At 40.9% G+C, this 66,031-nt stretch overlaps 1 protein-coding gene, 1 pseudogene and 1 gene segment (V, D, J or C); all 3 read left to right on the top strand.

The window, feature by feature from the left end:
* The first annotated feature begins 15,210 nt into the window (after positions 1 to 15,210).
* LOC138602599 (immunoglobulin gamma-1 heavy chain-like) lies at positions 15,211 to 46,509 on the top strand (annotated as a pseudogene).
* LOC138602498 (immunoglobulin gamma-1 heavy chain-like) lies at positions 25,735 to 34,534 on the top strand. The gene is made up of 9 exons (XM_069673963.1): positions 25,735 to 25,783; positions 25,869 to 26,177; positions 30,159 to 30,209; positions 31,253 to 31,534; positions 31,702 to 31,986; positions 32,097 to 32,408; positions 32,516 to 32,815; positions 33,281 to 33,414; positions 34,214 to 34,534. Exons 1-9 carry the CDS (start codon positions 25,735 to 25,737, stop codon positions 34,226 to 34,228), a joined length of 1,737 nt encoding a protein of 578 aa, XP_069530064.1. The 3' UTR covers positions 34,229 to 34,534.
* Positions 46,510 to 49,564: 3,055 nt separating the features above from the next.
* Positions 49,565 to 52,546, top strand: LOC138602598 (immunoglobulin heavy variable 3-7-like). The segment is given in 2 exon segments: positions 49,565 to 49,576; positions 52,247 to 52,546. Coding segments are annotated over 2 exon segments (312 nt in total).
* Positions 52,547 to 66,031: the final 13,485 nt, after the last annotated feature.

Below are 66,031 nucleotides of genomic sequence, written 5' to 3'. Positions count from 1 at the left end.
CTTGGTGCTGTAAAAAATATCATATAATACTTTACTTTACTTTAATACATTAAATGAATAAAGAGAAATAACAACACGATGTGAAACTACCAGCTGGGGTTGTGGTCTGAGACTTCATCATTTTCACCAACATGTGCTCTTCTCTGTTAAATATATTCTCTAATCTCTAATTGTTTAACCATGTTTGAGAGCGACACATTAAGCACATAGTGAATTAATTAACAGGTGTTTGTCTTGAAGCTGTCAGTGAATGCAAACATTTAATAGCAAAAGACAAATGAGCTTAGCACAGAAAATGTAGGTCTAATCAGTGTTTTTATGACCATTTCATTTATTATCCTTTTCATTAAAAAACAGCTCCTAAAGTGCTTAAAAAGCAGATTCAACATCATTGTTAAAAGTCAATAAAAGTCCAATTTTAACCATTACCTGCCGCGTCTCTAACTTTGTCGAGGGTTTGAAACATCGTGTCACAGAAGATAAAGCAGCAGAAGATCAATATTCAATAGAATCTTTATACATCTTAAGCCATAACGAATCACCTTATTTGGACGCGTAGAGCAGCTTTATGCATATTTCAGGGTTAAATACTTATTGAACTGCATGACATAAAGCAATGTTCTGTTAATGATAATCCTCCAGGTACAAGCTTTAACGAGCAGATACTGTGATGATCACTTGGGTTTCTCTCAGCACTGCTGGCGACAAATTAAAAGAGAAAGTTTGGCCCTAAATAAATTACTTCTACTATTATTGATTCTAAATGAAAAGTGGTCGTTATATATTGAAGTCATCTGCTTTTCTGAACATTAATATTGACCCTTTAGATAATTGTGCTATCATATTTCATGTGTCTTTGCTCATAGGCAGCTTTTGGTTTTGGTTCATGTAACATGAAAGTCCCTTTGTGGGTCTAAAGTAAGATTAATTCTGGGTAAAAAAAATAAAATAATAATAATTACGTCACTCGCTCGAGGGTTGGGAGAGAGTGTTTTAAAAGTATTCATATTGGATATTATAAAGCCTACTTACGTTTGTATTCAATTTGTTATACATGTTTTTTACATTAGACATATTTGTGTGATATAAGATCGAAAACAGAGCAACTATCTTGTTGCCAAAATTCTGATACATCAAATTTCAACTTATTAAGATTCTTAATAATATCTGTAAATTAAGTAGGAATCTAAACTGATTCATTTCATAAGAGTAAAAAATGATCATGTAATTTATTTCATATATCTTACGTAAACACTGGAGGGCAGTATGTGTCCAGTTTCTCCTCTCTGTTCTCACTGACTGAAACTGAAACTCAACACTTCAATTACATTTTTGGGTTTTGTCAAACAGGTTTCAGTTCCTGAGCAGCCGTTTAGTTTCTCTGGCTGTCTGTTTGCTCAAACATCTGCCAACACTGAAACCATCAGAAGGTCTTCATGCAAACCTGCAGCTACGTTTTCATGCTATTTACAGGATCCTGAAACACACTCAGAAAGTTATTCTTTACAGTAAGTACACGAAAGATGAATAACTGAATACTTCAGTTACACAAACTTAATCATGATTATATTGTTTTGTAATGTAGTTTTAAGTAACATGTTTTCCATTAACTTAATATTCACATTCACAATAGGGGCTATAATCCATAATAAGCTTTGTAATTAATAGTATGTTTTATTTGTACGGTTGTGTGTCCGGCCGGCTGTTTTGACCGTGATGGTCACACATATTCAAATATGCAGTCACAGCAAAACGTTTTCTGAACTAAATAAAAAAGTACTGCAACTAATCTATTTATTAGTGCAGAAAAACTGTGTCCACATGTTTTCAAGTCAAATGTTTTCATATGCGTATTTGTGAAGCAGTAATTGGCAATGAAACTCTAAATTCTACATCAAATTAGTTTTATTGTGATGTCTCAAATTCACAGTGTCCTCTGGCAATCATGAGAAAAATACAGAAAAACATAATTCTACATAGAGAACATCACAAACAAACAGCTAAGTGACGGCACGGAAGTGACTCCTGAACAGTGATAAGTTTCTGCAAATATTAAGAACTAAATCCTAAAAACATATCTCAGTCAGTCAGTGAGTTCAACACATCTGAAATACTGAAGATGTTGATTTTACAGCAAAGGAGAAAATGTTAATCATCTGTTTACATTGTTAAAATATGAATTGAGAGTTCTTTATAGGAGGAGTCGATGCAAAACTTTGATGTCTGACAGAGAACAGTGGACACACAGTTTAACATGATGGACTACAGGACAGGACTGCTGCTGTTAACTGTCTGCTGGGCAGGTGAAGATCATCACTATATTCATGTTACATAGCGTATATATCTGTCAGCAGCTGATTTCACTTGATGTTTTTATCCTCTCTCCAGGTGTTGATGCTCAGACTCTGACACAATCTGAACCAGTGGTTAAACGTCCTGGAGAATCCCACAGTCTGACCTGTTACGCCTATGGATTCACACTCAGTGACTACTGGATGCACTGGGTCAGACAGGCTCCTGGAAAAGGACTGGAGTGGATCGCTTACATCAGCAGCGGTGGTGGTAGCAGCATCTACTACTCTCAGTCAGTTCAAGGCCGGTTCACCATCTCCAGAGACGACAGCAGACAGCAGCTGTATCTGCAGATGAACAGTCTGCAGACTGAAGATTCGGCTGTTTATTATTGTGCTCAATGAATCTGTCTGCAACTCTGGACCTGAAAGTTCCTGCTGTCTGCGCCTCTCCAATCTGTCCTCCTGTTTAGCTCTTGGCTCTGCTACAACCTCTTCCCCAAGGAATGGCATTAGCTGCAATGTGTCTATCTAATTGTCTAGTGTGCTTGGTAGTGAGGCTGTTGCTGACACTTCCTCAGGTGCAATGTGAGGGTCTGCCTGCTGTGCTCCTGAACACACTGCTGGCAGTCGTACAGAGACTGGAGCAACTGCAACCTGCTTTGCCTTGAAACGAGTTACTGCACCACAGAATATTTCCCATACTGTAGTGAATGAGATCATACAAGACTGGCAAATCTGAACCTAGCAGGATGGGACAGGTGAAGACCATCACTATATTCATGTTACATAGCGTATATATCTGTCAGCAGCTGATTTCACTTGATGTTTTTATCCTCTCTCCAGGTGTTGATGGTCAGACTCTGACACAATCTGAACCAGTGGTTAAACGTCCTGGAGAATCCCACAGACTGACCTGTTACGCCTATGGATTCACACTCAGTGGCTACCATGGGTTGGATCAGACAGGCTCCTGGAAAAGGACTGGAGTGGATCGCCTGGATTAGCACTGGTAGTAGCGGCAAATCCTACTCTCAGTCAGTTGAAGGCCGGTTCACCATCTCCAGAGACAACAGCATACAGCAGCTGTATCTGCAGATGAACCGTCTGAAGACTGAAGACACTGCTGTGTATTACTGTGCCAGAGAGCCACAGTGAGAGACAATAACAGGAGAGTCGTGCAAAAACTACTTCCTCTATTTACCACCTCTGAACATATTCAGTCGTCTCAGCACTGATACTGACTGTGATTAACTATAAATGATAAAAATTCTGAGTTGTGATTTAATGTCTTTTTTATCTAATTTGACTGAAATTGGTTATTTTTAAAAGAGACATAAATGTAATTGAAGATTAAGAAAATAAATGTGTGTGATGTAAAAAGATTATTTCTTTTTTTATACAATGCTGCTGAATAAATTATTTGTATGAGTGTAACTGTGTCTACATGTCATCAGTACATAGCGTATATATCTGTCAGCAGCTGATTTCACTTGATGTTTTTATCCTCTCTCCAGGTGTTGATGGTCAGACTCTGACACAATCTGAACCAGTGGTTAAACGTCCTGGAGAATCCCACAGACTGACCTGTACAGGCTCTGGATTCTCATTCAGAGACTACAGCATGCATTGGATCAGACAGGCTCCTGGAAAAGGACTGGAGTGGATCGCTTTCGTACACACTGGTGGTAGCCTCAAACACTACTCTCAGTCAGTTGAAGGCCGGTTCACCATCTCCAGAGACAACAGCAGACAGCAGCTGTATCTGCAGATGAACAGTCTGAAGACTGAAGACACTGCTGTGTATTACTGTGCCAGAGAGCCACAGTGAGAGACAATAACAGGAGAGTCATAGACATTTGAACACAGAGAAGATTAAAAACAACAGACAAGTGATACAAGCGACTCCTGTTCAAATAAAATGTCATTAAATATTTGATTGTAGATTAAATATTGAGATTGTTCAACACGTTGTGAAAATTGAAGTGTTTTATATTCAGGAATAAAAGAAGGAGATTTATTTTATGTTCCAGAGAATGAGGAAACTAAATGATCATTTTCTACATGAAGTTTTCTTGCTTTGCCCGACCACACTGCAGTTAGAACAGAGGAAACATGATGATCAAATATGACTAAATATGTCGAGACCACACAAAGAAAATCTCCCACCTGCCCCCAAAACACTCCTTTTCTCCCTGTGAGGAGGAGTCAATGCAAACTGTGATGTCTTCCTCCTCTACTTATGTGACTGCAGAGAGGAGGACAGAGAACAGTGGACACACAGTTTAACATGATGGACTACAGGACAGGACTGCTGCTGTTAACTGTCTGCTGGGCAGGTGAAGATCATCACTATATTCAGGTTACATAGCGTATATATCTGTCAGCAGCTGATTTCACTTGATGTTTTTATCCTCTCTCCAGGTGTTGATGGTCAGAATCTGACACAATCTGAACCAGTGGTTAAACGTCCTGGAGAATCCCACAGACTGACCTGTACAGGCTCTGGATTCACACTCAGTGACTACTGGATGCACTGGGTCAGACAGGCTCCTGGAAAAGGACTGGAGTGGATCGCTTACATCAGCAGCGGTGGTGGTAGCAGCATCTACTACTCTCAGTCAGTTCAAGGCCGGTTCACCATCTCCAGAGACGACAGCACACAGCAGCTGTATCTGCAGATGAACAGTCTGAAGACTGAAGATTCGGCTGTTTATTATTGTGCTCAATGACTGGAGAGGGCTGAGCAGCTGTACAGGTCCTACAGAACTGTGTGGTGTTTGGGTCTGTGGGACCCGTTTTCAATGTTGACCAAAAGAAAAATGGTAATATATATTTGATATGTTAAATATTTCATTCTAAATTGATTGACTAATGTTTTAATATCTATATTTAACATTAAACACATTTTCATAAAGAAAACTCACTTTTAAAAGGGCCAAAGAAATCACAACCATCTGAAGCAGACATTTAATACAAATGCTCAACAACCTGGCAAATTAAGACACAAAGTCTGTCTCAAAAGGTGATATTAAAGATCTTACAAGATGAACTTGAGAGCACAATATAAATATGATGAACTTTAGGGACTTCACGGGTATCTTACATGTGGACACGGCCAACGGGAAGTCACATGTTTGACTTTTGGAGACACAAGAGATCATGTTTGCAAGAGATGCTGGGCAAATGCTAAGTTCTCAAAGCTATATCCCTTGCCAAGGCTAGTTTATTAGCTGGCTTAGAAGCTAGCATTAAATAATGTTTCCCAAAGGATACATTTTTCATAAATGCTGAGTAATATTTGAAATGTTACAACTGAGTGTGTTATGACAATATCACATGTAAAGCAAAGGTAATTTCAAGGCATGTTTTCAGTCTGCAGATATAAAAGCAGTGAACACAATCTTCTAAACCAACAAGACCCCGAGATACTTCAACACCTTCTAATATCTCACTTCCCGCCCGAAGGAAGCACTCTGTTTTCCGACAGACAACCCTGGCCTCAGACTTGAAGGTGCTGACTCTCATCCCAAAAGTTTCACAGGCTGCAAACCGCCCCAGTTACTGCTATAAGTCACAGCTTGATGAAGTAAACAGAACCACATCATCTGCAAGAAGCAGAGATGCAATTGTGAGGTCCCCAAAGTGGACACTCTCCTTCCCCCGGCTCCTTGAAATCTTTTCCATGAAAATCACAAAAAGAAGCTGTGACAAGGGGCAATCCAGTCAAACTTGAACTTGTTGTGTTCCTCAAACCATTCCTGAACCATTTCTGCAGTGTGGCAGGGCGCATTTTACTGCTGAGAGAGGCCAAAATAACCTCCGTACACCTGCACATTTTTTCTGCTTCCAACACATCAAATTTGAGGACAAAATGTTCACTTAATTCCTAACCCACCCGCTGACAGGAACCATTGTAATGCGATTATCAGTGTTATTCACATCACCTGTCAGTGGTCATAATGTTATGGCTGATTGGTGAATATTAAATGACCCTTGGCTGCTTGATCTCGAGGAACTTTAGTAACAGATCAAGTCTGTTCCAGCTGTACGTTCTGGTGAGGAGGAGTCAATGCAAAACTCAGATGTATCATATGTAAAGCAGAGGTGATTTACAGTCATGCTTTCATATAGTCAGAGCAACACTGATGCTTCATATGTTTGACTCTATGCAAACTCAGTGAGCTTCCTTGTTACTCGGCTATAAAAGCTTCACATCAGGCTGTCAGTGGAGTTCACAGCACGTCACTTTAACATAAAGCATGTTTTCTGTAGCTCTGCTGCTGCTGTTGGCAGCTGGATGTGAGTCTCTCTGGATTTGTCAAAGTCAACAGTTCTTCTTTTGCACTTTAACTTGATCATTTCTTACAAAACATGTTCTTTATTTTAACAGGTGTGAAGTGTGAACAGTTGACACAGCCAGCCGCTGTGACTGTGCAGCCAGGTCAACGTCTGACCATCACCTGTCAGGTCTCTTATTCTGTTAGCGACTACTACACAGGCTGGATCAGACAGCCTGCAGGGAAAGCACTGGAGTGGATTGGAATGAGAGCTGGATCCACAACAAGCTACAAAGATTCACTGAAGAACAAGTTCAGTATCGACTTAGACTCTTCCAGCAACACAGCGACTTTAAACGGACAGAATGTGCAGCCTGAAGACACTGCTGTGTATTACTGTGCAGGAGACCCACAATAACACAAACCATCAGCAGAGCTGAACAAAAACCCCTCAGTGCCTGAACACTTGTAACATGAAGTCACCTGAGGAGGAGCCCTAAGACCACTAATGATTTAAAAAACAGATTACTGTTAAGGACAGTGTAGGGATGAGCTAGTTATTAAGGCTCAAAAATGTATCAAAAATCCAAAAAGTGCAGTCCAAGTGAATTTATTTGAAGTGAAAAATCCAATCATGTGCAGCAATATTTACAGTGCAGGCCTGGTCCAAATACAAAAACTTGAGAAATTATAATTATACTTAAATAACAAAAGAATCAGTGAAACAAAGAAACTCTATACAAGGCTTAAAGTCTGGTCTCTTGCAGCTTTAAACACTGTGACTCACTTCACCTCAGACAACCCAACTCCTGCCACAACTCAGCTGCGTCAAGGACCTCCAGCCTTCTCTTTTATAAGAGCTGGGTGATAACTACTGACAATTCAAAACCAATGAACTAAAAGGAGCTATATACGCAGTCTTCTACATAACAAAACATGCAATAACAATGTACAGCGTACCAAACACATTTGAAGTAAGTTAATATTCAAAATGCTTTTAAAAGGCTACCTGCTTAGCTGTCACTTCTCTCAGAGGGAAAACCTCAGGGTATGGTGGCATGGTCACTATTGAGCAGGGTAAACTTCTTTCCTGCTTGGCTCCTCTTAACTGGACCCACTACGTCTACTCCTATGCACTCAAAATGGGTACTTATGACAGGAAGTTGAACAAGAGGGACCAGGGCAAGGTCAATGGGCAATGAACCTGTCTGCAACTCTGGACCTGAAAGTTCCTGCTGTCTGCGCCTCTCCAATCTGTCCTCCTGTTTAGCTCTTGGCTCTGCTACAACCTCTTCCCCAAGGAATGGCATTAGCTGCAATGTGTCTATCTAATTGTCTAGTGTGCTTGGTAGTGAGGCTGTTGCTGACACTTCCTCAGGTGCAATGTGAGGGTCTGCCTGCTGTGCTCCTGAACACACTGCTGGCAGTCGTACAGAGACTGGAGCAACTGCAACCTGCTTTGCCTTGAAACGAGTTACTGCACCACAGAATATTTCCCATACTGTAGTGAATGAGATCATACAAGACTGGCAAATCTGAACCTAGCAGGATGGGACAGGTGAAGACCATCACTATATTCATGTTACATAGCGTATATATGTGTCAGCAGCTGATTTCACTTGATGTTTTTATCCTCTCTCCAGGTGTTGATGCTCAGACTCTGACACAATCTGGACCAGTGGACGTTTAAGTCCTGGAGAATCCCACAGACTGACCTGTTACGCCTATGGATTCACACTCAGTGGCTACCATGGGTTGGATCAGACAGGCTCCTGGAAAAGGACTGGAGTGGATCGCCTGGATTAGCACTGGTAGTAGCAGCAAATCCTACTCTCAGTCAGTTGAAGGCCGGTTCACCATCTCCAGAGACGACAGCAGACAGCAGCTGTATCTGCAGATGAACAGTCTGAAGACTGAAGACACTGCTGTGTATTACTGTGCCAGAGAGCCACAGTGAGAGACAATAACAGGAGAGTCGTACAAAAACTACTTCCTCTATTTACCACCTCTGAACATATTCAGTCGTCTCAGCACTGATACTGACTGTGATTAACTATAAATGATACAAATTCTGAGTTGTGATTTAATGTCTTTTTTATCTAATTTGACTGAAATTGGTTATTTTTAAAAGAGACATAAATGTAATTGAAGATTAAGAAAATAAATGTGTGTGATGTAAAAAGATTATTTCTTGTTTTATACAATGCTGCTGAATAAATTATTTGTATGAGTGTAACTGTGTCTACATGTCATCAGTACATAGCGTATATATATCTGTCAGCAGCTGATTTCACTTGATGTTTTTATCCTCTCTCCAGGTGTTGATGGTCAGACTCTGACAGAATCTGAACCAGTGGTTAAACGTCCTGGAGAATCCCACAGACTGACATGTACAGCCTCTGGATTCACATTCAGAGACTACAGCATGCATTGGATCAGACAGGCTCCTGGAAAAGGACTGGAGTGGATCGCTTTTGTACACACTGGTGGTAGCCTCAAATACTACTCTCAGTCAGTTGAAGGCCGGTTCACCATCTCCAGAGATGACAGCAGACAGCAGCTGTATCTGCAGATGAACAGTCTGAAGACTGAAGACACTGCTGTGTATTACTGTGCCAGAGAGCCACAGTGAGAGACAATAACAGGAGAGTCATAGACATTTGAACACAGAGAAGATTAAAAACAACAGACAAGTGATACAAGTGACTCCTGTTCAAATAAAATGTCAGTAAATATTTGATTGTAGATTAAATATTGAGATTGTTCAACACGTAGTGAAAATTGAAGTGTTTTATATTCAGGAATAAAAGAAGGAAGATTTGTTTTATGTTCCAGAGAAAGAGGAAACTAAATGATCATTTTCTACATGAAGTTTTCTTGCTTTGCCCGACCACACTGCAGTTAGAACAGAGGAAACATGATGATCACATATGACTAAATATGTCGAGACCACACAAAGAAAATCTCCCACCTGCCCCCAAAACACTCCTTTTCTCCCTGTGAGGAGGAGTCAATGCAAACTGTGATGTCTTCCTCCTCTACTTATGTGACTGCAGAGAGGAGGACAGAGAACAGTGGACACACAGTTTAACATGATGGACTACAGGACAGGACTGCTGCTGTTAACTGTCTGCTGGGCAGGTGAAGATCATCACTATATTCATGTTACATAGCGTATATATCTGTCAGCAGCTGATTTCACTTGATGTTTTTATCCTCTCTCCAGGTGTTGATGCTCAGACTCTGACACAATCTGAACCAGTGGTTAAACGTCCTGGAGAATCCCACAGACTGACCTGTACAGGCTCTGGATTCTCATTCGGCAGCTACTATATGGCCTGGTTCAGACAGGCTCCTGGAAAAGGACTGGAGTGGATCGCTGCTATAAGCACTGATAGTAGCGGCAGCAAATCCTACTCTCAGTCAGTTCAAGGCCGGTTCACCATCTCTAGAGACAACAGCAGACAGCAACTGTATCTGCAGATGAACAGTCTGAAGACTGAAGACACTGCTGTGTATTACTGTGCCAGAGAGCCACAATAACACAAACCATCAGCAGAGATGAACAAAAACCCCTCAGTGCCTGAACACTTGTAACATGAAGCCACCAGAGGAGGAGCCCTCAGACCACTAATGATTATAACAACAGTCTCAGTGGGACAAACAGGCTTTAAACAACCCTGATCGCTGTACGAGAAGCACTGAAGCATGTCGGGCTTTAAAAACATTTCCCCTTCAACAATGAAGAATTAACACTGACGCACATTTGATCAATGAAAGTGTGTTTGTCAGCATGTTGGGACAGTTCATCATGACTCACAGCAACAGCTGCATTTATGTAAATACATCATCAATACGACTGAACAGAGAACTGTACTTTAAAAAGCTCTATCACATTATATTCTGTTTTTCTACATAAACCTACAAATACATCTCCACATAAACTTTTACAAGTTTAAACACATTTTCACTGTATGACTCAAATCAGAGCGGCCCTACAAGTTTGATATATTAACCATCTAGATGGTGACATTTCATAAAAACAGAACAAATAAAAAATGACATTTGTTTATGTTCATTTGAGTATTTTATGTACAATGTGACAATTTCTGTTTGTCCTATTAATTGTCTTTTTCGGTGAGCTGAAGACATTATTCATTGCTAAATATTTATTGTTGCATTAATGTTTATATTTTTTGGCGTTTAAAATCAGTCTCAGTACGAGAGTGAAAATAATAATTCAGTTCTCTTTATAGAAACACTAGATGGCAGTCAGTGTCCAGTCTCTCTCTGCTCTGTTACTGTAATGAGATCTGCTCATCTCATTGTTCTTAAATAACCGACACACAAACCCTGGACTGAAACAGACTTTCATCCTCCTCTGTGAACCCGCTCCACCACAACACAAACACAACATTGAAGTTGCTGGCTCAACAGTTAATGCAGGTTCACGTGTGGACATCGTTGTTGATCACCATCTCAACTTTTCTCGCTCTCTCAAAAATGCAAACGTGAAAAATAAAACAGTTAAAAAAGTAAAAACAGTGGATGACATGTGTCGTCTGTAACTCTCTCTCTCTCTCTGAGGTCATTTCTCCTGTTTGATGAATGTTTTCAGTATTTATCAACAAGTATTTCCAAAATCTGCAAGAAATGCAAATTGATAAATTGATGCACAAGCTCCGCCCATTCTGCCGACACAATATAAATCCCTCATAGTGGAGGAGAAGAGCTCACATCAGTCCAGCTTCATCATCAGCCATGTTCTCTGTAGCTCTGCTGCTGCTGCTGACAGCTGGATCCTGTGAGCAGCTTTAAACTAATAAACACATTAGAAACAGGGAATAATCAGATGAATGATGGAGATCATGTTGGTTTGTGTTTCCACAGGTGTGAACAGTATCGACCTCATCCAGCCAGACTCAATGGTTGTGCAGCCTGGACAGTCTTTGACCATCACCTGTCAGGTCTCTGGTTATACTTTGACTGATGACAGTTATGCAACAGGTTGGATCAGACAGCGTGAAGGGAAAGGACTGGAGTGGATTTGTTATCGATGGGGAGGAGGAGACTTTCGCCAGAATAATGCTCTGAAGAACAAGTTCAGCTACCGCACACACACTTCAACGAGCTCGGTTACACTAACTGGACAGAATGTGCAGCCTGAAGACACAGCTGTGTATTACTGTGTGCGAGTCAGCTCCACTGTGATACAAACCACCAACACACCTGCACAAAAACTCAGGGCCTCAGCTACCTCACTAAATGTTTATCAGAATCAGAATCAGGTTTATTGCCAAGTAGGTTCACACATACAAGGAATTTCTTTTGGTGGTTTTGGTGCAGAACCATTAACACAGAACTAGAATAAAATAAGTAAAAGACTTAAATATAATAAGATAAAAAACAGGCAATAATAATACAAATATAAAAAGCAATACGTATAATACAAAATATGTACAACAGGTGTTTATTAAAAATTAAAAACTGTACATATGTGCAGGATATGGGGCCTTGTTGACGAGGCTGGCAGCAGAGGAGAAGAAAGTGTTCCTGTGTCGGGAGGTTTTGGTCCTGATGGAGCGCAGCCTCTTGCCAGAGGGGAGGGTCTCAAAGAGACTGTGTCTGAGGTGAGAGGGGTCGGCCACAATCTTACCTGCACACCTCAGGGTCCTGGAGGTGTACAGGTCCTCGAGAGATGGCAGATTGCAGCCAATCACCCTCTCTGCAGAACGGATGATACGCTGCAGCCTGCCCTTGTCCCTGGCAGTAGCAGCAGCGTACCAGACGGTGATGGAGCAGGTGAGGATGGACTCAACGATGGTGCACTTCTACACCACCTACACATCGTCTTTGGCAGGTTGAACTTCTTCAGCTGCCGCAGGAAGTACATCCTCTGCTGTCCCTTTTTGGATGAGGGAGCCGATGTTCAGCTCCCACTTGAGGTCCTGGCTGATGATGGTCCACAGTGGAACAGTAGAGTCACTGATGCTGATGGGGGGCGGGTGTGGCTGCTTTCTTTCTAAAGTCCACAACCATCTCCACTGTCTTCAGAGCATTACACTCCAGGTTGTTATCACCACACCAGGTCACCAGATGGTCAATCTCCCACCTGTAGGCAGACTCATCACCAACCGGAGATGAGTCCAATGAGGGTGGTGTCGTCCGCTTACTTCAGGAGCTTGATGGACTGATGACTGGAGGTGCAGCTGTTGGAGGACAGGGAGAACAGCAGAGGGGAAAGAACGCAGCCTTGAGGGGAGCCGGTGCTGATGGTCCTGGAGTCAGAGACGTGTTTCCCCAGCTTCACATGCTGCCTCCTGTCAGACAGGAAGTGATCCACCTGCAGGTGGAGTCGGGCACGTTCAACTGGGAGAGCTTGTCCTGAAGCAGAGCCGGGATGATCGTGTTGAAGGCAGATCTGAAATCCACAAACAGGATCCTGGCATAGGTTCCTGCCGAGTCCAGATGCTGGAGGATGAAGTGGAGGGCCATGTTGACTGCATTGTCTACAGACCTGTTGACTCTGTAGGCGAACTGCAGGGTCTGTGATGTCCTTGAGGTATGAGAGCACCAGGCGCTCAAAAGACTTCATTACCACAGAGGTCAGGGCGACGAGTCTGTAGTCATTAAGTCCTGTGGTCCTTGAAGTGGGGGGGTTTCGGCTTGTAGCAGGTGAGCTGTCTGAGACCCTTCCAGACTGAGCCAGCATCTCCAGCATCGCCAGCATCTACATAAACATTATAGCTCCCCGTCTCACACTTTTGTAAATCGTCAAGATAAAAACAGGCTCTAAACTGCTGAACCATGAGTTAAAGATCGTCAGTGAGGAGAGAAAGGTGTATTCTCCTTCTCAGCTGGTTCAGTTACTGTATGAATATATAAGTATTTAAGTCGCGGCTCTGTGCTGCAGCGGTTTTTATTCCCTGAGATCAGAAATCGACTAGTTTTTGAAAGAGAAGGACCGACCTCTTCATGAACCGAGTGACCCTCTCTGGTTGGCAGACCTGGCGTTTTTAGTTCATCTGACTGGTCATCTTGACACACTGAACAAGAGCCCACAAGGCAAAGAGCAGTTTGTTCCGCAGCTTTACACACAAATCATCACTGCTCCCACTGAGTGCAACGCTCTTCACATCTTCCCTGCTGTTTTGAAAATGAGCTGCCAGAAAAGAACGAAGGACACAAGCTACAATTTTAGGCCATTTTATTAAAGTCATGGACCACCGAACCCGCCCTCTTTTCTGTCACCTTCCTGAGACATTCATATTCCAACCCTTTGTGCTCAGGAACAAATGAAAACCATTCATGGAAAGCTGTGATGGAGGCTGTTTGTTTCTTTAAGCATATTCAATTACCAAGCATATCTTACCTTCATTGGATTGGTTTCACTAACTTTAATACACGAGAGTTGAGGTATGTTAAAGTCTGCAACTTTGGACCTGAAAGTTCCTGCTGTCTGCGCCTCTCCAATCTGTCCTCCTGTTTAGCTCTTGGCTCTGCTACAACCTCTTCCCCAAGGAATGGCATTAGCTGCAATGTGTCTATCTAATTGTCTAGTGTGCTTGGTAGTGAGGCTGTTGCTGACACTTCCTCAGGTGCAATGTGAGGGTCTGCCTGCTGTGCTCCTGAACACACTGCTGGCAGTCGTACAGAGACTGGAGCAACTGCAACCTGCTTTGCCTTGAAACGAGTTACTGCACCACAGAATATTTCCCATACTGTAGTGAATGAGATCATACAAGACTGGCAAATCTGAACCTAGCAGGATGGGACAGGTGAAGACCATCACTATATTCATGTTACATAGCGTATATATCTGTCAGCAGCTGATTTCACTTGATGTTTTTATCCTCTCTCCAGGTGTTGATGGTCAGACTCTGACAGAATCTGAACCAGTGGTTAAACGTCCTGGAGAATCCCACAGACTGACCTGTTACGCCTATGGATTCACATTCAGCAGCTACAGCATGCATTGGATCAGACAGGCTCCTGGAAAAGGACTGGAGTGGATCGCTTTCATACACACTGGTGGTAGCCTCAAATACTACTCTCAGTCAGTTCAAGGCCGGTTCACCATCTCCAGAGACGACAGCAGACAGCAGCTGTATCTGCAGATGAACAGTCTGAAGACTGAAGACACTGCTGTGTATTACTGTGCCAGAGAGCCACAGTGAGAGACAATAACAGGAGAGTCATAGACATTTGAACACAGAGAAGATTAAAAACAACAGACAAGTGATACAAGTGACTCCTGTTCAAATAAAATGTCAGTAAATATTTGATTGTAGATTAAACATTGAGATTGTTCAACACGTAGTGAAAATTGAATTGTTTTATATTCAGGAATAAAAGAAGGAGATTTATTTTAAGTTCCAGAGAATGAGGAAACTAAATGATCATTTTCTACATTAAGTTTTCTTGCTTTGCCCGACCACACTGCAGTTAGAACAGAGGAAACATGATGATCAAATATGACTAAATATGTCGAGACCACACAAAGAAAATCTCCCACCTGCCCCCAAAACACTCCTTTTCTCTCTGTGAGGAGGAGTCAATGCAAACTGTGATGTCTTCCTCCTCTACTTATGTGACTGCAGAGAGGAGGACAGAGAACAGTGGACACACAGTTTAACATGATGGACTACAGGACAGGACTGCTGCTGTTAACTGTCTGCTGGGCAGGTGAAGATCATCACTATATTCATGTTACATAGCGTATATATCTGTCAGCAGCTGATTTCACTTGATGTTTTTATCCTCTCTCCAGGTGTTGATGGTCAGACTCTGACACAATCTGGACCAGTGGTTAAACGTCCTGGAGAATCCCACAGTCTGACCTGTACAGCCTCTGGATTCACATACAGTGGCTTGTATTTGAACTGGGTCAGACAGGCTCCTGGAAAAGGACTGGAGTGGATCGCTTTCATCAGTGATGGCGGCAGCACCAAATACTACTCTCAGTCAGTTCAAGGCCGGTTCACCATCTCCAGAGACAACAGCAGACAGCAGGTGTATCTGCAGATGAACAGTCTGAAGACTGAAGACACTGCTGTGTATTACTGTGCCAGAGACCCACAGTGAGAGACAATAACAGGAGAGTCGTACAAAAACTACTTCCTCTATTTACAACCATCAACTTTCAGTTGTCTCAGCATCACTTTATAAAAAGGCCTCTACAACTTATATTAGACTAAATGTAAAATATAACAAATAAAAATGTAATAATGATCGCAGAGTTGAAGTTCATTGATAAAAAAAACAGCTGATCGGTCTGCGGCTAAGCAGCCCCATACACAACAATGTGATGCTCTGTGTGTTCTGACACCTGTCTATCAGAACCAGCATCAACTCTTTCAGCTCTTTCAGCTACAGTAGCTCTTCTGTTGGATCGGACCACATGGTCCAGCCTTCACTCCACACGAGCATCAATGAACCTCGGCTGCCCATGACCCTGTCAGCAGTTCACCTGTTTTCCTTCCTTGGACCACTTTTGGTCGGTACTGACCGCTGAAGACCGGGAACACCCCACAAGAGCTGCAGTTCTGGAGATGCTCTGACCCAGTCATCCAGCCATCACAACTTGGCTCATATCAAAGTCGCTCACATTCTTACACTTGCCATTGTAACGAGATCATCAATGTTATTCACTTCACCTGTCAGTGGTCATAATGTTTTGGCTGATTGGTGAATATTAAATGACCCGTGGCTGCTTGATCTCGAGGAACTTTAGTTACAGATCAAGTCTGTTCCAGCTGTACGTTCTGGTGAGGAGGAGTCAATGCAAAACTCAGATGTATCATATGTAAAGCAGAGGTGATTTACAGTCATGCTTTCATATAGTCAGAGCAACACTGATGCTTCATATGTTTGATTCTATGCAAACTCAGTGAGCTTCCTTGTTACTCGGCTATAAAAGCTTCACATCAGGCTGTCGGTGGAGTTCACAGCACGTCACTTTAACATAAAGCATGTTTTCTGTAGCTCTGCTGCTGCTGTTGGCAGCTGGATGTGAGTCTCTCTGGATTTGTCAAAGTCAACAGTTCTTCTTTTGCACTTTAACTTGATCATTTCTTACAAAACATGTTCTTTATTTTAACAGGTGTGAAGTGTGAACAGTTGACACAGCCAGCCTCTGTGACTGTGCAGCCAGGTCAACGTCTGACCATCACCTGTCAGGTCTCTTATTCTGTTAGCGGCTACTACACAGGCTGGATCAGACAGCCTGCAGGGAAAGGACTGGAGTGGATTGGAATGAAATACACTGGAGACACTCACTACAAAGATTCACTGAAGAACAAGTTCAGTATCGACTTAGACTTCCAGCAACACAGTGACTCTAAACGGACAGAATGTGCAGCCTGAAGACATTGCTGTGTATTACTGTGCTTGTAAGTAACTTTTAAAAAGGGTTTTAATAACAGATTATCGCTGCCTGTATGCTTTTATTTGTTGTTTCCGCTTTTACTATTACATGCTTTTATTTTGGTGCTCCCGGGCCGGAAGTAGAAGTTGTGCATCTAATAACGACTTGACTTCGCACGGAGCAGACAATAACACGGGACGGTCAGAGATCAACATAGCTCCGCAATTTAAGGATTTCCCTGTATGTGTTAAGCACCTAGCTAGAATTGGGAACAAGGTATGTTGTAAAAATATGTTTTGCTTGGAGTTATGTGTGTTTAGCGGACTTACTGTGAGAGAGTGTTCATTTTCACCATGCTGATATTTATGTCGCTGGTTAAGCTAACTTTAGCCTGTATATGTGTATATGTGTGTATGCTGTGATGTTAAGCTAAAGGAAGCCTTTGAGTCATTTCATGGTTAAGATGGTTTATTTGTTTGTAAGAGCTCATTTTGTTTTATTTGTCTGTCCTTAGCTCTTACGGTGTTCCTGAAAGGAAAGGATTTATGTGCAAAATAAGAACAAACGGCTGTACATTAATAAACTCATCTGGAAACATCAGTACGCTTCACCATTGTCTGGCTGGGTTCGCTACAGTAAGAGCTTGACCCTCATCGTTTCTGATGATTTGCCGCTGCTGAGACGGGCCACGGCAGAGGGTTTCCACGGCGTGTTGCTGCTACTGCTGTCGCACCACTCGCTGTCCACAGAGGGTTTCTCCAGACAACGCACATTCCCATACGTCAACGCCTGCTCTACGGTGATTCGTGTGGCAGTCACAACGATTCGGTGCAATGGTCAAGTACAGTTATACTCAATGACATTGAAGCAGAACTATTAAACATGTAAAGTAAACATATAAATACTTACCTGCTCAACTACAGTAAAAGGGAAACTGTTGATACATTATATGCTATAAATGGACTCTTTCTAATTGATGGACATTTTTCACCTTTTGTTTTGCATTTATGCACCTTGAGAATTGCATTTATTGTGGTGTTTACATTCACATTTACAGCCAGAGTGTCTCTATATTAATGTATATGCGCTGCTGATTATTATGCACTGACGAACTATATGATGTGCTTACGCTGTTCACTTTAAGTTTCCTGAGCATATCTGCCTAAGGGTTTTCTTCTAACTTAAAGGGTTAAAAAATTCAGATGATGATGGCAGAGTCAGCTAACAAGAAAGGGGGGGAGAAGCAGACGGCTGGTTCCCAGCATAAAGCTCATGACCCACAGAGTGAACTCCACACAGCGGCAGATGCTTCTGAGAGAGTAGGTTTGGAGGAGATGGTTGAAGCTAAACAACAAAGCCCCACTGATCAGCAAGATAAATCAGAAAAAACAGGTGATGACCTACCTGAGGACCTCCGTCGATCTGAGCGTGCACGTCATCCTACAGAGAAGATGCGTGCACTCCAAGAGGAAAAGGCCAAGAAAAAGGAGAAAGGGCTGCTATCCATGTACGAGAAATGGAAGTCCCAAATACGCAGAGCGAGAGAGCAACTGAAGACATACAGGAAAGACAGTGACCTCTGGCTTCTCATTGACGAACTTAAGACAAGTAAAGAAGATATAATGACCAGGTACTTTGAAATTCGAGATCTCACCACACCTTCCACTGACATAAGACGACGAGTTGACACGTGTGAATCGATGTCCAAAGAAATCATCAACATCGCCTACAGCAGAGCGATAGACGAGGAAGGAGAGTTTGACGAGAAACAGGAAAGACGCCGTCTTCATGAACTGCTTCGCCATGACTGTGCAAAATCCATCTATGGATCCGCTGTGTCCATGATAAGTCACATCAAGTCTGATCACTGCTCCATGACATCATCACTAGCAGCCAAGCGTGCTGATGCAGCAGCTGAACTAGCAGTGAAGGAAGCAAATTACGAGATGCTGTTAGAGGAAGAAAAACAGAGAGAATCTATACGAGAGTTAGAGGAACAACAACGGAAGGCTCTAGAGGCACAAAAGCGTGAGTTGGAACGATTGCAGGCAGAGAAGGAAGTGCGGGCAGCTCAGGCTAAGCTTAAGGCCTATGATAAGGAGACGGAACGTGATGTTGCTTACTACACAGACAATGAAAGGAACAAGGAAGCAAATAACGTGCCTATAACTGCAGTCCCTTCACCTTATGCTACAGCACCCTCTCACACAGACATTTCCTCACTCACTCAGGTCCTTCAAGACAGCATAGCCTTAAACAGGCTTCCTGTTCCGGAACCATTCGTCTTCAGTGGTGATCCAATACGATTCATTGAATGGAAAGCAGCGTTTACCTCACTTGTTGGTCAAAGGGCAATCACTCCAGCTGAAAAACTCTACTATCTCAAGAAATATGTTGGCGGCCCAGCACGCCAGGCCCTCGACGGCACCTTCTACCGAAATGACAATGAAGCCTACCAAGATGCCTGGAACAAGTTGAATCATCGCTATGGCCAGCCATTCGCCATTCAGAGAGCGTTCAGAGAAAGACTCTCCAAATGGCCAAGGATTCAACCTAAAGATGCTGAGGGACTAAGAAACTTCTCAGACTTTCTGAACGCCTGTCAAGATGCCATTCCTCATGTCAAGGGTCTTGACATATTAAACGACTGCGAGGAGAACCAGAAACTCGTTCACAAACTCCCAGACTGGGCGGCTTCACGCTGGAACCGTCAAGTCACACGAAGCCTGAATGAGAAGCAAGAATTCCCCACTTTCAAGGACTTTGCTAGCTTCTTGTCAACTGAAGCTGAGATTGCGTGCAATCCCATTATATCTCTTCATTCTCTTCGTTCATCAGACTTAAGCACTGACAAAAGAGATTCCCGAGACATGAAGAGAAATAAGGCCAGCGTTCTCACCATTCAAACAGTTGCTGATAATGAAAACCAAAGGTCAGATAACGAGAACCAAAAGTCAAGAAAGGCTAAGACTCCATGTATTCTTTGTCAAGATGCTAAACACCAACTTCATGCATGCTCCAAGTTCGCAGAGATGTCATTAGTCGAGCGACGAAACTACGTAAAGGAGAAGAAACTCTGCTACGGATGCCTGAAAACAGGCCACAGCGCGAAAGACTGTCGCCATCGTCACTTTTGTGACACCTGCAAGGGGAAGCATCCGACAGCCCTTCACGACAACAACTATGCGAAGGAAAGGTCTTCATCCGAGGCAAGGACAAGTCAAGGTCCTGCTGCAACGTCACTCAGCGTAGCATCAGAAGGCTCATCCAACACATCGATGGTAATACCGGTGTGGGTTTCATCCAAAAATAACCCGACTCTTGAGAAACTTGTCTACGCTCTTCTCGACACCCAAAGTGACACTACATTCATCGACCAAGAAGTGAGCGACAGTCTTGATGCTGACAAGTGCCCTGTGAAGTTAAAGTTGACCACCATGAGTGGAAAGGACACAGTCATCAGAAGTGAGAGTGTTTCTGGCCTTCGTGTAAGGGGGTACAGTTCTGCTATTCAAGTTAATCTTCCAGTAGCCTACACAAAGGACTGTATACCAATAAACCGTGCCCACATTCCTACTTGTGAGACAGCTAAACAATGGAGTCATCTTGCAGAAATAGTTGATGAAATCCAACCACTGAAGGACTGTGAAGTAGGGCTTCTCATCGGCTACAACTGCTACAGAGCCATGGCTCCAAGGCAAGTCATTGTAGGAGGAAATGAAGAACCCTATGCTATACGAACGGACTTAGGATGGAGCATCGTGGGACGCTCATCACAAGGCCATGATTCCCTGAGCACAAGTCATCTGTGTCACAGAATCACCGTTAAGGAGCTGCCTCCAGCAACCCCTGCCGATGTGATCCGCATCCTGGAATCGGACTTCAAGGATGGCAGTGAAGATGGTAAAACAGTGTCACAAGATGACATCACATTCCTCAACAAGGTAGAAGAGGGCATATGGAAAAACATACATGGCCACTACGAAATGCCTCTGCCCTTCAAAACCAGACCCTCCTTACCTGACAACAAGGACTCAGCAGTGATACGCCTTAACCACCTCAAAAGGAAACTGCAACGGGATGAAAAATATAAGGAGCAGTACATCAGGTTCATGGAAGAAGTCATTGAAAGGGGGGATGCAGAGCTGGTTGAAGACGATGGGAGCAAGGGGGAGAGGTGGTGCGTTCCCCATCATGGTGTTCACCACGCGAAGAAGCCAGATAAACTTTGTGTAGTGTTCGATTGCTCGGCCAGGTACAGAGAGACCAGCTTAAACGACCATCTTCTCTGTGGACCTGACATGTTAAACAACTTGAGTGGAGTTCTCATCCGCTTTCGACAGCACCCCATTGCGCTGATGTGCGACATCGAGAAGATGTTCCACCAATTCCATGTTGCAGATGCTGATCGCAACTATCTGCGCTTTCTTTGCTGGAAGCAAGGAGACTTGAAATCGCGGCCTAGCGAGTTCCGTATGAAAGTGCATCTGTTCGGCGCGGCGTCCTCTCCCGGATGTGCAAATTTCGGGCTGAAGCATCTAGCTAAGGTTAATGCCGACGTCTACCCTCAAGGCTCACGATTTATCATGAGGGACTTTTACGTCGATGACGGCCTCACGAGTGTGGAAAGCACTGAAGATGCTATTCAGCTGGCCAGAGAAGCGCGTGAACTTTGTGCCACGGGTGGTCTCAGACTACACAAGTTTGTGTCGAACAACAGAGACGTCCTAGAAAGTATACCACCCTCTGAACGGGCAACCAATGTGAAAGATATGGACCTCGCCTTCGGTGGCCTGCCGCTTGAGAGAGCACTTGGGATTCAATGGGACGTGGAGTCTGACCACTTCAGGCTTAATGTCAGCCTCAAAGAGCAGCCTGCAACACGCCGCGGCATTCTGTCCACAGTGGCCTCTCTGTATGACCCTCTCGGGCTTGTAGCACCCGTCCTGCTGAAATCGAAGATCATCCTTCAAGAGATGTGTTGACGTGGCACAGGCTGGGATGATCCACCCACTGACGAACTTCGTCAACAATGGGAACAGTGGAGAAGTGATCTGGCTCATCTGGATAATGTCACCATACCCCGCACTTACTTACCTGCTGGATTTGGAAGGGTCTTAAAAACAGAGCTGCATCATTTCTCCGACGCCAGCACAAAGGGTTACGGTCAGTGCTATACAAAATGAAGATGGAGCTGTTCACTGCGCCTTAGTTTTTGGAAAATCACGCGTCTCACCGACAAAACTCACTACTATTCCAAGACTGGAATTGACGGCAGCAGTTGTTTCCGTGAAACAAGCAACCTACTCAAGGAGGAATTAGGATCTGCTGACACTGAGGAGTTCTTCTGGACCGACTCAAAGGTGGTCTTGGGGTACATAAAAAATGAGGCACGGCGATTCCACACCTTTGTGGCCAATCGCGTTCAGAAGATTCAGCTGAGCTCAACAATGGAGATATGTACCGACCAATGAGAATCCTGCTGACCACGCTTCTCGGGGCCTGACCACCAGTGAGCTTCTGTCGTCCACCTGGCTCACTGGACCCCGGTTCTTATCGAACAAGGAAATTAAGCTGCCAGCAGATGATACTCCAGAGTTGACAATTGGAGATCCAGAGGTCAGAAGCGCTTTAGCACTCACCACAAGAACCACGGAGCAAGTAAGCTTGATTGATCGCTTGTCTAAGCTTTCATCTTGGTCACTGGCAACTCGAGGTGTTGCACGCATTCTAAGGCACATCCGCAAGAACAGGTCAAACAGTCTCACCTCTGTAAAAGAACGAGAAGATGCAGAACGGTGCATAATCAAAGATCTGCAGAAAAATGTGTATCAAGAAGAGTTGAAGCTGTTAAGCAAAGGGATTCCCCTACCCTCTCACAATCCACTTTACTCTCTCGATGCATTCCTGCACGAAGATGGCGTCCTCAGAGTGGGAGGAAGACTGGGCAACTCCTCTCTTCCCAATTCCATCAAGCACCCTGCAATCATTCCCAAGAATCATCACATCACAAAGATGTTGATTGGTCACTATCACGAAAGGATGAAACATCAAGGCAAAGGTCTCACCATTAATGAGATCAGGTCCAATGGCTACTGGATCCCAGGGATTAATCGCGCTGTAGCGTCTTACATTCATCAATGCGTCACCTGTAGACGGCACCGGAAACCGACTGAAGAGCAAAGGATGGCCGATCTTCCCACTGAACGTGTAGAACCATCACCACCCTTTACCTTCTGCGGAATGGACTGCTTCGGCCCATTCCTCACCAAGCAAGGAAGAAAGGAGAGCAAGAGGTACGGCCTTCTCTTTACTTGCCTCAGTTCCCGCGCCATCCATATTGAGATGCTCGACAGCATGTCAACGGACGCTTTCATCAATGGCCTGAGATGTTTCATTGCCATACGTGGCGCTGTTTGTCAGATTAAGTCTGACCAAGGAACCAACTTTGTTGGAGCCAACAACGGATTCAAAGAGGCTCTCAAGGAAGTTAATGCAGACCGGCTGGCTGCATTTCTTGCAGACAAACAATGTGACTTTGTCATGAACGCACCCTATTCAAGTCACGTTGGAGGGGTGTGGGAGAGACAAATCAGGACCGTGAGAAGCGTCCTCAGGACCACGCTTGACCTTTCCTCTGGTAGGCTAAACGATGCTTCTCTCCGGGCTTTTCTCTATGAAGCTATGGCAATCGTCAATGGTCGCCCACTGACCGTTACCAACCTCAACGATCCTCATGGCCTTGAGCCACTCACCCCAAATCATCTCCTGACTATGAAATCTGCCAAGGCCTTACCTCCCCCAGGAGAATTCGTCAGGGAAGACATGTATGGGAAGAAAAGGTGGCGGCATGTTCAATACTTAGCAGAACAGTTTTGGAGTCGATGGCGTAAGGAGTACCTTGCCAATATCGCTCTCAGACAGAGGTGGCACACCCCCAGAAGGAATCTGCAAGTTGGAGACATTGTGATGATGAAAGGAGATGACGTGAACAGGAATGAGTGGAGATTGGGAAGAGTCACAGGAACCACTATTGGCAAAGACGGACTCGTAAGGAGGGTTAAGATCTGCCTCGGTGACAGGAATCTTGGCAAAAAGGGGGAGTGTCTCAACAAGATGTCTGAAGTAGAGCGCCCAGTCCAGAAACTAGTTGTGTTGCTAAAGGCTGACTAAAACCAGGTTTCTCCTTTAAAATCTTATATCTCCTCCACACACCTTATAATCTCAACACAGTTTGTAAAGAGGTTCTACCTGTGTTCTAAGCTACTCTATGTGTATTCTTACATAAGAAGGGTCATTTCAGTTAAAATCACTTGTGATTAATGTAAATTGTATACTGTTCCATTATTCACTCATGATTGGTGGGAGTGTAAGTAACTTTTAAAAAGGGTTTTAATAACAGATTATCGCTGCCTGTATGCTTTTATTTGTTGTTTCCGCTTTTACTATTACATGCTTTTATTTTGGTGCTCCCGGGCCGGAAGTAGAAGTTGTGCATCTAATAACGACTTGACTTCGCACGGAGCAGACAATAACACGGGACGGTCAGAGATCAACATAGCTCCGCAATTTAAGGATTTCCCTGTATGTGTTAAGCACCTAGCTAGAATTGGGAACAAGGTATGTTGTAAAAATATGTTTTGCTTGGAGTTATGTGTGTTTAGCGGACTTACTGTGAGAGAGTGTTTATTTTCCCCATGCTGATATTTATGTCGCTGGTTAAGCTAACTTTAGCCTGTATATGTGTATATGTGTGTATGCTGTGATGTTAAGCTAAAGGAAGCCTTTGAGTCATTTCATGGTTAAGATGGTTTATTTGTTTGTAAGAGCTCATTTTGTTTTATTTGTCTGTCCTTAGCTCTTACGGTGTTCCTGAAAGGAAAGGATTTATGTGCAAAATGAGAACAAACGGCTGTACATTAATAAACTCATCTGGAAACATCAGTACGCTTCACCATTGTCTGGCTGGGTTCGCTACAGTGCCAGAGAGCCACAGTGAGAGACAATAACAGGAGAGTCGTACAAAAACTACTTCCTCTGTTTACAACCATCACTGGGAACATTCAGTTCTCTCAGCATCACTTCATAAAAACTGAGTGTTATTATCTGTCAGTGATTAAAATGATGGTTATTGAATGTTTTTTCTTTTCTTTTATTTGTTGGAAGGTTTAATTCAGGTCCAACTTCACAAAAACAGTGAAATAATTTCAGTTTTTACTTGTAAGAAATGTTAACAGACACTTATGAAAGATTGTGTCCTGTTTCAATGCTGATTAAATTCATTCTAATTAATGTGGTTGAACTGTGTCCATGTGTATTCAACATGTTAAAGCCCTTTATTATTATTACTGCAATATCTACAGTGGAGTGGGCATTTGTGATGGAAATTCTGAGGCTTCCGTTAAAATAAGCAAAATGAAACATAATTCTACACAAAGAAAGTCAAAAACAAACAGTAACCACCTCTTTACAGCGGTTTGAAGAGACATCCAAACATCTAAACACATTTTAAAGAGTGGGAAACTGAGTTTAATTTGATGTTCAGAGAAGAAGAAAGCTGTTAATCTTCAGTTTTCACATGAACTCTTTTAACATCAGTGTTTTTTGTGTTGATTTACTCATGGCTTTGCCCGACCATACTGCTGTTAAAACAGAGGAAAATATGATCAAATATGACTGGTCAATACAAAGAGATGTTCTCTCTGTGAGGAGGAGTCAATGCAAACTGTGATGTCTTCCTCCTCTACTTATGTGACTGCAGAGAGGAGGACAGAGAACAGTGGACACACAGTTTAACATGATGGACTACAGGACAGGACTGCTGCTGTTAACTGTCTGCTGGGCAGGTGAAGATCATCACTATATTCATGTTACATAGCGTATATATCTGTCAGCAGCTGATTTCACTTGATGTTTTTATCCTCTCTCCAGGTGTTGATGCTCGGACTCTGACAGAATCTGAACCAGTGGTTAAACGTCCTGGAGAATCCCACAGTCTGACCTGTACAGGCTCTGGATTCACATTAAGTAGCTACCACATGCATTGGGTCAGACAGGCTCCTGGAAAAGGACTGGAGTGGATCGCCTGGATTAGCACTGATAGTAGCGGCAAATTCTACTCTCAGTCAGTTGAAGGCCGGTTCACCGTCTCCAGAGACAACAGCAGACGGCAGCTGTATCTGCAGATGAACAGTCTGAAGACTGAAGACACTGCTGTGTATTACTGTGCCAGAGAGCCACAGTGACTGGAGGAGGCTGAGCAGCTGTACAAAATCCTACCGGACTCATCTTTACTGCACTGATAGACACTAGGAAACAGTTTAACACTAATATAACATATTTCATTAAACATCACCAACAATAACCTTTAATCTCATAACTTAAAAGCTGCTTTTGAAAAGAAACTCTGCCGTTCATTATTGTGCCACTCGTGGACTGAGTTATAGTACTGCCATTAAATATATATTGAGATCAATGTAAAAAGTAATAATAATAATATTAACTTTATTTATATAGCACCTTTAAAAACAAGAGTTTACAAAGTGCTTTGACAGCCAATCAAACAAAGTAAAGCAGAGAACAAGCAGATCATAAAACCAGCAACTCACTCAGGACCAGCAAATCACACAACAAGCAAAGCACAAAACCCAATACCCAATAGGCAGCAGGAGAACCCACACAACCAAGACCAAGGGGACAAAGCAGGAAGAAGTAGAAAGAGTTAATACAATAAAATAAAATACCTAAAAGAGATAAAGAAAGGAAATAATGCAAAAAGAAATAACAGCTGTAAAAGCAATAGGAGAGATAGAAACCAGTAAAAGGCAAAAAACAACAAAAGAGATTAAAGAAATAAAAGCAATAAAGGAGATAAAGGATCAATAAAAACAAGGAAAGAAGGAAAAGTGAGAATAAGGTGAAATAACATTTTAAAAACATAAATAAGAGCCAATAAGAAGACGTGTACATCCAATCTATTTCAAAGGATTCAGAGCTTAACTTCAGTCAAAAAAGTGTTTTTAATGTAGAGAACAGAACTTCAAAGTGCACACTCGTGACACTCAGATATCTAAATCATCATCATTAATATCATCATCACATCAACAGTAATCATCTGTCCATCCATCCTTTTTTTCTACAGCTTCTTCTCCCTGTTCACTGTCAGGTCAGTGTTGGAGTGTGTTTAAGCACGCTCTAGCTGAGAGGCAGTGAAATCTCCTGACAGGTGAACAGATGAACAGCAAAGAGATTCAAACACAACCATCTTGTTTCTGTTTCTTCTACAGAACGATGAAACTGAAAACAGTTACAGTCCCTCCTTTAAAACTGCTGAGGGCAGACAAGGACTGACTGTATTCAGTGCTGATCACAGTAATGGCCTCCATGGAACGAGCTGTATGTACAAGTAATGGCCCTGAGGAAAACACTGACAGTTTAACACAGTTAACACCCTCAAACATCCTCTGAGTGTCTGTGATGCTTTCCTCATCCTGTCAACACACATGTATTTCGGTAAAATGGCTTTTGGAATCCTTTCAGGTGACAATATGTGTGAATGTGTTTGTCTCGTGTTTCAACTTGCTTGTTGAGAATGCAACGAGAAAAGTCCAGTCACCATGAAAAAGACAAAGTGGTTTGGAAGCTACAAACAAAGTTGTGTCTCACGTCAGGCTATGAAACTCAATAGTGTTCTGATCAGTCTCTTTTTTCCACAGTTGTTTGCAGTCAGACTCTGACTGAGTCTGAACCAGTGGTAAAGCGGCGAGGAGAATCCCACAAACTCACCTGTACATACTCAGGAATATCAGATGGAGATGCTGCTATCAGCTGGATCAGACAAGCTGAAGGAAAAGGACTGGAGTGGGTTGCCCACATTTCTGCTCCGAGTGGCAGCGCTAAAGCTTATTCCACATCAGTCCAGAACCGTTTCACTGTTTCTAGAGACAACGATGTGGACCAGGTGTATCTCCAGATGAACAGCCTGACGACTGAAGACTCTGCTGTTTATTATTGTGCCAGAGCCCCACAGTGATACAGGAAGCCAGAGAGCTGCACACAAACCGCTGCAGGTGTCACTGTCACAGTCTCATAGAAAGTTCTGTGAAACATCACGTTCAGGTTTTGTTTAGATACCACTCAGAATATGAAGCCTCTCCCGACACCATGCATCTGTCACTATTTGGCCTAAACTGAAGAGTTGATCACACAGCACACTGTGATCATCTGCAGTCATTAGGCTCAGCTGCACTTTAAGACTTTATCTTACTGTTGATCTCAAATCTACTGACGGCTGAAAGGACAACTTTAAATTAAGCTCTCATCAATTTCAAACGATCGACCATTTTTATTTATCAATGTTAAACATATTCACCTTCATTTTTCACCTGTTTGATTCAGTGTGATCTGTCCTGTTTAATGATCTTTAAATGCCTTAAACCACCAAGACTTTGAAAGCTTCTAGTTTTTCTTTAATATCTTAAAAGTACTTACAAAATGTTGCTATTGTTAGAAAATAAAAAGGTGTTGTACAAAAATGTAGATGTTTGAAATAATGTAGAAGATTGTGATGCAACAGTTTATTGAATATCATAGCTGACTGAAGAATGGTAATGATGGGACTGATGTTCCACCATCTCTTTCTGTGAGATTCTGAGAAAAACAAAACATTTCATCGACACTTTGAATGATTGAATAAAGTTAGTCAGCTGATTAACTGTCCTTGTAAATCATCAAGATGAAAAATAAGCTCTTTTTTTACTTTCTTGGAGATGTACAACATATAGTTAATGTATTATTTCCTCCTCTGTCATTTGCTGAGGTTTGCTGTTGAAGAGATACTCTGCTGAACTAAATGTATCTGGTTCATAGTTAAATTTCCCTTTTAAACCTGCAGAGGGAGGTCCATGCAAACTCTTCCTCTCTTATAAACACACCATCAGTAACCTGTGGCAGAACACCTGGACACTTTAGTTTATTCTGTAACACTGAGATCAGAGAGAACTAAACTACAGGATGGAAAAAACGATTATCTGGAGTTTACTTTTTGTAGTTTCTATTCATGGTGAGAAAATCAATTCTGCTTCACTTTTTAATGTCCAACCTGTTCTTTACACGTTTGTTTGATAGTGATCACTATTCATTTTTCTACAGGAGTTTGGAGTGAGATCAAACTGGAGCAGTCTCCCTCTGAGGTGAAAAGACCTGCAGAGACAGTGAAGATGTCATGTATCATATCAGGTTATAGCATGAGAAGCCACAATATGCACTGGATACGACAGAGGCCAGGGAGAGCTCTGGAGTGGATTGGGTGAATGAGTACAGGCTCAAACTCTGCTAGCTATGCCAGCTCCTTTCAAAGTCGTTTCATCATGACTGAAGATGAGCCCAGCAGCACTCAGTACCTCCAGGTCAACAGCCTGACAGCAGAAGATTCTGCTGTTTACTTCTGTGCTCGAGAAGAAACAGTGAGTGAAGACAGTGGAGCAGCTGCACAAAAACCTCCACAGGGAAACAGCCATGTGATCTCAATGACATCTGGGTTTACATACCATAATCCTTTTTTACCAAGTCATCCGGTGAGTTTATGTAGAAACAGTTCATGTAATATCATAGATGATAAAGAATGGTAATGGACATCTAGTAGGTTGGCGTTCAATATATCAATACAAGAGTATAAAGTAATGTGATTTAAATCAAATGCTTTATACAAACTATAATGCTAAAAAGTAAATGACCTATTTAAAACCTTAAATAGTTCTGCACTGTTTCTTCAGTGCAGGAAACTGTGTTGGGTTTTTGTATGAGGGTTTATCACAGTGCTTTTCGGCGTGGCGCACTGAGATACAGAGCCATACAAAAACCTTACAGCAATAATCTCAAACTCAACCATTCATGTGATGGACCAAAGAGCACAGGACGAAATATATCCCTCTAAAAACGAGGTCACTACTGTGTCGATGACTTTGATACGCAGATTTGTGGTTAGAAGTCCGATTTTTAGTCGTTTACAGCCACAGTTAGTCCACAGATGTAAATGTTACCTCTCAGTAAACCTCTACTTTAAAATAATATTTTGCATCACTCCGAGCCGACGCTTACAAGATGACACCAGGGTTTCACACTGACCGGGACTCCTGACCAGGACTTCTGTCTAATAAGGTTTTAACACATTTTTCTGGTACTTCAGGTTTTTGTTCAAGCTTTGAATGGAGGCGTATCACTGTGACTACTTTGACTACTGGGGTAAGGGGACTCAAGTCAGCGTTTATTCAGGTAAGTCACATTTAATGTAATATATTTAGAGACTAGTTTCTTTTACTTTTCTTAAAATGATCATTGATGTTTGAGAGGTTCAGCTCAGTTCATATTTAGAAAAATGATTTCACTGCAGCCGTTTCTTAGAAAGCATTTAGAAAAGTTCCTCTTTGGCATTAAAAGTTCATATTTAAGAGATGGTTCGTTTTAATCTTTAAATCCACCCGGCCGATTGAAATCCATAGTTTTTGAGAGGTTTGTGTGTTTGAATACAAGGTCTCGATGCCCTTCAATTAAACTCTGAGTGAAGAGATTATTGAGCTCACACTTAAATAAAATGTTAAATATATATTATAAAGTTTCTTTTGAAATTCCAGGAGCATTGACTTTAATAGGACTATATAATTACACTGAACTGTTGATCAGTTTAAGTTCTGAGAAAACAATTCTCATCAAGTGTTTTATATGTCTTGTTACAATTAAACAATAGACCCACTACATTCTAATAATAAATACTTCAATACTTTATTAAAAGTGATTATTATCATATACGATTATTATGGCCACAGAACAGTGCAGTGACTTCACTGGCTTCACTAGCTTCTAACGTTAAGATTTAATACGCAAGTTCATTATGTAAACATTTTTATTAAATCAGTATGTTTTTATTTATATTACGTTTTATTAAAAATTGTATTATTTAAATTCTTTTCAGGTTCATGTCTGTGAAATGCTTAAATTTTGTATAAAGATAACAAAATAATTTTAAATTTTAGACAGAAATTGTTCAGTATATCAAACAAGAATTCTTGAACAAAACATTTGGTAGTCGTAGTATATAGTAGTTTTAGTTTTTAGTGTTTAAGTGTCAGTATCAGAGTCACATCCCTTGAAAGTGTCCACATACTTGGCCAATAAAACTGATTCTGAAATCTGCCGCAATATATTTTATAACAATAGAATAGTTGTTATTTATATATGATTCATATATGATGAGTTGTGATCATTTGTTAATTTCTATTAATTTTATTTTAACCTTATAAAATCTCTCTCTTTGAAAGCCTCTCCACCGACTCTGTTCCCTTTGGTTCCATGCGATTCTGGGACTGGAGATACAATCACTGTTGGCTGTATGGCAGACGACTTCTACCCACAGGGTACTTTGCAGTGGACCGATGCCACAGGGAACAGCTTGACTTCTGTACAATATCCTGCGCTTGTCAAAGACAACAAATATATAGGAGTCAGTTTGGTCAACGTACCAAAATCTGACTGGAACTCCTTCAAGTCTTTGAACTGTTCTGCGACTCATCCTCAAGGCCCCCGAAGTGTGAAAGTTGAAAGTATGTAATTTTTTACCCTCTATCGTGGCTCTCTTATGTGTAGTCTAAACGCATGACCTTGTTTTTATGTTAGCAATTGATTTTCTATTTTAAATTTTTATCTACAAAGTCTACAATGAACAATCTTCTTAACTAATCTTCCTCTGCTTTTTCATTACTACGCGTAGAGGCCTCGACCCCTCCAAAGATAAATCTGGTATCAGTGCCAAGAGGAGACACTCAGGCTCTGGTGTGTACAATTGAGGAATTACCTAACAAAGACCTGTCAGTAAAATGGAAAAAAAATGGAATCAATGTACAAGACTTCACTTCTTGCCCCGCCCAATCATCCGGAGACCTGTATTCATCTGTCAGTGTCCTGAATGTGAAGAACACAGACTGGGACAGTAAAGCTGTTTACACATGTGAGATGACGCACAAAGGCACTGCATATACAAAGAAGGCCTCTAAAGGTACAGTCATTACTGCTGTACTATTACTCCAAGTAACCTGGTCGTAAAATAACAGTGAACATTGAGCTAAAATAAGCTAAATGTTTTCTCTGTTTATCTCGTTTATGTAGCTGCTGTCACAATGACACTCAAACAACCAAGTCCCAAAGAGCTGTTCAATAACAATCAGGCACAGTTGGAGTGTATCGTTACTGGACAAGACAAGGCCATTGTAGATGTGATGAAGATAACTTGGCTAATTGACGGAAACAATGTGACTGACAACATAACAGAGAAAACAGAATCCAGAAACGGTCAACACAGCAGAACCAGCACGATGACTCGGAGTTTCTCGAAGTGGCAGGAAGTTAACAAAGTGCGCTGTTCTGCTGGAGGAGACAACAGGACACCGGTAATTCAAGAATTCACTGTCCACAAAGGAGGTATGTTACCGAGTGATGGAAACTCATTGATGAAACAGCAAGCTGTGTGTAAAATGAACATTAATCTTGTAGATGAACCTCATTGCTAAAACAAGTGTCTCTTTCAGATCAGACGAAACATACTGTGACAGTCAACATCTTCCAAGAGGAGGATCCACTCACTGTGGTGTGTCTGGTCTCCAGTGACAAAGAGCAGGACTACTACATCACCTGGGCAGAGAATAAAGGAGACAAGACAGGCAACTATGTTGATGGCTTTGACCTCCCCCCACAGAAGACTCCAAATGGCTACTTAGTTACAAGTATTTACTATCCAACTGAGAAGACAAATATGTTTCAGTGCAACGTCTGGCCTGCTGGCAGCGAAAGATCCTCCATGATTACAAAATCAGTGTCTCAGGCCAAGGGTAACTCGTGTGAATGCAAAACTTTAGATTAGATTGCATGTGGTATGTAGTGCTCATGTTTTGTTCTGTCTGTGTGTGTAATCTGTGCTGCGGTAACATGTGCACCCTGTGATGTCACCAGTCTTTGTGATTGTAAAACACAACAGTCAACATGTCAATGTAGTTTTGTTTGTCATCATATGGTGTTTCAAACTGTCTGTCACATTGTCTAACAGCTTGAGAAGCATGCTTATTGTTCCAAATAAATGTTGCATGGAGAAAAGTTTGTTACATGTTCATGAATGACTTCTACGTTTTTAAACAAACTGAAAAGCTTGCACAAAGTAACTCAATAAATAGGCTTTAATATTATATTTATTTTGTACTGTTCAACTGGAGAAACCTCCACACATGTGATCATAGAGTTAACAATGCTTCACGTTCACACACGCTTCAAAATAACCACCTTTACCTTCCTCTTCTTAGATTGTTTTGCTCTGAACTGCATAGATGATGCCAGTGAAGAGGATGAGTTCAGCAGCCTGTGGTCTACAACCTCCTCTTTCATATTCCTCTTCATATCCTCTCTCTTCTATAGCATGATAATCAGCCTGGTCAAGGTAAACATGGAGGTATTTTCTTCATTTTAGCTTTACTGTGTTATGATCATCATAACGTAAGTTATAAAATAAAGGCCAGTGACATACACAATGGAAATGCTGATGATAAAGGAAAGACACCTCTGACCAACTCATCTTTGCATAAGTGCTCTGAGTGCCACAGTTTCCTCTGATCTTCACAGACAAATATGTGCAGGAGAAGAAAAGACTTGTTCAGAGACATCACTGTGAAAGTTAGTGTAGTCTACGTGAGCTTGTGATGAACTGCAAACTCAAATACAGTATAATAATGGTCTTACTGATTATCAACGATCTGTAAAGTTTACTGGCACCAAATCATACATTGTGATACATTATATTTTGTTGACGTTGAAGGACACAATTACACAATAAAGTGGTTAGCTCTGTTATGAAGAGTTTCAATGAAAAGCTTCTCCAAACACTTAAAATGTGCTGGTCTGTGCGTTTAAAATGCTCCACAGCACATAATAAGGATTAAACACTGTGCTGAATCAAATGCATTGCAAGTGTTGGAGTTCCTCTTGCATCAAAGCAAACCTTCAGGCAAATTATTCCAAAAGCAATAACAATGAAGGAATCGGTCCAACACTGAACACAACTGTCATTAAACATCAGTCGCCTGCAGCAAATCTGCAGGTCAGAACTGTCTTCTGTCTTGAAGACACTGGTGAACTCCAGTTTGATTAATCAGTCAAATTGTACTATTGATTAACAATCTGTATTGAATAAGTGAAAATAATCTATTGTTTGTAATTGTTTGATGTTTCTTTATTCCTAGATGAGGAGTCAATAAGGGACGAAATTGCTGCACAGCAGAAACAAGTATTTGTCTTCATTTGTTTGTCTTTTTTTTATCAAGTTTTAAAGCAAAGTACATAATGCTACTGCTGTATATCTGCTAAATAAAACTGTCATACATAATGCTTTAAATATTGTTTAAAGTGTACTTATATGTAACCTTTAAAAATATACAGAATATACAGCAGACAATTATTTTGCCATTTTATTTCTGACACTTTTACTGTCATCAAAATGTTGTGTAAGTGAGGTGTAGTGTAACTTTTCATTGGCGCATTAATAAATTGCACTGCAGTGAAAATGGATATATTGTGATGCTTTTTAAATTTTGACTTGAAATCTTTGCTTTCTACAAACACTCACATAATAGACAAAAACATATGAGATTATGGGAGACATAAAACTAAAGGGAGAAGGAATGATGGAGTGCTCATGATTAAAAGCTTTTGAGGATTTTGTTGTCACTCGAGGCCCAACAAAGGAATTTAAGAACAGCATGTGAAGTCAACGTCCTGCAGACTTCTGTTATCAGTTAAGAGCAGAAGGGTTTTCAATTTCCTGCCGCTGCTAAACATATCATCTTTCGAGAGTCACTTCCCCTTTTCTATGCACCTCTGGGACCACACCTGTGGCAATGGAACTTTGTAGAAACTGTCAGAGCTAGAAATACACTTCCTTGAAGTGAGACACTCATCTTTCACTGCATATATTTGCAAATCAGCACGTAACCAAGCGTGAAGAGGCGAATTTGCACACAGCAGACACATCCTCACAGACAAAGATAACATTAAAAAATGTCTCGAGAAAAGTGTTGATGAAAGCTTTTTACACAAACGTGAAGCAGCAGCATAAATCAGATATATCCAATACACAGAATATTGAAAGCTCGTTAAACAGTACAACAGAACATATGTATGTGTGTAGTATGTTTGTTTTGCTGTGTGGTGAAGAGTTCTTGGTGATATAGAGAAGGATAGTTTCATATAAGCGTTCTTGGTTTGTAGAACATCATGGCAGCACACATCAGACAGAGCTGGAAGCCTCTGAGGTGGTGTTTAATGAGTCTGACTTTCTCTCTGGTTCAATTGAGACCAAAGTTAAGAGGCTAGAAATGTGTGATCTTGTAACCAAATTGGCAGATATGAATGGTGATGACAGAGCCAACGAGCAGTTTGCTGCAGTTACTTATAAGGTATGTCATCCAACATTTCTAACAATGTTTAAATATATGTTTAATGAGCGTAATCAGCCTGGTGACAGTAACTTTTGGAAATGAAAGCTCGCTGCATCCCACTTCCTGATGGCACACACAACCTCACGCCGTGTGTGTGCTGCAGGTGAAGCCGCTAAAGTAAACCTTTCGCAGTATGTCCACTCAGTTACCAGCCAGTATCTGTAGCACCGAGACGAGGTGCCGCTGACAAAAGCACGCAACCCAAACGTTTTAGCCCAAACTGGATGAAGATTCAGCTGAGCAATTCATGAAAAAAGCAACTGTGCTTAAAGATGGAAACAACTTCAACATTTAATAATAATAATAATACATTTTATTTATAAGCGCCTTTCAGGACACTCAAGGTCGCTGTACAAAAAAACACAAACAAGAGTAAAAACACCAGCAAAGGTAAAACAGACCAGATAAAATACATTAGGAGTGGGTGAGGGACAGTGCTTAGAGTTGGGGAGAGTAGGTGAGGCGGAACAGATGGGTTTTGAGATTTGATTTAAAGATCGGGAGGGTGGAGCAGTTTCGGAGTTCGGGTGGGAGGGAATTCCAGAGCTGGGGAGCAGAGTGGCTGAAAGCTCTGGCCCCCATGGTGCTGAGGCGGGCAGGGGGTACGGTGAGGTGGATGGAGGAGGAAGACCGGAGGGTGCGGGATGGAGTGGCAATGTGCAGGAGGTCGGAGAGGTAAGGAGGGGCGAGGTTGTGAATAGATTTGAAAGTATACAGAAGGATTTTGTAGGTGATCCGTTGGTTGATTGGGAGCCAGTGGAGTTGCTGAAGGATGGGGGTGATGTGGTGGGAAGAAGGTGTTCTGGTGATGATCCGGGCGGCAGAGTTCTGGACAAGCTGAAGTTTATGGAGGGCTTTCTGGGGGAGGCCGAAGAGAAGGGAGTTGCAGTAGTCAAGGCGGGAGGTGACGAGGCTGTGGACAAGAATAGCAGAGGTGTGGGGAGTGAGGGAGGGGCGGAGACGGTTGATATTACGTAAGTGAAAGTAAGCGGACCGGGTGACGTTATTGATGTGTGATTGGAAAGATAGAGTACTGTCGAGGATGACACCCAGACTCTTAACCTGAGGGGAGGGGGAAACAGGGGTGTCGTCAATGGAGAGTGAGAAACTGTCAACTTTAGATAAGGTGGATTTGGTGCCGATAAGAAGGATTTCGGTTTTATTGCTGTTTAATTTTAGAAAGTTTGAGGTGAACCAGGATTTTATTTCAGAAAGGCAGGAGGAGAGGGAGGGGGGTGGGAGTGTGGAATTCGGTTTGCAGGAGAGGTAGAGCTGGGTGTCATCCGCGAAGCAGTGGAAATGGATGTTAAATTTGCGGAGGATATGGCCAAGGGGGAGGAGGTAAGTGATGAAGAGGAGGGGCCCCAGGACAGAGCCCTGGGGCACACCTGTAGTGACTGGGGAGGGGACGGATGTGAAGGACTTGAGCTGAATGAACTGGGTGCGGCCTGTGAGGTAGGAGCAGAACCAGGAAAGGGGGGTGTGAGTGATGCCAATGGAGGAGAGTCTACTGAGGAGGATGGGGTGGGAGATAGTGTCGAAGGCCGCACTCAGGTCAAGGAGGATGAGGATGGAGAGTGAACCGGTGTCAGCTGCAGTGAGGAGATCGTTGGTGATTTTGATGAGGGCAGTTTCGGTGCTGTGACGGGGACGGAAACCAGATTGAAAAGGCTCGTAGAGGCTGTTGTGGGTGAGATGGGCGTGAAGTTGAAAAGAGACTATTTTTTAGAAGAACTTCCTATTGCAGAAACGTGGGGTTTAAGCACATCGACGGTATCACCTTTAAGTTCATCACCTTTGTTTACTAAACAAACTCCTTTATTAAAAAGTCATACTTTACTAACCCCAGATACCATAAAAGGTTTGTCTGATATATGATCTGATAAATGCAATGTCACTTCTAACGTAGATGTCAAATTCATTTTGCACATTCAGAACCTCTTGGGCCACCAGAAGAGCCACTTTTTGTAAACTAATTCAATAAAACTAATTTTAAATCATATTTATTGGGCAGTTTACTTGTATGTTGTTTATTGAATGTTGTACTATGTTTCATTCAAACTCACTACAACAACTGTGTCCTCCTTGAGAATCATATCAAACCGTCAGATGGACAGTTTCAACCATCAAGAAATGTTTCAGTTTCAGCTTGTTGATATGCAAGAGAGATATTTTGGTTTAAATGCCAGCTCCTTACTAGAAGTGGGAAAAGTAGGTAAAAACCACCATCTAGTGGCAAAAGCATCAAGTGTTCTGTCATATTGCTGCAGCAAATGAAGGGGACACAGTTTACAACTTAAACCTCTCCTATGTGAGAAGATTTTAACATTGTATAACACTGTTAGATTTGACACATTTATGACATTTGTTGTTTAAGAAAACAAATCATTACAAAGATATAAAAAAAAAATACCTCTACACTACCACAACATTATTACTAATACTTTGCTGCCATCCACAGGCTTCTACTTTTACTGAACCAGCTGCCCACTCTGCCCGGTGTCACCACTTCACAACACATCATTATCTGACACGACATGCAACGCTGATTTCCATTCTTTTTTGTAATTGATCTTTTAAAAGCTCAAGTGATGAGATAGATCTGAGATGACCAGCGTCAGAGGAAGGGTCTAAATGATACTGAAATTCTCACACACAGAGAAATACATTTAAAAATATGCACTAAGGCTATAATTCATCCACCACTAAGATATTAAAAGCATAGACCTAACACTAACACCAGAAGCAGTGGAAGCAGACGGCACTGATTCAGCCCATATTCTAACATTAGCTGCAGCCAAATGCATCTTGGTGTATGTTTGATGTTATAAAATATGCAGCTTTATATTCTTGTATTGCGTTCACATCGTTCACATCCTGCTTGAAAAAATAACATAAAACATCAAGAGAATTGCACTTTCATTTATTTTCATATTTTTGTAAAACAATCTCTAAACCATTTTAATTTTTATTTAAAATAAAATCCACTGATTTTCTGACCAAGTCAGAGAACTGTGTTGTCTCCTGCAGATGTGGTGAGGTTTTGTCATGTACTTTTCTCACTGTGGTAACTGATAGCAGCTGGGGTTACGACACAGTGTTACACACTGTAACCAAAACCCTGTTCATACATTCATCTCTCTTTTTAATCGAAATGGCAGCAGAGCTGCTGGTGAATGACCATCAGACTGTCACAGGATTGGTTCAGTAAAAGTACTTATGTTCATTTCAACTATGGAGATTGTAGAAATATAGCAAAAAACATGTTTAAGAGAAGTGAAATCCTGTGTTTATATGCAGAGAATATTGTCTGACTTGACTCTGCATTTACTAAACTGAGTCAGCATAAACGATGTCAGCTATAAAGTCATATTTAGTTTGCTTTGCAACATAATGCTGTTGTGACTCTGTGGCTTTGCAGAAATAGCTGTGGCTGTATTCTTATGTATTAAGTTCATGTTCATTTTATGAAAACACTGTAAACATTGTTTAAACATTAATTTACCTAAAAAAATACTGAACTCTTCATCAATGATGAAGATGAAGGATGATGGTAAGACCATGATAATAAAGTTAAATCTTTCATTTGTAATTTCAGTTGTCAGTTAAACTGTAGTAAATATTATATAGAAAAGAAAGTGGGCTACCATTAATTATAAATGGTACTGTATAGCATAGCACAAATACAATTCAGTATTGTGTCATTACTCTCGTGCACATGAGATAGTAAATCGTGGCCTCGTTTTAAATAATGGTCATAGATTCTCGAAGCTGCAGCTTCGCTCTCATCCTGATGGAGCTCAATTCTGCCACATAGGCACTTTGTACGTCTACTGCCCAAACTTTGCTGTGTTTTAGCCCAGACGCCCGGTCTACGTATAGACGGCAATTAGACTTCTATTAGCTGCAAAATGCTTGCTGGGTAATTCCGTGAGTGAAACCTTAAGAAGTCCAAACTGTGCAGTCGGCTGATGCACGGACATCTAAGTGACATAATGAAAATAGCCACTGCTCAGAAACTAGTTCCTGATGTCGACAGGCTGGTAAGAGCCAAAAGTGTCGGGTGCAAGTGAAAATGCGAGTGTACGGCATTCATCCGCGTTGTACGTCTTGTTTTGAAAGTGTGTCTGTATGTGCGGGGGGTAAGCCTTGGACAGCCTGTACTGATTTAACACCTGGTATTAACAATAATAGTAATGTCTTAATGACTTCACAGTAAACTGGTGAGAGGTGCCTCCTCCCCATCCAGCTCATCATCTGTGAGAGTGGAGGTGCGGACAGCTCCTCTCCTCAATCATACATAAACTAAGAGCAAACTGCACGGAGAAGAGAAACTTTATGCTTGTGTTTGTGCTTGATTATCATTAACACAATATGCTTTGGGAATTGGACCTTGAGACAGGCCTGACATAACCCAGCAAGCAAAAGCCATCATTTAAACAGATGGGCTCGATATAGGCCTGATTTAGTCTGGCTATGTGTAGCAAATTTCAGCCCGAATTTTAATGAAGTAGATTAGTTAGTTAGTACTGTTATGACATCAACGTGTCAGAAATACATTTTTGTTTAATCATTTTGTTAATTTGTTCATCAAAGCAATGAAAGGGTGATGAAAGTAATGACATAGCTTCATTTCTCAAAAATCATTTGGCAGTGGTATGTGAAATACGCTCCACACAAAGATGTAATTTCAACACATTTTATTTTACATACAAAAACCATAAACACCGCGCTTTATGGGCTGTGTGATGTTAATAATTACATTCAGAGACATCATAAAGGGAACAGTTTGGAACTTTTTCCACAGAAGAAGAAAAAAGAAGAGTGCGCATGCTCAGGTTCTTTGGCTGTGCAGCTCTGACTGTGAATGCTGAACGATCCCTGGATGCTGACGTAGTTCATTAATACCTAAGGGACATGTGATTAGACAAAGTGTCCGGTAGCCGACAGGGATAAGAGCTCAGCTTGAATACATGCATGCAGTGATGGAATCCCAGTCGATCCTTTTCTGCAACATTTTTTTGGGTTACTGTGATGCACTGCTCACTTACATAATCATTTTAAATGTAAATGTGTGTCAATGTGTGATGAATCTTGTGACAGAAGCAGGTGAAATCTGGTCCAAACACAAACGTTTAATCAAAGTCTTCAAATAGACGTCGACTGAATTATCACGGACAGCCCAAATTTTGTCGTGTATTAGCCCAGACGCCAGGTCTACGCAAAAGATATGAGAATTAAATGTGGTCTGTTAAAGCTGCAGTAGGTAGCTGTAATAATGAACTTAATCTGGCATTGTTAATACAAAGCCCTGAACGAGGACATGATACATCTCCTCTATTCCGTTGGTAAAGAAGCCTAAATAAACCCTAAAATATTACAGAAATAGAAAAGAGAACACCTTCCACTGACAGTTAAATATTTGATTATTATTACTTATGCATTGATGTAGTTGGAAGATGTGGAGTTCATTTTAAACTATTTTGTAATAGTTTTTTTATTATAGGAATGTTGTCACAATAATATAGAGTCTAGCAGGTTTGAATAAATATAAAAATGTGGGGTGCCAGTCAGAGTCAAGTCTGACAAATAACAAAAATAAAGAACAAAAATAGTTTCCTGGTAAGCTGGCGTTCCTCTCCTCCACTCAACAAACAACACATTAGCCTCTGACATACAGTATATAAAGATATGTCTGGGTTTTCCACTGCATGGTTATTTTGGGAGGGTGTGATTGGGTTATTGAATGATTGTGGCTGCTGACTGTGTGAATGAACACAAGGAATATTGGGCGGTGTTATTTGACCCAGATCGCTACAAGAGCTTAAAGGGACACCTTCCGATGTTTTGGTTTGCCCAACCTTTTGCCAAATCTGAACCATGACATGATGAATGGAGATCCTGATAATAGTTGCCAAGTTAAACAGAAAAAGCTTGTAAGCTGTTTTGACATTGCTTCTTGAAGATTCACAACCGAGAATAATTAAAAATCCTCCAGTAAGAACTGAGTCAGAATGACTAAAATCCATACGTTACCTAAACCTAAAAAGTTAATGGACTAAAACATGAGATACTTTCAGTATGGATGTTGTGGATGATTGAGTGGATATGACAGCCCGATATCATAAACCTATATCCATGTCCAAGTAATGCAGCTAAATCAAGTATATCTGGTTATCCACGCTGCAGTAACTGAAGGTGACAGGAGGATGTGATAAAGCTGTACACCAACTGTTGGCAAACACTTAGTTTTATATAAGCCCCACCACAGGAAAGGAATACCTTTAGGGAAGTGGTTAATAAATGGTACATTGGGGATTGCTTTAGTCAGTGAAACATGTTTGCTTTTCATGGTTTTTTTCATTATAAAAATGTATGTTGGTTAAAACTGTACTCAAACTAACATTTAATCTTTAGTTAAAACATAAGATCAGAGTAAATATTACATATATACACTAATTTACTGAGTAAGTACAACAATTTAGAATATGATACAAGCTCCCAAGTATTTTCGTACTATAGTTCAATTGAAACCTCTCCTTACATTTCAAATGTCATTGATATCACATAATTTGACCTCAGTGGCGTGAAAGGCGTCTTTGAGGTGCTTGTTTTTGTATGTTGGATGTGTTGACATATCACACTGTGACAATGCTTTTGACATCTGGGGAAAAGGAACCATGGTGACCGTCACATCAGGTAAAATAATTCATTTTGGTCTTGATAATGACAATTTGGTGATTACACAGTTAAATATAAGGTATTTTGACCTCAGTGGCTTGAAGGGAGTCTTTGAGGTGCTTGTTTTTGTATGTTGGATGTGTTCACATATCACACTGTGACGGTGCTTTTGACATCTGGGGAAAAGGAACGATGGTTACAGTCACATCAGGTAAGCCAAACACTTATTTTGTCTTTTTAATTTGTTTGTTTGATTTTGAAGCAGAATTAGGAAATCCAGTTTTGACTCCGTAAGTTAATGTATATCTGGAATACTGTATGTTAAAGGTGTTAAAATCCATAGACTCAATTTAAACTGAGCGGATCCAATTTCAAAGTTGGTAATTGCAGAGGCCAATGTAACTATCTAATAGGGTAGATTATTACAAAATCACACACTATGGAACATGTAGATGCTTGAGATCCAGGTTTTTGTATGCAGCGGTTAATTATTTGTTGAACTGTGACAACTGGGCTTTTGACTACTGGGGAAAAGGCACTATGGTCACTGTCACTTCAGGTAAGTGATTTTAATATGTTTGATTAGTGAATGAAACTCCCATTGATCCCATTACTAATGCAATTTCATCTTTTTTCATGTGGTCACAAGTGTTGAACAAGGATATCATAGCCAACAGTATTTTGTAGGCTGGCATAGAATCTCTGATAATATTAAAACTCCTGGCTGGTAGTTCTATGGACAGGTTTATATCTTACTTTGGTTTTGGCAACAGTTCAAATCAAACTGTTTGATGAGAAGTTATTATTAAGGGATATTACAGTAAAAAGTAAGTTTTCGTGTTAAGTCCTTATGACTTTCTGAACTGTGACAACTGGGGTGCTTTCGACTACTGGGGAAAAGGCACTATGGTAACGGTGTCATCAGGTAAGATTTGCACTGCTAAATCCCTTTTTAAGTTACATTTAAATTGCTAAAACCTCTAAAGATTTGGAGTGTCACAAAATGAAAGTGTTTTACTATAAGGGTAAAAAAAAAAAACCCATCTGTTCGCCGGTAAAAATTCTCTGAAGACACTGGTGAAGATTTATACTAAGTGTATTTTATTTCATTGGAAGAAAATATATGACAAAGCGAGCATTATTAAAAGTTAGAGTAGAGTAGAGTAGCTCTCAACGTTAGTAGACAGCCTTTTCAGACTAGTGGTTCAGTAATTTCAGCGCTGTGTTACTATGAAGCTTTTGACTACTGGGGAAAGGGTACAATGGTAACTGTTACATCAGGTAAGAATACTGTTTAATCTCAAACATATTTGCCTAATTTAAACAAAAGTTAAAGTTAACAAAATGATATGATGCCATAAACTCAGTACTGTATGTTTGTCAAATGTACAGCTACACTCCATTTAACTTTGAAAAAATAACAATGATTATCATCAAAGTTACGGACTAAAAGTTATCGACATTTATATTTTAAAAAGAGTAGACCACAAATGATATTACTGAGGGAGGCTAGTTCATCAAATAACATCTAAAGAAATGTGATAAGATAAAGATGTATGTACGGAGCGCACTTCTCTCATTCAACATATGAAAAGGTTAAGGTATTAAAATGTATCCTTGATTGCAATGCTTTGCTATGCTTTTGATGAAGTAAGCCAACTTCATTCCATTGTTAACTTATGTTTGATGAAAAATATCTTATTTTAAATGTTCACTTCACTTTTTTAACGGCATTTTTGTTTCTACTTTGTTAGCATGTGTTTCCAAGCCAACCGTGTATCCTCTGATACAATGTGATTCTGGGACTGGTGACCTGGTCACTCTTGGCTGCCTTGCCACTGGCTTCACACCGTCCTCAGTGACCTACACATGGAACAAACAGGGGTCTAACTTGCGGGAATTCACTCAGTATCCTCCAGTACTGAAAGACAATGTTTATACGGGAGTCAGTCAACTCAAAGTGAGCAGACAGGACTGGGACAACATGAAGCCCTTCCAATGTGTTGTGACAAATACAGCAGGAACAGGACAGGGGACATTCATCAAGCCACGTAAGTCTTGTGTTTAGTCATATATAAATGCCTTTATAGTAGTTGATTTGAAATTTAGCAGGTTAACATGGCAGAGCTGTTAACATATTTTAGCATTGTGAAACAATTTAAAAGGTTTTCAAATTGATTGTGATGACACAAAGCGTACATGTATTGCCAGTAGATAACAGTAGAATACAGTACCAAATACAGAAGATCCATTTCTTACGGTGCACTAATCAATAATAATAATACATTGATAAATGTTATTGGTGCAATGTGTCTCTACTAGTTGGTTTTATTACTGTGTTCTTTAGAGGTGTTATCAGAGGTAGACTAACCCCGTCATTGTACCTTTATCCTGAGCTGATATTTTGACGTTTGAACTAAAAGTAAAAGTGAGCCATCACTGTTGTAATTGTTTTACAATATACTCAATTATGAAGGAACGTGAACACAAAGGAGAGCACAAAAAATAATTTAGCTATTAAAAGGTTAGAGTGTTTCTAAGGTTTCTAATGTCATAATGAGCAGACCTGACCGGTTAACCAAACAGTGTGGTGGAATGAGAAGGTTGGCACTTTCTCGTGCACATACAGCTGCTGACTCAGTCTATATTATCTATTACTAATATTCTGCATGCCCTCTGCACCTGCTGAAGAACAAATTATTGTTGTGTGCTCTGCTTCTTTCCATCTATCTGCATAATCATAGTGATGCAGATAGATTGAACCTTTATGGTGATAATTAACGTTCAAGTTAACTCCATGTTTGCTTGCCTGAGCAGTCAATGTATATGCAGAAGCGAGCATCAGAGCTCTGCTGTTCAATTGTATTTTCCTCGAGTCCTTCTGCGCACTTTAAAAACAAGCTAAAGAGATCCTTTGAGTTTTATCAAACTACATGAACCTCTGCTTCTGCATATATATATTATATACACACACACACACACACACGCACACACATCCCCTGCTTGCGCATACATATATTTGTTTATATCTTTTTTTTTTTCAGATATGCCTTATCAGATACCAGATGTTAAAGTGTTTGTCTCATGTTATGAGGATCAGGAGGTTGCCTTCACCTGCATTGCCAGTGATTTTTCACCAAGTAATCAAAAAGATCAAATGGCTGAAAAATGAAGCACCAATAGCTGATGAAGCAAATGTGATGAAAAGCTCTTCTGCAGAGAAAAAGACAGCTAATGGACTGTACAGTGTTTACAGTGTTCTCAAAGTACCAGCCAGTGAATGGACTGAGAGCATTAATTATACATGCGAGTTTGAAGGGAAAGGTCAAAATGGTGCAACGTCCAATAGATCCACTGTGTCCTACAAACAGACGTCCTCTCCCTCTAGTAAGTAAATGAATACTAATTATTGAAACATTTTGTGTGAATTTCTATGGTTTATATTCTCATTGGTTTGCAGCCATTCCTGTCCAATAATGTTTCCCTTATTCCTCAGCCCCAAAGGTGACGGATGCAGTGAATTAGCTGCTGACGTAGTGATCAAAGACCCTTCACTGGAGGACTTGTTTTCAAAAGGAAAAGGAACAATAGTATGTGAAGTCAAGGTAAATACGCCATCAGTAGAAGAGGTACGTTGGGAGGACGAGGAAGGAACTGAAATCGCTAATGCCAAATCGAAGGACAAAAAAGGACGTGGAGGCCTTTACAGAGTACCACTCGAGATCACATTTGAGGACTGGACCCGGGGGATAAAACCCAGCTGTGTTGTTATTCATCCAGATTTACATGAACCGCTCAAGAAACCCTTTGAAAGGAATATTGGTAAGAAAACTGAAGGGCTGTCTTTATTTTTTCTAATCATGCCATCAAATCCAGTGATCTTTCTCAGCTGATTATGGAGCAGAGATTTTCTTCAGCACTGTATGTGTGGCAGGAGGTTTAATGTTTCTCTCATGCTTGCAGGAGGACCGACTCGGCGTCCTTCAGTGTTTATGCTGGCTCCAGTAGAACATACTAGACAAGAAATGGTGACCTTGACTTGCTATGTGAAAGACTTCTACCCTCGTGAGGTTTTGGTGTCTTGGCTTGTTGATGACGAGAAAGCAGATTCAACATACACGTTCCATACCACAGAGCCTGTAGAAAACCAAGGATCCTATTCGGCTTATGGCCAGTTATCGCTCAGCCTTGATCAGTGGAAACAGAGTGATGTAGTGTATAGCTGTGAAGTGTCCCACGAGTCTATGGCTCAACCAAACTCAACCAAAGCTATTGTCAGGTCCATTGGGTACAGAATGCATGAAGGGAACAACCTGGTCCACCTCAACATGTTTCGACACATGCCAATACTGCCTTTTTAAAATGCGTTGTTGTCTATTGAATTAACTGACCGAACAACTGTTTAAATCTGGTCTTACCTCGAAGGTTATAAAGTATATAACCCTACAAAAAATGACTCAAATACTTTTGAAATCCAAAAACCAACATTTAGCTTTGAACGTTTTACTTAAACTATGAAGGTCATAATTATGAAGATGTCAGACAAGCACTCATTGTGATATTTTATTATACAGTAATGTAGGCCTAACTGGAAAAGCAGGACTTTGATTACTTTGGTGCATTTTCACTCAACATTTGTTTTCTTTGTCTTCACAGGTTAAATGAAACAAGGTGAACTTTCTGTAAGACTTATTTTGTCTGCCTTTTTTTCATTAACTTCAGAGTCATTATTAAGAGTATTGTGTAAGTATTTTCCTTTGTTTTAATTACAAAAGCTTTATGTCTGCTGAACAAAAATGTTTAAATGTCATTAACCATTGATGTTGATCCATTTTTTGCTTTTCCATTTAATTGTTCATACTATCTATTGTCTAAATGTCTATTTCACCAAAACATTTTTTAATACGTAACACTTATTTCTTGTTATTGACATTTTAATTGTTTTATCATGTTATTTATTGCATTACTCTGTTTATCATCTCCATTGCATCTGCAAAAGACAAAAGTTCTCGGTTCTATTATTAAGAGACTTAAACCTTCAGCAGGTCCTGACAAGCAATGCAAAAACTATAGTGCATGTACACTGACATGAGCTGACATGAGATATTTAAATGTGCACTCTGTTTCTCTTACTGGCATAACCCCACCTCACACCTGGAGTCTGTGATGCACCGTTGCTCATAACTTTGTTTCACTTCTGTAATTTGGTACTTTACTAGGGGCGGCTGTGGCTCAGTGCTAGAGCCGGTCGTCTTTCAAACGGAAGGTCGGAGGTTCGATCCCCAGCTCCCTCACGCTCAGGTCGAAGTGTCCTAAATTGCTCCCGGTGGCATAGCCAACGGGTATGAATGTGATATCTGATCGACAGTTGGGCACTTTACGTAGCAGTCCTGCCATCAGTGTGTGTGAATGGTTGAATGTGAAATGTAGTGTAAAAGCAGCTTTGAGTGGTCGCAAAGACTAGAAAAGCACACAAGTACAGTCCATTTACTTTAGTGGGAGCTGGGTGTTACTCAATGCTTCCGCCTGCTGCTTGCCCTGATCACTCTACCCTGTCATGCTGCAACATCTGTGCAACAGACTTCCAGCCTTCTCTCCACCTAACTTTTAGGACACTCACCATCTAGCCTAGACACAAAGGTATTACCATTTACAATTCAGGCCCACATAATGTAAAGGTATGTACAACTGCTGATATGATATCAGCTCATTTTTTATAAATAAACATCTAATAGTTAGAAAGAAGCAAGCAAAGGTAAAATAATACTCTCTCTCTCTCTCAGGACCGCAGGTTCTATCTCCAAACATCAATAAAATCAGCAATAAAAAAAGGTCATAACTTTCTTCAAGGATAGGCTTATACTGCAGTACATTGTTCTCACAATACCAACACCCCTGTGTTACTTAGATTGTCCACAAGAGTGAGACAAAGCTCCACGTACAGCAATGTTGAGCTGCATCCTCTGTGAAACACCAGTTGGGTAGACATTTGATGATTCTGAACTGGACTTGCTAAATGCTAAGACACAGAGGTACATTCACTTGAAGAACAGAGACTGTTTTTCTAACCATTTCTGTTCCTCCATACATACACATGCAGAGTTACTGTCAATGTGTGCACATTCTGTCTTTGAGGTAGAACTGCTTGTTTGTATTGTTTATAGATGCCGATGGTCTCTTTTCCCATTCCCAGTGGAGTGTAGTGCTTTCAGTCTCTTTTCTGCTGCGTCACCATCTGACGTCACAAACGTGCCGGGGACAGGGTTAGTAAAGGTTTTTATTGTACCTATTACTCAGTCTATTTATCAAACTCGGCACCCACAACTTGGAACGATGTTCGAGCGCTGCTTGGAAGGAGACGGGCGGAAATTGTAGCTGAGTTGACAAGGAGTCACAGAAGTTACCGACGTAGCATGGCATTGCGCCTGAAAGGGGGCGGAGATTAGCGTGTCAACATGGTTTTTGTGTTCCCATCAATGCCGATTGGAGACGAGGCGATAATTACCCGGGTCTACTGCAGAGTCATTTGACCCGGGTCTGAATGTTGATTGTAGCCTTTCCCATTAAGAAAAAAAGATGAGTGTTCCCGGGTGTTAGAGGGTTTTTCGACCAGTGGGGAAAGGGCTTGAGAGAGAGTGTTCAAACATGGTTAGATTAACGTAAGTGGTCCATTCAGGAGACAGGGACTCATATTGGCCCCCGAGCCCACCTTGAGGCACAGATCTTATTCAACATTAAACAGAGCTGAATAAAATTCCAACAAGGTCTTCCACAACATCTATACTTTGATGTTACAAGGGTGATTCCTTTCTTCCTAAACCCTCATTTACAAAAAAACATTGAGATTTCAATTATTTTCATTTTTGGAAATAATATAGTGTAATTATAGTTAATTATAGTGTAATAGTGTGATTAAAAAGCACCTGTAAAGTGCCTTTGAGTGTCATGAAAAGCGCAATATAAATAAAATGTATTATTATTTTAAAATTAAACTGAAATTTAATAAGTGAGCCACTTGTCCCAAACAGTCAAAAAGTACATTTCTATCTGATGCTACTTCAACAGACAACCATAACAATATTGTACCGACAAAAATTGTGACAACTTCAAATCTTCAATACAAAAACAAAAAGACACTTCACCCGTCATAGCTGCAAATGCACAGGTGTTACTCATAAAACTGATAGCTGTTTTATCAGTGTCCCAGTGAGCTGTGATAAAAGAGTCTTTGCTACGTCTTAACTTAAGGATGAGCTCTGTCTCCTCTTGGACCCTTTAACAATATAATGTGATTAAAATGTTTGAAATGCCCCACAGCATCAATGGAGGCATAGCAAATCAGTTCATGCAAATGCAATCTCGGATCCCATTGGCTACAGTCTGACGATGATATAGTCTCTGGGCACACCTGTTAACATGCCGGAGCAAGTACCCAGCGGTTAGCAATAAACAACTTCCTTTTCTGCCTGCTGCATTGTATACAGAAAAAGAAAGCGTTTTTCTTGCTCTTTACTTTAATTAACGGGTTTTGCCTTTGCCGAAATTTCAGCGTCATGATGCGGATTAGTAAGTAGTAAACATGAAGCTTTGTCAGGTCTGTCCTCAAGAGGAAACTACTTTTACAATGCTGGTTTGTTGAACGGAGGTCGGATTGATCATTTCTTATGCATTTAAAGAAGTCGGGAAATCTAAACACTGAACGGCTTTTGTGACACCGTGTCAGGAAATGTAACTCAAGTTGAATCTTGATCTAGATGTATCTTTAGCTGTTAGCATGATGTCTGTTTATAAAGATTAATAAAACACTAAATCATCGCCAGACAGCCGCTGATGGGAGCCGGGATGTCATCTGCCTGCTTTTGCTCTCCACACGGACTGTTTTTCCTGCATACGCAGCAGCCTGCTGATATGTGATTGGTCACAGCCTACAGATTAATGCAAATATTGGGTCTGTGGGTAACATGAGCTTTTAAAAAGTATGACATATACATGTATATTGACAATATGTTTATACTGATGACATGTTGGCACTGCAGTAAATATTGTTTGAGAAACTGACCTTGCTTGTTTTGTTCATCTTCTCGTTCTTCGGTGGAAAAAAGCAGCCAGAGTGTTAAGTTTATTACTGCCACCAAACCATGGATGCATGTTCTTCCTGGAGTGACCTTTGTTGTTACTCACTCCTGCAGTCCTTCCAGGGTGGATCGAGCAAAGTTCCCTTCAGTTTTTCAGACAAAAGGAACTACACTTGTTGGCTGCGGGGATACCCCAACTCATGGGAGTAGACACATGAAAGGCATCTTATGTGAAGTCTGCAGAAAGTTTGCTCTGAGGCCTTCGTGGAATGGATGAAATGTGGATTTGGAGAGCATTTCAGAATGTGTCCAAAGTGAAGAGACATTTACGAGACAGAACTGAAGAATGTCATTCAGGTTTACTAAAAAAATAAATCACACCGACACATTACTGCTTATGTTGGCATTAGAGTATTTGTCAACTAGCTACCATGCATTTTGGCCTGCAGGCAGATAGCATTGTTGACTATTATAGACTCATTACACTCTATTTAAACAGTTTTACTCAGACCCTAAACATTACATGTAGAACCGTGCGCATGCTCTCATTTGAAGGACATTAAAATAAATCCAAATCAATCTCTAAATCTAATCTTGTTTTATTAACATGTTACATGATATTTTAATTGCAGGACTTCAGAGAGTTTTTCAGTGATCATCATCATTAAAGTGCTCAAACATACTTCCTGTTTCTCACTAAAGTTACTTTCTCTGTAGTTTCCTCGTGAGTGTGAAATCTAATCAAACCAGCATTACTGTGACTCACATTCATTCAATTATCTGGCAGTGATAGAAATTCCACTGATTGACTCAATGTTGGGATCTTTTTTCATCTCATTCAGCTGAATCTGAAATTCACATTCAACCTGAAAATCAACATTAATATAGAAAGTTGTTTTTTCTCTTATGAAGAAAAATAATGTGTGTGTGTTTTTACTGTGAAGCAATGTTTACAGATGATGGACAAAGACTGTTTCTGTTTGACACTATGTTGATTAAATTCTCTGTATTTGAGGTGAAACTGTGTCCACATATCTTCAAACAGTCCTTTACTGTCCTTTGAACAACAATCACAGTGAGGCAGTCATGGCAATAAATCTAAATATTCAGGCTCCATTCATCAATGAGTTTATCACATAACAGAAATGTATTGTGTCCCTATGGCGTCAAAAACGAGGAAACAACACATTATTCTATAATTCTTCATAGACACTCAAAACAGTCATGTGATGAGTAGGAGAAACTTCTGTCCAGTTTAGTAAATATGAGGACTTAACCCTGAAATCTATGTGGTTAAAAACATTGAAAAACCTTCGACTGTCTCTGATTGCACTGAAACGTTTGTTCATTTTATAGAGTCACAAAGAAAAGAAGGGTTTCTGTTCATGTGTCAGAGAATGAGAAAACTGTAGATCTGCATTTATTACATGAAGTCTGTGGTTGTTATATTTTCTATTCAATTCTGAATAAAGTTATAAGAAGAAGAAACTGGATCAATAATGACAAAAAATGTGACAGAGAGAGAGAGAGAGAGAGAGAGAGAGAGAGAGAGAGAGAGAGAGAGAGAGACAGAGAGAGAGAGAGAGAGAGACAGAGAGAGAGACAGAGAGAGAGAGAAGAGAGAGAGAGAGAGAGAGAAAGAGAGAGAGAGAGAGACAGACAGACAGAGAGAGACAGACAGAGAGAGAGAGAGAGAGAGACAGAGAGAGAGAGAAGAGAGAGAGAGACAGAGAGAGAGAAGAGAGAGACAGAGAGAGAGAGAGAGAGACACCATCATCCTCTCAGAAAAGAAATTCATGCAAACTGTGATGTCTTCCTCCTCTACTTATGTGACTGCAGAGAGGAGGACAGAGAACAGTGGACACACAGTTTAACATGATGGACTACAGGACAGGACTGCTGCTGTTAACTGTCTGCTGGGCAGGTGAAGATCATCACTATATTCATGTTACATAGCGTATATATCTGTCAGCAGCTGATTTCACTTGATGTTTTTATCCTCTCTCCAGGTGTTGATGGTCAGACTCTGACACAATCTGAACCAGTGGTTAAACGTCCTGGAGAATCCCACAGTCTGACCTGTTACGCCTATGGATTAGACTTCAGCATCTACTGGATGGCCTGGGTCAGACAGGCTCCTGGAAAAGGACTGGAGTGGATCGCTGCTATAAACCCTGGTAGTAGCAGCAAACTCTACTCTCAGCCAGTTCAAGGCCGGTTCACCGTCTCCAGAGACGACAGCAGACGGCAGCTGCATCTGCAGATGAACAGTCTGAAGACTCAAGACACTGCTGTGTATTACTGTGCCAGAGACACACAGTGACTGGAGGAGGCTGAGCAGCTGTACAAAATCCTACAGGACTCATCTTTACTGCACTAGGAAACAGTTTAATACTAATATAACATATTTCATTAAACTGGCCTTGTAGAACATCACCAACAATAACCTTTAATCTCATAACTTAAAAGCTGCTTTTGAAAAGAAACTCTGCCGTTCATTATTGTGCCACTCGTGGACTGAGTTACAGTACTGCCATTAAATATATATTGAGATCAATGTAAAAAGTAATAATAATAATATTAACTTTATTTATATAGCACCTTTAAAAACAAGAGTTTACAAAGTGCTTTGACAGCCAATCAAACAAAGTAAAGCAGAGAACAAGCAGATCATAAAACCAGCAAATCACAAAACCAGCAACTCACTCAGGACCAGCAAATCACACAACAAGCAAAGCACAAAACCCAATACCCAATAGGCAGCAGGAGAACCCACACAACCAAGACCAAGGGGACGAAGCAGGAAGAAGTAGAAAGAGTTAATACAATAAAATAAAATACCTAAAAGAGATAAAGAAAGGAAATAATGCAAAAAGAAATAACAGCTGTAAAAGCAATAGGAGAGATAGAAACCAGTAAAAGGCAAAAAACAACAAAAGAGCTAAAACAATACAAGCAATAAAAAGGAATCAAATCAGTCAAGCATGAAAGAGATTAAAGAAATAAAAGCAATAAAGGAGATAAAGGATCAATAAAAACAGAGAAAGAAGGAAAAGTAAGAATAAGGTGAAATAACATTTAAAAAACATAAATAAGAGCCAATAAGAAGACGTGTACATCCAATCTATTTCAAAGGATTCAGAGCTTAACTTCAGTCAACAAAGTGTTTTTAATGTAGAGAACAGAAGTTCAAAGGGCACACTCGTGACACTCAGATATCTAAATCATCATCATTAATATCATCATCATTAATATCAACAATAATCATCTGTCCATCCATCCTTTTATTCTTCAGCTTCTTCTCCCTGTTCACTGTCAGGTCAGTGTTGGAGTGTGTTTAAGCACGCTCTAGCTGAGAGGCAGTGAAATCTCCTGACAGGTGAACAGATGAACAGCAAAGAGATTCAAACACAACCATCTTGTTTCTGTTTCTTCTACAGAACGATGAAACTGAAAACAGTTACAGTCCCTCCTTTAAAACTGCTGAGGGCAGACAAGGACTGACTGTATTCAGTGCTGATCACAGTAATGGCCTCCATGGAACGAGCTGTATGTACAAGTAATGGCCCTGAGGAAAACACTGACAGTTTAACACAGTTAACACCCTCAAACATCCTCTGAGTGTCTGTGATGCTTTCCTCATCCTGTCAACACACATGTATTTAGGTAAAATGGCTTTTGGAATCCTTTCAGGTGACAATATGTGTGAATGTGTTTGTCTCGTGTTTCAACTTGCTTGTTGAGAATGCAATGAGAAAAGTCCAGTCACCATGAAAAAGACAAAGTGGTTTGGAAGCTTGAAAGAATCCTGGTACCGCTCTACAAACAAAGTTGTGTCTCACGTCAGGCTATAAAACTCATTAGTGCAACGTGTCATTAATAAATGAAAGGGGTTATATGTTGCTTCTACTGTCTGTCTGTCTGTCTGCTGAAATCTGGCACCAAAGACTCGATCCATTCAGTTTGATTTATCGTGCACGTCTTGTCCAACCAGCCCTGAAACCTCCAATAAAAAACAACATGGAAATATGAGGCTAAATCTTCATGCTTCTATTTTCAGCTCTGTGAGGCGGAGTCAATGCAAATCTACATCTCTTCCATCGTTATTAATCTCACTGCAAACTGAGGACAAACCAATCCACCAACCAGACATACAAACACATTTTCACAATGACTTTAGCTGCATGTGTGACGTTTCTCCTGCTATCATCAATGTCTGGTAAATACATACTTATCCTCTTGTCTTTGTATGTGTTGGGGTTTATGTGTGGCTCTGCTCTGATCAGTCTCTTCTTTCCACAGTTGTTTGCAGTCAGACTCTGACTGAGTCTGAACCAGTGGTAAAGCGGCGAGGAGAATCCCACAAACTCACCTGTACATACTCAGGAATATCAGATGGAGATGCTGCTATCAGCTGGATCAGACAAGCTGAAGGGAAAGGACTGGAGTGGGTTGCCCACATTTCTGCTCCGAGTGGCAGCGCTAAAGCTTATTCCACATCAGTCCAGAATCGTTGGAGTAGACACATGAAAGGCATCTTATGTGAAGTCTGCAGAAAGTTTGCTCTGAGGCCTTCGTGGAATGGATGAAATGTGGATTTGGAGAGCATTTCTTTGTTGCAGAAGAACAGTGGTAGAAATTCACGGTGGGAAATGACGTTTTTTGTACGTTTTTGGAGTATGTTTGCTTTTTCAAACATAGAAACAAAACAAGCTCCTCAGAGTGGATCAAGTTTCCATTTGTTGGTAAGCCTAAGAAAGAAATACCTTAAGCAGCATCAAGAAGCTGCAGCATCTGTTGTCCGAGCGTTTGTTAGACCTACCTGTAGGGTTGCTAGCCTTTAGGGAAGGTGGCCTGTGGGTAGGATAAGTTTGTGGCATAGACTGGCAGGTTTGTTATGTTTAGTGAATCTCACCTGTGTGTCAATTGTAATTAACTTTAATTACTCAACATGTGTGAAACATTGTCCATCAGCTTTGACTACAATTTGATAATGATGATGTATAATTGATGTAAACACAGTTTACACCAGAGGAGGAGCCCTCAGACCACCAATGATTTCAACAGCAGTTTAGTATTATAGCAGAAAGAAAAACTTTAGACTTCTTCTGTTTTTATTTGGGAGCAGATCTTCAGTTCAAGTTAGTGAATTTAAAACAGTAAAAGAAGGAACGAGTGGTATCTTATTCAAATAGTTGTCACCCTCCTGTGAGGAGGAGTCAATGCAAACTGTGATGTCTTCCTCCTCTACTTATGTGACTGCAGAGAGGAGGACAGAGAACAGTGGACACACAGTTTAACATGATGGACTACAGGACAGGACTGCTGCTGTTAACTGTCTGCTGGGCAGGTGAAGATCATCACTATATTCATGTTACATAGCGTATATATCTGTCAGCAGCTGATTTCACTTGATGTTTTTATCCTCTCTCCAGGTGTTGATGCTCAGACTCTGACACAATCTGGACCAGTGGTTAAACGTCCTGGAGAATCCCACAGACTGACCTGTACAGCCTCTGGATTCACATTCAGCAGCAACAGCATGAACTGGGTCAGACAGGCTCCTGGAAAAGGACTGGAGTGGATTGCTTACATCAGATATGACAGTAGCAGCAAACACTACTCTCAGTCAGTTCAAGGCCGGTTCACCATCTCCAGAGACAACAGCAGACAGCAGCTGTATCTGCAGATGAACAGTCTGAAGACTGAAGACACTGCTGTGTATTACTGTGCCAGACAGCCACAGTAACACAAACCATCAGCAGAGCTGAACAAAAACCCCTCAGTGCCTGAACACTTGTAACATGAAGCCACCAGAGGAGGAGCCCTCAGACCACTAATGATTATAACAACAGTCTCAGTGGGACAAACAGGCTTTAAGTGTATTTAGGTGTTAAACACTGCAAAATAGTTCATAGTGGTAGTATCAGACCCTCCCATCAAAATCAGAGTTTCTGCATGTATAAAATGTAACTCATAAAATTTGCACAAATTACCATAAAAATGGTGCATGTAGTTGAAAATTGTGCTTCTGAAACATCCTTTAGCTGAATCCTTGTTCTTGTAAAACGTCTTCACTTAACCTCAGTGAGATGTGAACCAAAACTACAAGTTAACGTGTCTTCATGATCCAATAAAAATAAAAACAAAAATAAAGATTAAGTTCATGTGAATAAACTTAATCTTTATTTCGTCACCTGTCACCTGTCAACACTTGACTCTGATTGGTTGCAGGGTGTCACTTCTTTTCTCACTTTGGATTGTTCTGGCCTCTAAGTCGTCCATAAGTTCCTCATAATGGAAACATCATCAGGGAATGTCCCTTTCTTAGTTTTTTAAGAGAACAGTGTTTATTCTTTTCTCTCGATTATAAGCATTATTAACAGGCAATATAAAAAGTCTATCTCTGTTTCTAACTATGCTGATTAAATCATTTGTATTTCTGTCATGAAACAGTATAATAAAGTCTTACTGCAGCAAAGAAATCAGTAGCAATGAAGTTCTTATTCTCAGGCTTCTTTTAATAATTGGTCTATTTTCATGTCAGAAATTCATGTTGTCTCTGATTCAATCATCAGAAAAATACACTGATACACATTTGAACACAGAGAACATGAAAAACAGCAGACAAGTTACAGCCACAAGCGGCGATGAACGGGCCCTCGCACCCATGGCCACGTTGGGGAGTGTCGCAGCTACGGGGTGTGAGGCAGCCTCGGGACGTGCTGCAGCAGCAGGGTGTGCATGAGCCACAGCATGTGCTGCAGCCAGGGGCTGTTAACCAGTAGGTGGTGCTATCAGCATGACCCAAATTTCTATGTAGATCTGTTCAGGCCGAGACTTTAATCAAGCAAATGAAATTTGAAGCTGATTGAAAAATGTATATGAGAGTTACTACTGCCTCTTTCCACTAGGTGGCGCCAAGAGTAGGAGTGAAAATGTATATGCAGATCTCTTCAGGGCAGTACCCCCATGAAAAATCACCAGCGTGTGGCACTATAGCTATCATGAAAAAATGACTCTGTTCAGGGCAGGACTCAAGCATATGAAATTTGGTGCAGAGATGATGAAGTACAGCCACGTTATCAAAGCCTTGATGTTAGGCGAGGCATCATGGCGAAGGTTATCTTCGCCACGGCACCAGGGTCACGACGTCTGTTGAAACCTCACCGTGTTTTTTCACAAACCTTGATCAAGGTCTTAAGGCTTTCCTGGCCAAAGTTTGATGTTGATGTGTCTTACCACCTTGGAGGGAAAGCTTGGAGAATAAAACATGTAATTTCCTGTTTCCAGTAGGGGGCGCTAGGCCCGATGGGAAATGTTTTCATGTAGTTGTGTTCAGGCAGGGGCTGTTATCATACATGTAAAATATGAAGAACATTGAACATTGTGTATGGGAGTTACAATGATTTCCTGTTTTTGGCCTTTGACCCCCTGCCAAGGCCCCGCCCTTTGATGAAAACTCAAGCTTGTAATAACTTTGAATGTCCAGTGTGTTGTCAATACACTGACTGAGTTTGAAAAGGATCAGATGAAGTCCCTCGGAGGAATTCATTAAAGTATGACCACTGTAAATCATCAAAAACAAGCCTTATTTTGAAATTCAAAGCAAAATGGATGACTTCCTGTTGGGTTTGAGGTATGGGTGCAAGAGGCTGTTTTGTGCATCTTGACCTGCTATATATACCTACCAGAATTCATACGTGTACGTCAGAGTAACCTTTATGGGGACCCCTTTTTTAAATTTGTTTTTTAAACAACCCTGATCGCTGTACGAGAAGCACTGAAGCATGTCGGGCTTTAAAAACATTTCCCCTTCAATAATGAAGAATTAACAGTGACGCACATTTGATCAATGAAAGTGTGTTTGTCAGCATGTTGGGACAGTTCATCATGACTCACAGCAGCGGCTGCATTTATGTAAATACATCATCAATACGACTGAACAGAGAACTGTACTTCAAAAAGCTCTCTCTCACCTGTTATGTCTCTGGTTAGTCTTTGACTGACAGCAGATATGCAACAGGTTGGATCAGTCAGTATGAAGGAAAACCAATGGACGGGATTTTTCATCAGTGGGGGGAGGAAACTTTCACCAGAATAATGTTCTGAAGAACACTACAGCAGAGACACTTGTGCTCGATCAGTGACTCTAACCAGACAGAATGTGCAGCCTGAAGACACTGCTGTGTATTACTGTGCCTGACAGCCACAGAAAGAGACAATAACAGGAGAGTCGTACAAAAATCACTTCCTCTGTTTACAACCATCAGTGGAAACATTTATTTGTCTCAGCGTCACTTCGTCTTAGCAATACAATTCTTTATACTCAGACTCCCTTCAGCTAATTTGTCTGTTTGTGTCACAAATTCATGTTGTCTCCGTTTCAATCATCACAGAAATACACCAAAACATATTTGAACTCAGAGAAGGTTAAAAACAGAAGAGAAATGATACAAGTGACTCCTGTTCAATTCAAAATGTCAGTAAATATTAGATTCTAGATAAAAGTCTGAAATCTGTTGTTTAACACGTAGTGAAAAATGAAGTGTTTTATATTCAGGAATAAAAGGAGGAAGCTTTCTTTTGTGTTCCAGAGTGTTACGTGCCGTAGTTTTGTCTCATGTTTCCTGTGTGCGTCTCTCTCCTGTGTGCTCCTCAGGTGCTGCTCTCCCTTCACTGCAGGTGATTGAGCTCACCTGGGTCTCATTCAGCAATCAGGAGAAGGCATAAAGAGCAGCAGAGAGGAGACAGCCAGGGCCAGTGGGCCATTCGGCTGCACGTGTGTTGGACGTCGACTAGCTTGTGTATATTCCTATTGTGGAAGGAAGGGGTTCTCTCTCCGAGGCCTTCGTGTTTGTTAGCCGTAATTTTGGGTTTAATAGTCTTGATTTATGTTACAGCTTCTCTTTTGTTGGTTTTGAAAGAAGCTCGCTTTGTGTTCCATTTTTGCTTAATTTGAGAATAAATTCCTTTAAATTTGCAGATACTTTGTTCCTCCCTTCTTTTTTCTGGGTTATAATTTATCGTTACTCTCCTCATCACCTAACCATCCTCGGGGAACGTAACAGAGAGAATGAGAAAAGTGTAAATGATCATTTTCTACATGAAGTTTTCTTGCTTTGCCCGACCACACTGCAGTTAGAACAGAGGAAACATGATGATCAAATATGACTAAATATGTCGAGGCCACACAAAGAAAATCTCCCACCTGCCCCCAAAACACTCCTTTTCTCTCTGTGAGGAGGAGTCAATGCAAACTGTGATGTCTTCCTCCTCTACTTATGTGACTGCAGAGAGGAGGACAGAGAACAGTGGACACACAGTTTAACATGATGGACTACAGGACAGGACTGCTGCTGTTAACTGTCTGCTGGGCAGGTGAAGATCATCACTATATTCATGTTACATAGCGTATATATCTGTCAGCAGCTGATTTCACTTGATGTTTTTATCCTCTCTCCAGGTGTTGATGCTCAGACTCTGACACAATCTGGACCAGTGGTTAAACGTCCTGGAGAATCCCACAGTCTGACCTGTACAGCCTCTGGATTCACATTCAGCAGCTGGGCTATGAACTGGGTCAGACAGGCTCCTGGAAAAGGACTGGAGTGGATCGCTTACATCTACGATGATGGTAGCAGCAAATACTACTCTCAGTCAGTTCAAGGCAGGTTCACCATCTCCAGAGACAACAGCAGACAGCAGGCGTATCTGCAGATGAACAGTCTGAAGACTGAAGACACTGCTGTGTATTACTGTGCCAGAAGAGACACAGTGAGAGACAATAACAGGAGAGTCGTACAAAAACTACTTCCTCTATTTACAACCATCACTGGGGACAGTTGGAACATATGTTTGTAATACTGATGTGCCATAATGTAAATTCTTATTATAGATTCAATGTTGAAGTCTTGTTTAATCTCATTCGTCTGAATGTTAAAGTCGTTTCCATCAAGAATTCAACATCATTCATTTGTCATTGCACAACAGAGTTCCACAATGATTCAATGTTTTAGCCCATTCCTGCAACACACAGAACAAAAGGACACATTGTTTAAAGTAGAATAGAAAAAGATACATTGTCATATTTGAGTTATTTAGATACTAATACACTGGTTCATTAGCACAATTAAAATTATAATTCTGTTGCATTCTTTTTGGATTTGTTGTTTGGGGGAATGTAAACGGCAGCAACAAGATAGTGCTGATAACTTTATGCTGAAATCTGAACTTTAAAAACTTGACATCTGGGAAATATTATTAACTTTTACAATATTTGAGCACCAAGTATCATTGATAAAAACAGTTTCTCCCCTTGTGAACACTAACATGAAGCCACCACAGGAGGAGCCCTCAGACCACCAAAGATTTCAACATCAGTTCACTGTTACAGCAACAACAGAAACAGTCTTTAGAACATTGGAAATAATAGACAATGTTCCAATCACTGATAAAATAGTGTATGTTGTCACAGCAACAAACTCCACGATACATTATTAAATATTAAAGCATTCAACAACTTATACAAATGAGGTTGATTACTTTGCTCAGTGTTCCTCGTCTCTGAAAGTCAGTTCCTTTTTGAGAACATACTAAAAAATATAAAACTGATAAGTTATCAGAATCATACGTGCATTAGAGACTGAACCGGTCTTTAGCCAAAGTCATGGTGGTGTTTATTATTTAGGACATAAAAAATGTGATTTAAACATCAATCTCATTACGTTTGATATGACTGAAGTTTCACCAACTCTTTCTGTGAGACGGAGAGAAAACATTTTAATAAACTTTACTGTCCGATGGATGTAAATAAGCCTCCTTGTGTGTTGCCTTATAAGGACATAAAGTGTCTTCTCCTCTTGCTGGTTTCTAGTTTCTATTCACGGCTGCTCCTTTAGTTTCCAGTAGTGCTCTTCTTCATTGTTACAGCAACGCTGATTTTAATAAATATTATCAATGAATGCTTCTGGTTGTTTGCAATTTGAAAATAAATGACATGATGCTTAAAAATCAAATGTCTCTCAGTGCAAAACATTCAGACATTTATATTCTGTAAATGTTGGGACATTTTAAATGTTGAGTGTTCTGAAATGAAAATATCACATGTGAAGCAAAGGTGATTTCCAGGCATGTTTCTACTCGACTGCCCCTCCCTGCTTCACACACATAACATTCATAAAAACGTTTAAATCATCTCTAAGTCGTCCATAAGTTCCTCATAATGGAAACATCATCAGGGAATGTCCCTTTCTTAGTTTTTTAAGAGAACAGTGTTTATTCTTTTCTCTCGATTATAAGCATTATTAACAGGCAATATAAAAAGTCTATCTCTGTTTCTAACTATGCTGATTAAATCATTTGTATTTCTGTCATGAAACAGTATAATAAACAAGTCTTACTGCAGCAAAGAAATCAGTAGCAATGAAGTTCTTATTCTCAGGCTTCTTTTAATAATTGGTCTATTTTCATGTCAGAAATTCATGTTGTCTGTGATTCAATCATCAGAAAAATACACTGATACACATTTGAACGCAGAGACCATGAAAAACAGCAGACAAGTTACAGCCGCAAGCGGCGATGAACGGGCCCTCGCACCCATGGCCACGTTGGGGAGTGTCGCGGCTACGGGGTGTGAGGCAGCCTCGGGACGTGCTGCAGCAGCAGGGTGTGCATGAGCCACAGCATGTGCTGCAGCCAGGGGCTGTTAACCAGTAGGTGGTGCTATCAGCATGACCCAAATTCCTTTGTAGATCTGTTCAGGCCGAGACTTTAATCAAGCAAATGAAATTTGAAGCTGATTGAAAATTGTATATGCGAGTTACTACTGCCTCTTTCCACTAGGAGGCGCCAAGAGTATGAGTGAAAATGTATATGCAGATCTCTTCAGGGCAGTACCCTTATGAAAAATCACCAGTGCGTGGCACTATAGCTATCATGAAAAAATGACTCTGTTCAGGGCAGGACTCAAGCATATGAAATTTGGTGCAGAGATGATGAAGTACAGCCACGTTATCAAAGCCTTGATGTTAGGCGAGGCATCATGGCGAAGGTTATCTTCGCCACGGCACCAGGGTCACGACGCCTGTTGAAACCTCACCGTGTTTTTTCACAAACCTTGATCAAGGTCTTAAGGCTTTCCTGGCCAAAGTTTGATGTTGATGTGTCTTACCACCTTGGCGGAGAAGCTTGGAGAGTAAAACATGTAATTTCCTGTTTCCAGTAGGGGGCGCTAGGCCCGATGGGAAATGTTTTCTTGTAGTTGTGTTCAGGCAGGGGCTGTTATCATACATGTTAAATATGAAGAACATTGAACATTGTGTAAGGGAGTTACAATGATTTTCTGTTTTTGGCCTTTGACCCCCCGCCAAGGCCCCGCCCTTTGATGAAAACTCAAGCTTGTAATAACTTTGAATGTCCAGTGTGTTGTCAATACACTGACTGAGTTTGAAAAGGATCGGATGAAGTACCTACGAGGAATTCGTTAAAGTATGACCACTGTAAATCACCAAAAACAAGAGGCTGTTTTGTGCATCTTGACCTGCTATATATACCTACCAACATTCACACGTGTAGGTCAAAGTAACCTATATGGGGACCCCTTTTTGAAATTTTCTAGGGGACGCTATGGAGCCATTTTGCCACACCCATGTGCGTAACCCACAAAATAGCAAACTTTTCGTCAGACCTGATGCACAATCCAAATGTGGTGAGTGTTTCGGCATGTTTAAGCTGCGAAATTTGCGCTTCATTTGGGGAGAAAAGAAAGGGTCTTTGCACCCATCGGTGCTCGGGCACCAATAATACGAGTGACTCCGGTTCAATTAAAAATGTCAGTAAATATTAGATTCTAGATTAAATTCTGAAAGCTATGTTATTCAACACAGTGAAATTTGAGGTGTTTCATATTCAGGAATAAAAGAAGGACGATTTATTTTATGTTCCAAAGAATGAGGAAACTGTACATGATCATTTTCTACATTAAGATTTCTTGCTTTGCCCGACCACACTGCAGTTACAACAGAGGAAACATGATGATCAAATATGACTAAATATGTCGAGAACACACAAAGAAAATCTCCCACCTGCCCCCCAAAACACTCCTTTTCTCTCTGTGAGGAGGAGTCAATGCAAACTGTGATGTCTTCCTCCTCTACTTATGTGACTGCAGAGAGGAGGACAGAGAACAGTGGACACACAGTTTAACATGATGGACTACAGGACAGGACTGCTGCTGTTAACTGTCTGCTGGGCAGGTGAAGATCATCACTATATTCATGTTACATAGCGTATATATCTGTCAGCAGCTGATTTCACTTGATGTTTTTATCCTCTCTCCAGGTGTTGATGCTCAGACTCTGACAGAATCTGAACCAGTGGTTAAACGTCCTGGAGAATCCCACAGACTGACCTGTACAGGCTCTGGATTGTCATTCAGCAGCTTCTGGATGAACTGGGTCAGACAGGCTCCTGGAAAAGGACTGGAGTGGATCGCTGCTATAAGCTATGGTGGCGGCAGCACCAAATCCTACTCTCAGTCAGTTAAAGGCCGGTTCACCATCTCCAGAGACAACAGCAGACAGCAGCTGTATCTGCAGATGAACAGTCTGAAGACTGAAGACACTGCTGTGTATTACTGTGCCAGAAGAGACACAGTGAGAGACAATAACAGGAGAGTCGTACAAAAACTACTTCCTCTGTTTACAACCATCACTGGTGACAGTTGGAACATATGTTTGTAATACTGATGTGCCATAATGTAAATTCTTATTATAGATTCAATGTTGAAGTCTTGTTTAATCTCATTCGTCTGAATGTTAAAGTCGTTTCCATCAAGAATTCAACATCATTCATTTGTCATTGCACAACAGAGTTCCACAATGATTCAATGTTTTAGCCCATTCCTGCAACACACAGAACAAAAGGACACATTGTTTAAAGTAGAATAGAAAAAGATACATTGTCATATTTGAGTTATTTAGATACTAATACACTGGTTCATTAGCACAATTAAAATTATAATTCTGTTGCACTCTTTTTGGATTTGTTGTTTGGGGGAATGTAAACGGCAGCAACAAGATAGTGCTGATAACTTTATGCTGAAATCTGAACTTTAAAAACTTGACATCTGGGAAATATTATTAACTTTTACAATATTTGAGCACCAAGTATCATCGATAAAAACAGTTTCTCCCCTTGTGAACACTAACATGAAGCCACCACAGGAGGAGCCCTCAGACCACCAAAGATTTCAACATCAGTTCACTGTTACAGCAACAACAGAAACAGTCTTTAGAACATTGGAAATAATAGACAATGTTCCAATCACTGATAAAATAGTGTATGTTGTCACAGTAACAAACTCCACGATACATTATTAAATATTAAAGCATTCAACAACTTATACAAATGAGGTTGATTACTTTGCTCAGTGTTCCTCGTCTCTGAAAGTCAGTTCCTTTTTGAGAACATACTAAAAAATATCAAACTGATAAGTTATCAGAATCATACGTGCATTAGAGACTGAACCGGTCTTTAGCCAAAGTCATGGTGGTGTTTATTATTTAGGACATAAAACATGTGATTTAAACATCAATCTCATGACGTTTGATATGACTGAAGTTTCACCAACTCTTTCTGTGAGACGGAGAGAAAACATTTTAATAAACTTTACTGTCCGATGGATGTAAATAAGCCTCCTTGTGTGTTGCCTTATAAGGACATAAAGTGTCTTCTCCTCTTGCTGGTTTCTAGTTTCTATTCATGGCTGCTCCTTTAGTTTCCATTAGTGCTCATCTTCATTGTTACAGCAACGCTGATTTTAAAAAACACATTTTATATTGTCCGTGAATGTTAAAATTGACATTAAGAATCATAATAATGATGCTTTTGGTTGTTTGCAATTTGAAAATAAATAAAATAATGTTTCAATATCAAATTTACTGGCTATAAAAGCTTCACATCAGGCTGTCAGTGGAGTTCACAGCACGTTTTACATAAAGCACGTTTTCTGTAGCTCTGCTGCTGCTGAGGAGCCCGGACCTTCTAAACCTTCCAACAAGGACTCTGCAGCCAATACAGTACCAACTCTAACATTAAACTACATAAACATTCTATAATAACTGCACTGATACAATTTTGTCGTGTTACAAAGTGTTCTTCAAACTCTAGAGGGCAGTCTAGGACTGACTGAGTTTGATACAGGTTACTTGATTTGTCTTATGTGACATGAACACAACGACTGATGATGGTTCATTTGTCCAAATCAAGCCCATGTTCCTATGTCACCTGGTCTGATGATGTAAACTACTAATCCATCAAAACACTGACCTACAAATACTAAATGTCTCTTTGGCTGCTTGATTTTGAGTTTTATCAGAACTTTACATCAAACTCTGTGAAAAATTAAAGGAACAGATCAACTCTGATCCAGGTTTATCCTCCCTGTGAGGAGGAGTCAATGCAAACTGTGATGTCTTCCTCCTCTACTTATGTGACTGCAGAGAGGAGGACAGAGAACAGTGGACACACAGTTTAACATGATGGACTACAGGACAGGACTGCTGCTGTTAACTGTCTGCTGGGCAGGTGAAGATCATCACTATATTCATGTTACATAGCGTATATATCTGTCAGCAGCTGATTTCACTTGATGTTTTTATCCTCTCTCCAGGTGTTGATGGTCAGACTCTGACAGAATCTGGACCAGGGGTTAAACGTCCTGGAGAATCCCACAGACTGACCTGTACAGCCTCTGGATTCACACTCAGCAGCTACTATTTGAACTGGGTCAGACAGGCTCCTGGAA

The sequence above is a fragment of the Semicossyphus pulcher genome, unplaced genomic scaffold, assembly GCF_022749685.1.
Source record: "Semicossyphus pulcher isolate SPU_LCO1_2020_fin unplaced genomic scaffold, fSemPul1.0.p SCAF_23, whole genome shotgun sequence".
NCBI lineage: Eukaryota > Metazoa > Chordata > Actinopteri > Labriformes > Labridae > Semicossyphus > Semicossyphus pulcher.
Note: the sequence above shows the minus strand (reverse complement) of the source record. Positions and strands in the feature narration are given on the sequence as shown.

What these genes read in the sequence shown, in the direction of transcription:
- LOC138602498 (XM_069673963.1), top strand. Translation starts at nt 25,735, where the DNA reads ATGATGGACTACAGGACAGGACTGCTGCTGTTAACTGTCTGCTGGGCA. An exon ending in GTTAACTGTCTGCTGGGCAG is followed by an intron (nt 25,784 to 25,868) that starts GTGAAGATCATC and finishes TCCTCTCTCCAG; the next exon opens with GTGTTGATGCTCGGACTCTG. An exon ending in ATCAGTGTCTCAGGCCAAGG is followed by an intron (nt 32,816 to 33,280) that starts GTAACTCGTGTG and finishes TCCTCTTCTTAG; the next exon opens with ATTGTTTTGCTCTGAACTGC.